General features: G+C 43.7%; 1 protein-coding gene across 1 annotated transcript; it reads right to left on the bottom strand.

Annotated features, from left to right (window-relative positions):
• Window positions 1-37,551: 37,551 nt before the first annotated feature.
• On the bottom strand, window positions 37,552-65,877 carry LOC140217372 (uncharacterized). The gene is made up of 5 exons (XM_072287930.1): window positions 65,789-65,877; window positions 58,822-59,930; window positions 56,368-56,428; window positions 56,139-56,304; window positions 37,552-40,431 (listed from the first exon to the last, which is right to left on the bottom strand). The coding sequence occupies exons 1-5, from the start codon at window positions 65,865-65,867 to the stop codon at window positions 40,311-40,313; spliced, it is 1,536 nt and encodes a 511-aa protein (XP_072144031.1). The 5' UTR covers window positions 65,868-65,877; the 3' UTR covers window positions 37,552-40,310.
• Between the last annotated feature and the right edge of the window lie 6,212 nt (window positions 65,878-72,089).

The following is a 72,089-nucleotide window of genomic DNA, read 5'->3' as shown; positions in this document are numbered from 1 at the left end:
TACTGAATTCTGGAAGTAAGCATCAGGTGATTGTTTAGCCAGCCAAGCGCCCTTCAGAATAGCATTCCTGCCTTCTCCCTTTATTTGCTCTCTTCCTTTCCAAGCTGTTTTACAAATTTATCCTACCAACAAATATACTGTTTCATGCTAAGAAATAATCTCTTACACAAGCTTGGAACTGAAGAATGTAACGCGTCAGTGACGAGCCTGCTGTAGACTTGTCTTTTTCAATACTGTAAATTACTGTACATTCTTTAGGTAAAAGAATACATTATAGGGTCTTATGTGCCACAAGCACCATGTGATTATGAGGCACGCAGTATTGGGCGACTCCGAAATATTTCCACCACCTGGGGTTCTTTAACGTGCACCTAAATCGAGGCATACGGGTGTTCTTGCATTTCGCCAGCATAGAAATGCGGCTGCCACACTATAAGTATTTTGGCTGTCTTGCTTCTTCCCTCAGTCACAATATCATTCTAAATGCAACTTTGCGGGAAGCTTTACCTCCTACATGGAAAATGACCAATCCCTTTTTCTAAAAACCACTGCACTGAAATTAATGAGTTCTGTTAAACTAAAAATACAAAATTTAAATGCGGTTTCAGAAAGCGAATTTTACCTCAGCAACGAAGAACGATACCGCAATTCTGTAAGCTGCACCTAATATTTCATTTATTGTGGACAAAAATGATATATAGCACCGAAAAATACACCCCTAACTCCTGAATATGGCATTCGCAAAATATTTACCAGCACTGTAACAACATCACATGAGTCGTCAGTTCATGCGCCAAATTTGTCGGATTGAGAATGCTCCAAGGTGTGAAGTTTATAGAAATGCGATATCAGTTTTTAATGTTAATTGGATTTGTAATTTCCGTACTTGTATTCTTTTTACAGATTTACTGATTACCAAAAATTCTTGAGAATAATGCCATGGCCTAAATCAAAATTATTATAGCAGCGTTCGCTGTGATCTAACGTTCTTTCTTAAATGCAACAATTCTACTTCAGATCTGTTGGGGGGTTTCGCCATAAAATAATTTATGCGTTTTAGATGTATTTGAGCAGCCGACATCAAAGATGAGCTAAAGCTTCCGCTTAGTGCATCGAACCGACTCTGCAGTAAACGCTCATAGCATAACGCTTACTATACGGAAGTCCGCGCCCTCAGTGAGGCACAAATAGTAAGAAAAATCAATGAACAAAGAAAGCCCAAAGGGAAGCTTTGTGTGAGGCGTTATCTCGGCCAGACATCCCATCCGGAATGCCGACAGGCTCTTTGGCAAGGTGTGTAGCAAAATCGTCCATTCATTGACAGTGGAGCAATTAGCATGTCGTCTTTAACATAAGACTGACACATAAGCGCGCTCGTTTCCATGTACCGAGGAGAAGCAACAGCCTCATGGTGTGCTTCTCTATATTGTGTTTTCTTTAACTGTGCGTCATGGCATACGTCATGGCACGAATTTCCAATCGTTAAGACCGATACGCCACGTTGTGGCGAAAAAGGAAACTAAACGTTTGTTCAGATTTCCTGGGTATACTGCACTTTAGCTCGAAGAAGCAGACAGCAGGTATGTATTTATTTTTTGGTCTTTTCTAGGCCTCTAGAGCACAAAGAAAAATACGTAATGGTCACACTGATTTACAGCTCACCAGAATAGCTTGAGACGTCAAAGTGATTGATAAACAACAATTGAGCGACATCTTGTCGGTTTGCCGGATGAAGGTTTAGATTGGTAATAGTTATGTAAACAATCTGCTTCAAATTCTTCTCAGTTAGGCAACGATTCTAAGATAGGTTTTGTATAATTGCTCTCATAGACGTCGAGTGCACTAAAAATATAGGCCTAATACTGAAGCCGTTCACTCGCTCATCTTGTGATCCTATATGTTGTCCCCAAAATGAAGCACCCTGATCTGAATTATGCGGAACTTGGCGTGACCTACCATTTACCATTTATTGCTCTATATATTGCTTAAAAAATATTTGTAATTTTTACTCAAGTTGCCAGTCTTGTCACACGATCAAAGCAGCTCTGCGAAAAAATTGTACTGTCCCTAAAATACGAACTATAACATCTTTACAACATTTCAAACGTTTGTTTGGCGTCTAAAGCCCGTGGATATATCGCAAACAAGTAGTACCTCGATTGAAAAATGCACTTGCAGTTTCATAATTTACATGCCAGTTATGCAGTGTATCACGAGTGTATGTATGTATGTATGTATGTATGTATGTATGTATGTATGTATGTATGTATGTTTGTATGCATGCATGCATGCATGTATGTATCCATGTATGTATGTATGTATGTATGTATGTATGTATGTATGTATGTATGTATTGTCACGTGGTCGTGACGTTGAAGAACACAGTAGCAATCCTGTGAAAGACAAAACTAGCTGTTATTGGGCGAACCTGTGCCCACAAAAACAGGCTACACTTATAGCATAACGATAGCGGCGAACACGGTCGCGGTCGTCGAAAATCTGATCGGCGGGTCAAGCGCGTCGGCATTTATACGGCAGTCGTCGAATGTTCCAGACTAATCGTTGGGACCCGCGTGCCTTCCACAAAGTTCTATACCTTTCGCGTCAGGTGATGAAATCAGATAACACAAGGTTCGGCGACAACAGACAGCCTATAGAAGCATCGATAACTTTCCAGAAGCTTCGGATACATGCAGGCACGTCACGCGCTGTGCGAAAGCATTTTTAGGCGGTGAAACGTTTCTCCCGATAAAGAAAAGCAAGTACACGTGTCAAGATATATATATATATATATATATATATATATAAATATATATATATATATATATATATATATATATATATATATATATATATATATATATATATATGTATATATATGCTAACACGGTAATCATTTTTAGAAGATCATTGCGAAAATAAACACCTTAGGTAAAAAGAAGATTGCCCCAAATTATGCGCGTCCGAGCCCGTGACACTTGCATCGTTGTGCAAAAAAAGCCTAAAGCTGATATTTATTATCACAATTTAGCAATTCTATTTGCTGAAAGCAGTCCGTGTTCAAACAATATCTATCATTGGTCCGAAAAGTCAAATAGCTGCTGTTCACTTCGACAAACATTGCAAGATTTTATTGTCCCTCACCAAAAGCATACGCTTACAGCGTCCACTTCTTATCGAATACATTTCTGTTGCTTCATGAACAGTACGTAGCATTTTCAGCAGCCATATTCTTACACGGCTTGTTCCTCACAGCACTTATGCAAGCACTCAATGCATAGCTTAGAAAAATATAATTTGTTGTAGCTATATAGACTTGCAAAAAAACTCAAAATTTGTAAGGTCACCGAACAAAAAGAGCAGAAGAAACTTTTGACGCCAAAGTAAAAGATAAAATCTTCCAAATGCGTCTTTACTGCCCAAACGTATGCGAAGTAACATTTTAGGAAAGGTCGCTGCTTTGAAACCACACATTTTTGGCGTTCAATAAAAAGGAAGCGCCGACTAGCAAGAAGCAAGATTTTGGAAAGTATACTCTACTAAATCTAGGAAGACTTGAAGAACTATCTGTAAGTATTCATTTCTCTGGAGTATATCTACATAGTATGCAAAAGTTAGGCTCTGCACTGGCCCTTCGTGAATTTTTCGATACTTGAAGAGGTGTTGCCGTGTTGACGATGATGGCGATGATTCATTTCTATGAGTATATTGTATACGTAATTCAAAACTTTGGCTCTGCACTAGGCACCTGAATTTTTGTTCTCCGTCAACTGAGGTATTATAATGTCTTCTTGAATTATATATTTCGTCGTTGATATGCTTGATAAAAAAATAGCACTGCTATTACTTATTTCATACTCTGGTGAACTCCTTCTGGGTATGACTCACTATAGGTGATATACTCGTTATAAAAGTGCTTTTACTGCACATTTGTAGTGCCGACGGCACTAAACACTAAAATGATTATGTGCGCGTTCCACGGGAAACAGAAATTTCGTCTTAAAAATTGGCAAGTATCGTTTCCGAAATGCCGTTTCAGCCTTGACGAAGAGAGGTAATGTTATCGAAATGTAGGCCAGCCTTTCCGAGGCACCTTGTTGTTTGTAACTTTTGTACCACGGTGTAGTACTTAAACTGTCAGCCCCCTTTTGGTTTTGGATTTTCATAAAGAAGCGGTAATGGCATTTCCCAAAAAATAATTAGTAGTATTATTCGTTGAGTACCTTGTTAAATAGTGTGCTTGCATGTCCATAAGTGGTGTCAACTTTTAAGATATTGTGAACATATACTGTTTAATATTTGAACATTACGCAGGAGACGTGCGGGGTAATCCAGTGCGGGTAATTTACGACCTAAAACGCATTTATGTTTTTCAATTTAGATACTAAACTATCTAAGCTACTGCGCCGTAGCTTCTATTTCAGATGCAAATTCTTTCCTGTAGTGTACTTCTCACGGTCCAGCTCTATACTGCGCCCCAAGTACCCGTCTTCATTGCATAGTGCACTCATCCACCACCTGTGAATAATTAACTGATTGCAGATACCCGAAACATAAACAATGTAACTCAGGTAAAACAGCTTTGATATTGGGACCAACAATTGTAGACGTGGCCGTAGATTTGACTAACCTCGCCGTTCGTCAGGTTAGACAATCACATGAACAAGTTTACCACCAAAGAGCAACACATAGGCTATACAAAGTGATCGCGAGGGCAGGCAGAAGAAGATACTGTTGGACAAAAGTTGCAATAAAGGGTGAAGTGTCACGGCGTAATTGGCTGATTTGCAGAAAGGAAAATATATTTTTGTCAAGGCGGCGTTTTGAAGCTTAGTGTGTAAGTTTCAGGTTATTTGTGGAGTGACGTCATGTGGTGTCACTGCCGGCTGCTGCCTGCAATGGAAGACACTGAATGTTCAAAGAATGTTGGAATTTTATGTTTCTGGGCACAGTAGCGTGGAGGAAACAGAACTTGCACAAAAAGCCTAAAATAGGGGTGAAACAGGAGGTGCCTTTATAGACCGTTTTTGGACCCAACCTACCCACCTTAGTGCCCCCCCCCCCTTTTTTTTTTGTTCTCTTCGACTTGACGTTTTAGGCGCCTGAGCTAAGAAACGGGATACGCCGGCGTGCATTTTTTTCTTACCTAGTAAAGTATCAATGGAAGCGTTGCTATAAGAAACTACATGAGTCATTCCACGCCAACTGTCCCAACCTTGGCGCTCGACCATCAGTGATTTCTTTGAAAAAAATTGAGGACTATCTATTTAAAGCAAGACGTCTTTCTTTAAAATATTTTTGCGAAAAAAAATTTTCAGCAGCACTAGGAACATGTGAAGTTTTTAGAAAGCTCGAAAGAATGAGTCGTAAAACGCATTGTAAAAAAATGTCTCTTGTTAAATTAGGTGAGCACACAATTTTCCCTTGAGAATGAAGATAGGCTTTTCATTTAAAAAGGTGCTATGAATCTTTACATTTGCGTGATATTTCTATACGGCACTAAATATGGAAAATTTGGTGCACAGTGGGAATTTTTTTGCAGAAACATAACTTTTACCGAATGGTTATAGTTCATCATAACTAATTGCCAGCAAGTTGTACTACAAGTGAAAAATTATTTGGGACGAATATAAAGTGACATGGCCTGTCCAGCCGGCGACAAAATTGCAAACAAGTTAGTTTTAGCCTATGTTTAGTCGTTAACCTAACATTGAGGTGGTTGGGGTAAAAATACGCTAAATGGTGCATTTATTAGAAACATTCATTGCCTACAAACTGAGAAAGCTTTATCAAATTACTTTTCGTTTTAAGCAAGAAAAACATTCTTGAGTTTGTGCTATACCGGTCTCTGTGCTTGCACGTGTTTCGTCTTCGTAGGAAAGCGTCCTAACAGTAAGTAAAACTGGCGCGGACGCAAAATTTCCTGAGTCGATGGAGGAACATCTAGACAGGATATTAAGCTCCTCAAGTTTTTACTTGAGTGCTTTATTATAAATTATTAGCCTAGCCAATAAAAAACGCGAGCCTCAATAGAGCGCATTTAACCGATTGTCGCCCTACAGCGACGGCCTGCATAGCGTCGTCACGCGGCATCGGAAAGTTACGCCGGTGAGTACAGAGCGCAGTTACGTACACTAAGATTTAGAAATTGGTGAAAAAATTGTGAATAAGAAAAGGATCTGTTGCTTCATTACGGCAAATATGTAGCAAATATCAGCCAACACAATGGTGTTCTGGCGACCATGTTGGCAATGATGTTAGAGTGATATAGAATCGTCAATTATAGTTTTGCCAGGCTTAAGTTCAAATTACTGCATTTAAAAAAATGGTGGAAATAAAGAAATATGTTTAGTTGTTCGCCCTCTCGGTCTTCATTGTAGTTAAATGTTAAATTCAGACTCAATGAGGCAGTCCGCTGACCTTTGGGAATCGCAGGATTTAATATCTAGTCTGCGATAACTGAATAAAAAAGTGGGAAGTGGGAATTTCGCGTCCGCGCAAGTTCTACTTACGGTTAGGACGCTTTCCTACGAAGAGGAAACAATTGCTAGCACAGAGACCGGTATAACACAAACTCAAAAATGCTTTTCTTGCTTAAGACAAAAAGTAATTTGATAAAAGTTTCTCAGTTTGTAGACAACGAATGTTTAGAATACACTATTTAGCGTATTTTTACCCCAAACACCTCAATGTTAAATTTACGACAAAACATAGGCTAAAACTAACTTCATTGCAACTTTGTCGCCAGCTGCACATGCCATTTCACTGTATAAAAAAATTAAGTCATGGGGTTTTACGTGCCAAAACCACTTTCTGATTATGAGGCATGCCGTTGTGGAGGACTCCGGAAATTTCAACCACCTGGGGTTCTTTAACGTGCACCTAATTCTAAGTACACGGGTGTTTTCGCATTTCGCCCCCATCGAAATGCGGCTGCCGTGGCCGGGATTCGATCCCGCGACCTCGTGCTTAGCAGCCTAACACCACAGCCACTGAGCAACCACGGCGGGTGCCATTTCACTTTATATTCGTCCCAACCAAATTAACTTTCACTTACAGCGCAACTTGCTGGCAATGAGCTATTATGAACTATAACCTTTCGGTAAAAGTTATCTTTCTGCAAAAAAGTTCCCAACATGCACCAAATTTTGCGTATTTTATGCTGTATAAAAAATCACTGAAACGTAAAGATTGATAACAGCTTTTTTAAGTGAAAAGCCTATCTTCATTCCCAAGGGCAAATCGTGTGTTCGCCAGATTTAAGAAGAGTAATTTTTTTTACAATGCGTTTTACGACTCAAATTTTCAAGCTTTCTTAAAAACTTCACATGTTACTAGTGGGGCTGAAAAAATTTTTTCACGAAAATATTTTAGATAAAGACTTCTTGCTTTAAATAGATAGTCCTGAATTGTTTTCAAAGAAATCACTGATGGTCGAGCGCCAAGGTTAGAACAATTGGTGTTGAATGAACCACATTAGACATTTGTAGTATTGCAGAACTGTTGAAGACGTTATCAATATTTGCCAGATGTACAATACAGTTCCAAATGGTAATTAGCGCTTCGAGAGACAAGACAGCCGTTCCGGTAACGCATGATTCATTTATTAAGCAATCTATGCAGGAAAGATTGGCTCACTGATGCTGGGGTTAGATATTCCAAACTTGTCGCTTCATTCACATCATCATCATCATCAGCAGCAGCAGCCTAGTTTGTGTACAATGGAGGACGAAGGCCTCTCCATGCCATTTCCAATTACACATGTCCTGCGCCAACCGATTCCAACTAGCACCCGCAAATTTCCTAATTTCGTCGCACCACCTAGTGATCTGCCGTCCTCTACTGCGCTGCCCTTCTCATGGTACCCGTTCTGTCAGCCTAATGGTCCAACGGTTATCTAATTTGCGTATTACATGACCTGCCCAGCGCCATTTTTCTCTCCTAATATCAATTAGAAGTTGTCTTTATCCGTTTGCTCTGTGATCCAAACCGCTCTCTTTCTGTGTCTTAAAGTATTACCTAGTATTCTTCGTTCCATCGCTCTTTGTGGAGCCCTTAACTTGTTCTCAAACTTCTTTCGCAGTCTCCAAGTTTCTGCCCAATATGTCAGCACAGGTAAAATGCACTGATTGTGTACCTTCCTTTTCAATGATAACAGTAAGCTTCAAGTCAGGAGTTGACGATGTCTGCCTCTTGCGACGCAACCCGTTGTTATTCTTCTATGAATTTGCTTTTCATTATTAGGGTTCCCTGTCATTAACTAACCTAGGTAAATGTACTCCTTCACCGAATCTAGAGGCTGACTTGCGATCCTGAAATCTTGTTCCCTTACCCGGTTGATCATCATTATCTTTGTCTTCTGCACATTAATCTTCAACCCCGCTCTTATATTCTTTCTGTTAAGGTCCTCAATCATTTGTTGTAACTCATCTGCAGTGTTGCTGAATAGCACAATGTCATCGGCAAACCGAAGGTTGCTTAGGGATTCGCCCTCAATCGTTACACCTAAACCTTCCCAGTTTAACAGCTCATGGTTGTCCTATATGAATTCCAGCCTTAAGGCTCCCGCAATTTTTTTTTATTGCATAGCTTTTTCAAGGGTGTAAGCGAAAACCAATGCAGTCTCTTATAGAAACACAACTTAGCATCACCCTCGAAGCTATTAAGAGCCCTTGAACTACCCTTACTCGGTTGAATTACTCCCGTGACTATGTGTCACGGCAATCACATGTACCCTTCATCTACCAGAGCTGCACGATAATGAAGTTCTGGGGTATTGCTTGCGAAAACTCAAATATGAAGATGAGGCATGCCGTAAGGGGAGATATGAGAATAATTTTGATCATGTCGGTTCTTTCACATTGTTGATCAACGACGTCGTATGGTCAAGTGTTTATTTGGACAGCAAGATGAATATAACCACTAAAAACGATTCAGTGGCTTCGCCTTATAAAGGGAGCCTGGGTGCAATCGATGCATGCCATTAGCTAGCGATACACTAGCACATGTGACAGTTACCGCGCCCATCAGATACGCGACGCACAGTAACAAAGTAACACTTCATAATCGTTGCACCGATGCAACACTTCCCCTCCGACAAGATCAGAATCGGCCATACGTCAAACGATCTGGCTTCCGCTTCTCACGAGCACTGCGCCTAGGTAGCACAGGTGAAGCAGCAACGCTCTGTTCCGACGTTGACGAACTTTGGCCTTCACGTGCGAGTGGACAACCATCACACCGATCCAACACTGGTCGGGTAGCGGCGGTTGCAGGGAAACGCTCACTTTCTAGCAGGTCACTTGCAAATGGTAAATGTACATCATTTTGTTTCGCAACAGCAGGCTTCACACAATAATGTCGCAAATGGTCCGCATGCACAAACCGCGTCTGCCCATCCACCACCACAAGGTATGTCATTGGCGATTTCACATACACAGCCTTGTCTGGTCGCCACTTGTTCCCCCCATACTGAACGCACCAACACACTATCCCCAAAAGAAAATACTCTAGGTGAACTCCTCCACTTGTTTGTACTGTGTAAAATCTCTTCGACATGGCACTTACCGTATCACGTAGATCTGGCTTCAATAACGGCACCGTTGTGCGCAGCTTACTCCACAAGAAGAGCTCAGCTGGTGTTTGGCCGGTGAATGTATGTGGCGTTGTTCTATGAGCCAACAGGAAATTGTCGATTCTGTGCTACATTGACCTGGAACTTCTTTCCTTTGATTTTCTATGAATTACTTAAGCAGCGACTGCTTTACTGTTTGGACAGCGCGTTCTGCCAAACCGTTCGACTGAAGATGATATGGCGGGGTAAGCGTGTGCTTAAGCCCGTTTGCTAAAAGAAACTCTGCAAACTCTTTTGCACGAAACTGTGGCCCGTTATCAGTGACTACTTCTGTCAGTAGGCCATGACTTGCGAACAACGAGCGTACTGTTTCGATCGCGCCTTGTGCAGTCGTTGACGCCATGATTCTTATTTCCAACCACTTAAAATAGAAATCTACTGCTAAAAGGAACATCTAGCTTTCTTTTTGAATAAAGCCTAGATGTACCGTCTCCCAACTGCTTGTGCACCACTTACAAGATGAAAGCGGTGCCAGTGGACCCACTGATCTCGTGCTTTGACCAATTAAACACTGCTTCACAGTTTGTTCCGGGCAGTTGTCTATCTGTGGCCACCAAACCAATGACCTTGCATGTGCCTTCATTTTTGTGATGCCAATGTGTTGCTCATGCAACAAACACATAACTTCATTTTGAAGGGCCTGTGGTATCACAACTCTGTTGTGCCACACCGCACAACCGCAATCCACTGAAAGTTCAAATCGTCTCACGAAGAAAGGCTGAAAATGGACTTCAACAGTATGCGGCCATCCATCTCATGCCATTTCACGAACAGCTCTGAGAACGGAATCTTTCATAGTTTCACTCTCGATATCTTTCGCAGTTAAAGAAAGTTTATTAACAGGTGAAAAAATAAAATATTTCTTCTGCCTCGTCACTGGCTTCTGGCAGTGGAAGGCGGGACAAGCAGTCTGCATTGGCTATCTTTGTTTGGTCTGTGCAAAATGCGAAAGCTTTAGTTTGCAAGAAAAATTCCCCAGCGATGCACCCGAGGTGCAGCTACAGCATTTGTGTGATGCTTTGCCTCGAAAATGACCGTGACTGACTGATGATCAGCCATTGCATTGAAAATGTGCCCGTGCAGATGTTCATGAAATTGCTTTATATCAAAATTAATTGCAAGAGCTTCTTTTTTCACCTGAGCATAGTTACACTCGGCAGGATTCGCTGTTCGTGATGCGAACGCGATCAGTCGCTCTACGCTATCAACCACGTGCGATAGCACTGCGCCTAAGCCGTAAGCAGAAGCGTCATATGTCAACTGTATTTTCTTTATCACATCATACAGTTCCAAGAACACGTCTTCACTGATGAAATTCTTGCAACGACTAAAACAGGCTTCACACAGGCTCGACCACTCCCATGTGCTACCCTTGCGCAACAGTTGGTGAAGAGGTTCTAGCATGTTCGCTAGATTTGGTAAAAACCTGACATAGTAGTTTACTAGGCCCAAGAATGCCTTTAGCTGGGTAACATGAGTTGGTGTTGGCGCTTCTCGAATCGCCTTTACCTTTAACGCTGTTGGGTGCACACCGTGCTTGTCTAGCTCGTGTCTCAAGTAACAAACATATTCTTAGAAACATTTGCATTTTCCTGCAATTACACGAATTCCGTGCTCACTAAGTGCTTGTAGCACTTGCTAAGAACGGCGATAGCACTCTGTCAGGTATTTACCTGCTATTAACACGTCGTTCAAGTAACAGGCAGCGCCAGGGATGTTTCGTAAAACCTGATACATTACGGCCTCAAACACTGCGGGCGCGCTTGCCACTCCGTACGGTCAATCGGCCGAACCTGAAATGTGCCGGGTGCGGGAGCGGACGCACGTCGCATGGGCTCAGCAAATTTTGGAAGTTTTCGCAAGGACAATCTGATTAGGCCACCAAATTTTTTGCCAACATCAACGCAGCTGATCGTCAGCACCACGAGGATACCATCTTCGAGCCGGCAGGCCCATTTTTGCACATATTATCGGACTTCGAAAATCTCCGACGTGGCCGGGGAGCTAAGCCTCGCGTTAGGCTTGGCCACACCCGACAACCGGACGGTCACCGAGTAGGTCGGAGTGAAAAGGCATCGACCGAAATGGATCCCCGGGGCGCTACCAACCCTGTGACAAGCAATTTTATGGCCGGGCCAGCCGAAAACCCGGCAGCATTCCAAGATATGGAGGAGGCGCCCGCCGCCACGCACTCGAGCATGAAGGAAGCGGCCGCCGGAGCCGCAGAACACCTGATGCAGCAGGACACCACGGGCGAGGCGAACCGGCAGCAAGACGAGGAAAAAAAAACTGGCAAATCTATCATTCCAGGCGCCAGAAAAATAATCTCAAACCCGCTACGCAGAACAACGCCATTTTGAAGACGAGAGGACCCCATGCGTCGGAGAACAATAGCAAGATGGCGCCGGCAGCCACAAATGGCGGCGGCATCATGCAAGACGGCGCGGCGGGAGCGCCGCCGCAACAACAACAAAAGGTGGGAGCGCCGCGGCAGCCGAGGCAGAGGCTGCCACCGCTACCGACCGACGAAGCGAAGATCATCATCCGGCACAGCGGGGGGGAGGGGGGGCTGAAAATGAAGGAAATGAAACCATATGAAGCAACGCAAGCCATCATAGAGGCCTGCGGGAGGAAATTCAAGGAAGGAGACTTCCTGGTCAGGCTCCGAACAGTGTCCAACATCGTCATCGCAAGCCCTTCCAAGGAAAAGTTGCGGACGTCATGAGGAAGATCAAGTACCTCCCATACAACGGCATCAATTACGAAGTAAACGCCTACGTGGCCATGCCTGGGGACGTAAAGCGAGCGGTAATCCACGGGCTAGCGGCAGGACTACCATCTGAAATACTGGAATCCAAGCTGCGACTACGCACTCAAGGGGTGGAGATCCTGGCGGCAAGGATGCTGGGCAAGTCGGAGACGGCGCTTATCACATTCGACGGCCCCATCATTCCTAAGTGGGTCATCTACAGCAAAGTAGAATACACGACATCCCCCTACAGACCAACCAGACAGTTTTGCTACGTATGCGGCACGCAAGGACACTGCTCGGGCGTCTGCCCAACGCCGGGAGCGAGCACCTTCAGGCAGTGCGGAGCAAACAACCCAGTTGAAGGACATCAGTGCCAACCAAAGTGCCCGGTATGTGAAGGCGAACACACCGCCGGTACCAGGGACTGACGGATGCGCCTCAAGAACATCGACGAGCTGCGAAGACAAGCCCTGCAGAACAGCCGAGGGTGGAGCCGGAGACGTAGGTGCCGTCCCAGGTGGCTGAGCTCGGAAAGAGAGCAGAGCCGCTTGCGGAGCCGGGGCCGGAGCCAAAGGCGGAACCGGGAGCGGAGCCAGTCCAGGGACAGCTCTTTCCCACCGCTGGGGCCACCACCCGCGCCCAAAGGGCAGTGGAAACAGTAGCCAAAACCACAATAACAACAACAAAAGAAGGCGGAGTTAAGGTGCGCTAGGGGGCAGGCCCTCTCAAATCACTGTTTCCGCACTCGGATAATAACAATGACAACAACGAACTTAAACAACTAAGGGAAGAAAATAAGGCTCTAAGGCAAGAACTAGAGCAGAGTAGGAAGAAAACAGAACAACTAGAGGAGAGAATCAAAGAAATATTCAGGGAACTGCGAGAGCAAAGGATGGGTAGCCTGCCGGGACAGCAGACTCCACCTCCAGCTATGGAGCAACAGCCACAGCAGCCGGAAAAGGGAACCGTATAAATGCAAATGTAATCCTTTATGCAAAAAATGCAGGAGCAAATGAATTTATTGCAACAAAAGATCGCAATGCAAGATCAAATGTTTCGCAACAACATAAAAAATCAAAATACGCAAAAGATAACAAATGAGGTGAGAGATACACTATATCACGAAAAAAGATTCGGCACCGAAAACCAAAGTATAACAACCACCAACGATAAACCAACATGGCTAGACACAACACTTTAGATATATGGCAGTGGAACTGCAGAGGCTACCGCAAAAAGCAAGGCCCGCTGCAGCAATTCATAAATTCATAGTTAAATCCTCCTGACATAATCGCGCTGCAGGAGAGAAACACTGTGCCGACACTCAAGGGACACACGTGCCAAGAAAAAGATCGCACGGCCACCATAATTAGCAAATAATAGTCGCAACTGCACACGATAAAATTCTGGACACGCGGATATAACGCGTCATGACAGAGATAATTCCAAAGAAAGAGGAAAACGAAAAAAGCACTTTTATCATACACTTATACAGTCTACCGCGACAAAATGACGAGGGTATTCAGAAATTTTTCATTGGAGCCAGCAAGCTAGCTAAATCGAACACCCTGCTTATAATGGGTGACTTTAATGCCTGGGGGAAGAGCTACGGATATCAAAAAGACACTAAGAGAACGCAAGTTAGCGATGCAGCAGGAATCACAAGCTGCACCCTCTTAACGGATGCAAACCAACCAACGCACCTAGGCAACAGCCTTGGTGCAGACACATGCCCAGAGCTGAGATACGTCAGGGGAGCTAGGCAAGCCACGTGCGAGAACCTGCTGGAGAACCTGGGTAGCGACTATTATATTATAAGGATGCAAGTGTCAGCAGAGAACATCAAGCGCAAGATAGGAGCGGCCAAAATAACGGACTGGAACTCTTTTCGCAAAGAATGCAAGCACATGGAGGCGGGGATAACCTCCATAGAGGAATGGTGCAAACAACTTAAGGAAATACAACAACAATACACCCAGGAGGTGGAAACGTCAGAGCAAACACTGGAGGTAGACTCGCGACTCCTCGGGCTATGGGAGGTAAGGTTTGGACTAACCAAAAGGTGGAAAAAACAACGACTAAATAAGAAGCTAAAGATGAAGATAGCAGAGGTTAGCAAGGAGGTAGAGGAATACGCAGCCCAACTCACACGAAAAAGTAGGCAATTGTTTAGCGACTCACTAAATAGAACCATCAGCACTGCCAAGGCCTGGCGTACGCTCAAGGCTTTAATGGACCCAAGCAAGAGCAACTCAGAAAGTAACAGGGCCATCCAAAGACTAGTACACCCAATTTGAAGGGACAGAAGAATAGCTACTGGAAAAAGTCCGCGTAAAGTGCTACGGGCAAGAAAAACCCGAAGCGTACACGGAGAGATACCGAGGCGAAGAAAACCCCGACAAATAAAGACCCATCACCAGGGAGGACCCGCCGTGGTTGCTCAGTGGCTATGGTGTTAGGCTGCTGAGCACGAGGTCGCGGGTTCGAATCCCGGCCACGGCGGCCGCATTTCGATGGGGGCGAAATGCGAAAACAACCATATACTTAGATTTAGGTGCACGTTAAAGTACCCCAAGGGGGTCGAAATTTCCGGAGTCCTCCACTACGGCGTGCCTCATAATCAGAAAGTGGTTCTGGCACGTAAAACACCACAATTTAATTTTTTTTTTACCAGGGAGGAAGTTTTCCCAGCAGTTAATGCATAGAACCTGAAAGCAGCAGCAGGCGGAGACAAGATCACGCTGCTGACGAACTTCCTCAACACACATTGGGAAGCGGAGACACTGCCAGAGGAATGGAAACATACGGAGGTGGTTATGATCCCCAAGCCAGAGAAATGCTACTAGTACAAAACCTACGGCCGATATCACTCACTTCGTGCCCTGGCAAGTTGTACGAGCGAATTGTGACAAGGAGGCTACAACAATATATGGAAGAGGAAGATCTGTATCCCCACAATATGTTAGGCTTTCCCGCAAAATTATCAACCCAAGAGGTCCTACTGCAAATTAAAGAGGGGGTTCTAAGCAACGTCCCCTACAAAGAAAAAAAAAATTATGCCGACGAAATCACCGTCTGGACTAGCGAAGGCTCGCTCAGCCAAAAAGAAGAACGACTACAAGCCGCAACAACACGCATGGAAGAATGCGTCATAGAAAGCGGCCTCGCCTGCTCGACGGAGAATTCCGAGCTTCTAAGAGTCAGAAGCGGAAAACGCTCGGGAGAACAAATCAGCGTCACCCTAGAAGGACAGAAGATACCAGAAAAAGAAGCCGTCGGGATTCTGGGAATGTGGGTGCAGAGCAATCAACGGTGCACACACACCATAAACCTACTCAAGCAAGCGACGGCACAGGTGGCACGTATGATCACCCGCTTCTCGCAAAGAAAAAAAGCGGCATGAAGGAAAAAGATACGGTCATGCTGGTTAAGAGCCTCATAATCAGCCGGGTCACGTACGCCCTCCCATATTACAACACAAACAAAGGCGAACAGGACCAGGCCGACGCCATCATAAGGAAAGCATGCAAAACAGCGCTTCACCTGCCGCCCAACACCTCGACAGAGAAGCTGGTGCTCCTCGGACTCCACAACCCGTTCGAGGAGCTCAAGCAAGCACAATTAGGGTCGCAGCTACTAAGACTCCAGCATACTGCCATGGGCAGAAAGCTTCTAAAGAGACTGGGGCACAAAAAAAAATTGAAAGCGAAGAACAAAGAACGGCAAAGCTACCCGATGAGTATCGCAGCAGCTTGACGGTGCTGCGATACTGCAAGCATGGACCCTAATTTACACACAGCCAGGTGGAACGCTAGGGCAAAATATGTAGAAAAATACCTAGCAACCAAGGCAAACACGGTATGCACGGACGCCGCGGTATATCCTCGAGAACGAAGGGAAACCGAAGAAACCGTCGTCGCGGCAGTAATAGACTCGGACTATAGGGAAATCGCTTGCGCGTGGGCACGAGATTGTACGGTAACCGAGGGAGTGGAAATGGCTGTTGCTGTAGCAGCTGTGGAGGGATACCGCACAAACAGATCTCTTATAATTCTAACAGACTCCAAGGAAGCATGCCGAAACTACATTAACGGCAGAATTGGTGAAAAAGCGCTCCAAATCTTCCTCCGCGCTGGCCAGCAGAATAAACGCATTAGACATACCACATTTTGGGTACCGGGGCACATTGAGATTGAGGGCAACCAAAGGGTTGATAGGATCGCTCGTGAGCATACAAACCGAGCGGACCTAAACAGAGATCCTGACGATTTCATGACAGTGATCCCAGCGTACTCTGACATACTAAATTACCATAGAGGGACGAGGATCAGATATCCCCCGCCTGCAATACACTCACTCAACAACAGGCAGTTTACTGGCGCAATCTGCAGATAGGAACTTTTCCTAATTTACATATACTATGCAAAAGGTTCCCAAGTCAATACAGGGACACATGCCCGTGGTGTGGCGCACTACCCACACTTTATCACATCACATGGGAGTGCAATACGAATAAGGCGTTCAACAAAATAGAAAATCCGAGTGTTGAGCATTGAGAGAGCGTCCTCTCCACCGGCGACCCTAGCCTCCAACGGAGGCTGGTGCATCATGCCCGACGAGCAGCCACGCTCAGTGGTGCCCTGAAATAGGGGCGCCAACCATGCAGGCTGGAGCTCGTCATCAACCAATAGAACATGAAGACATCCGGATTGACCGCTTAATTATTCTTTCTAGAGCAATAAAGTTTACCTCCTCCTCCTCTTCCCCCCAGGTGCGTATTCACCGTGAGCAGTTGCTGTGCCTGCTCATCCAGCTCAAGTTGCAGGTACGCCTTTGAAAAAGCCAGCAACGTGAACACAGTTCCTCCCACCAGTCACGCGAATATGTCCTCTGGTAGAGGCAGCTGATAGTGGTCGAGTTCGATGCCCCGATTGACTGCGATCTGTAATTCCCACATATCCTAATCTCTTTTGCTGCTTTCTTTGGCACGATCACTAATGTTTTAGCCCAAGTACCATGCTTGACTCTGTACACTACACCGTCTTTCTGAAGCTCACGCGATTCATTCTCCACTTGTTCGCGCAAAGCATTTAGTACTGGTCTCGCTTTACAAAAGTTTGGCTGAGCATCACTTTTCATTTGGATGCCACCACTGAATTCTTAGAAGCACCATAGCCTGGCTCAAACACATCACCGTACAGCTGTTCTAACCTCTCCTCGGCTTCTGTTGCTACCATCTGCCCGCCATCCTTCACGGTATTCCCGTGATATTGCAACTGCTGCACCCCATTGTGCAGGTCAACTTTTAGTGTCGTTATCCAATCTCGACCTAACAGCGTCGGTATACGAGCTTCATTTTCTTGCTTTGAAATTATCAGAGGCAGATCGTAGCTTCAGTTCTGATAAGAAACAATGACGTCTGCTACACCTTTCACTTTGAGTGCCGTGCCATTGCAGACACCTAGGCTTATGTCGTGTTCGGAATATGGGTAGTTTAGAATTTTTCGATCGCAGTCTCTTTTAGACATTATGGTAACAATGGCTCCCGTGTCTAATTCCATCAGAATATCTTTGCCGCTTACTTTTACTTTAAGCACGATAGGCGGATAACTATAAAGGCTGTTTGTCGTACAAAGTGTAAGGAAGTCGGTTGCCGGCAAGTTCTCCTCAACTTTGTGCATCAGCTTTGTTTTGCACATTTTCGCAACATGACTGGCTTCGAGCATTTGAAACACGCACTTTTGAGAAACGGTCAACTCACTGGCACGTGCAGTCCACCACATCTACGACCGGCGCGGACAGTGCCTTTCCCACGTTGCTTCCTTTAACCGTCCTGGGGGGCATGCAGCTCGTCGTTAGCAGTCTTCTTCGCGTATCGCTTGCTTTGCTTCGTGGTTTCGCGATGCAAGTAGAAGCCGGAATAACTGGCAGTTGTCCCCTCCGGTAGCATATTTCGGGTGTCTTTCTGAGCTTTTCCCAAGGCGGTGGTGCTTTGGCAGTCTCACTCCCAGGTGACTTCGTCGTCCGACAGGGCAAGAACACGGCATCGAGTCGAATCCGCGTGGATTCCGGCCATCAGTCGATCCCGGAGCGTTTTTTCCAGAAATGTTCGAAACGAGCACCTCGCAACCAGTCGTTTCAGCTAGACAAAGAACTGTTACAGGCTTTCGCGCGGTTCTTGCTTTCGCTGGTAAAAGTGATACCGTTTGGTAACCAATGACCGAATTGGAGCATAATGCTTTCGGAGAGCTCCTGTACCGTCTTCGTATTTTACCTCCGTTGCTTTTTTTCGGCGGCGATCTCATTTCTCTTCTTGCACTACGTAGCATCAGGAGAGCAAAAATGTTGGACGTGCAGAACCACACCGAGTAATGAAGAACCTCTTCCAAGAAGTAATAACTCAAGTACCCGGGATAAAAGAGTGTTTTACTGACTCTCCTCACTTATTTCACTTCTTCGATTTAAGTTTGCCTAAAACTTGAGCTACGGCTAATGTAGTGCAAGTGCTACTGTTGTGCTTTCCTGTAATATGGGAACACAAAAAATCATGCGTAGCAATTTGGAAGGATACTGTCCTTGTTATCGGTACGTGAGAGTTTCTATTTTGGTAAAGTTAAGTTTTTACTTTTTTCGTTGCATTAGAATGATCTCTAGCTTTCTCTACATAAAATTTATGTGCGGTAGTTGGGTATCACTTTTTTACGCTCTTGAGTAGCTCTTCTCACTAAATCCTAGTGCCTGCCAGTATGCCGCGTCCGTCCAGTGCTTCAGCACCTATCGTGACGTTGGGTAGTCACTTCGGCAAGGCGCTCGAGGCTGGGCCCCAATGGAACTGAGTTTTACAATAACGATAATCTCTTCTTTTGTTTATCTTATAGTTTGGCTGCGGGGAAGGTGTCCTTGTGCTCAAAATTCATATTTTGTTAAAAAAGTAGGCGCTTTGAAATATTTGAAAATAACTCACAAATATTAGTATTTAGGAATAGCGACTTTTCGGTTGACAGTGTGAACTGATGAGGACGCCAATAAATTTGTTCCTAAAGCTTTAAAAAAATTCCAACAAAGCTATTTTATTTAGTGCAATTTATGTTTTCTCGCGCACACCAATATAAAAAAGTGTAATGTTGCAAGAATATATAATATTGCACCATTTTCTAGTTAACTATGTTTACATGGTTCCATTCTTAGAAAAACTATGTTATTGCAACTTACTGTAATGCGTTCAAGAACCTTCAATAATCTGATAAACGCATGAAAAAGAAAATGATAGCTGATATGCCCACTTTCCGGGCCACAAATTCTTCAAATATTTCATTCACAGGGCAAGTATGTTATAGTTCTCCTCATTGACCATCTAATTTTCTGCTATTTTTACCTATGTAGTTGTACTAGCTCCATTGGCTAAAACTGATTTAACAGGGTTCGTTACCTGCAACTAGTCTAAAGAACTTTTAAATTACGACAAGCCAGACACATTTTGGCGCCATTTCACAATGACTGCATACTTGCGAACACAGAGGACTCTGCTGCGCTGGGCATAATTCGCACGATATTGCCAGCCGACAAACGATATGGACGTATCCCACGCACATGTGGGAGACTGTATTAAGTGAAGCATTCTTTTCTGTTTGCTCAAATAAGGAAGCTAGCCTTTTAAAGATGCTGCCTGACTGGTCCATATGCTTGTAGTAATTAATGTAAATGAATTCAACGGATTATGGAAATGTAGCGCAATCTGACCCGTTAGAAACTTTCATGAACTTGACCTTCAAAAATTGATGTCGCTTTCGGGCTTCTGTTTCAGAGCGTCCGCCATAAGACACGAAGACGAGAATAATGAAGCGCCTTACACTGATCCTGGTCACACTGGGTTTGTACGTGAGCGTACAAGAAACAAAAGGGAATCGTTGCTCCCACATGCAATTCAATGTGACGATTGCTAACGGTAAATATTTTTTACTATAATGGTTTACTTTATGGTGACATGTGTTAGAACGGGTTACAATGATGTGCGTGTAGCGCATGTACAGCAGCTGGTACCTGCACGCAAAGTCTCAAGGCCGAATCTCCATCCAGGGCACTACATTTTTCGATTAGAGTGGGACCTGACATGAAAAAATGAAAGAAAAAGAAAACAGAACCGCGTAGAAACAGAGCTTAGTCCCGGCACAGCCAAATCATGAAGTCTCACAGAGCGGCGAAGATGCACTGTCTATTCAGGGCAGAAAACAGAATAATTCGAAAACAATTTCTCCATGACCCGGCTATCACACAGAGTATTCCGCATAAAAAGATTTTAGATATCACCGCGCTTTTACAAGTATTACACCCTTTACCTTCTTACCCGTGTTATGCTTTTCCTTGTCCCTGCGTTGCCCCCTACACGCACAAGCTGGCGAAATGCAGTCTAATACAACTCCAATGTTTCCGTGGTAAAGGTTCAAGTAATCTCAGCAATTTGTCAGGGATACATTGACTGAACTTGCACAATACTGTATATTAAAAAAAAGACAATGTAAATTTAAATGTTATATTGCGATCAGAAGCGATCTAAAAGGTTAAGAGTGTACACCATTGTTCTACGTATATTAGGACCGTGGCGGCAGCGTGGGTCAGGTGGTCTCGGGCTTGACCAGTATGGAGGGGCCCAGGAAGAGCCGCGAGAAGACCCACGTAACCTGTAACAAATAATGCTTAATTATATCGCTACGTAGTGGTCTGTTCTGCAAGCTTCCTGACGGAAAGTGACGCACACTCTACCTTGTGCTCAAGTCTGCTGAGGGCCCAAGTGCTTTGGAGGGGGTGTCCTTGAATGTGGCTGAAATGCGCTTGGTGAGGACAGCGCAAACGACCTTCACGCAAACGACCGTCGCTCGCTACATGGAAGCCAATTCAACGGATTCTCTAACCGCCACTGGCCCAGCAGAGAAAAAGGCGCTGACGCGCACACATGCACAGCCGGACACCGTCAGCCTTTTCCTTGTGGAAGAGGAGGAGAAGGAGCGAATGCGCGCGGAAAGCTTAACCTTCCCGGTAGCTCAAAGGCGACAGCACTGTCGAGCCTAAGGAGACATCAGGGCGTCGTGCGCGCCATGGGGAAGGAGACGAAAATGCACGCGCAAAGAGTAACGTCCTTCCGCCGTTGCATCCTCTTGGGCGGTTTTCAGCGGTTGCGGGCTCCTCGGCGTATTTTAAATGTACAGCCTTTTGCCGTAGCTTTGGCGGTGTCACACAAGTTGTTCATCCCACAAGCGAGTCGTAACAACTGTCACAAGTGCCTAACGTTAGGCTATGTGTTATGTGCAGAGGCCTGATGGCCTTCCTATGTAGTGCAGGCAGCCAGGACATATCCTAATGTATAGTAAAATAAACAAAATGCTCAAATTGCGGCGGACCACAGGTGGTAAATTCTAAAGGTTGTCCCAAGCACGAAAAGGAGGCGAAAATATTGACCGAAAGGAGCAAGACCAGTATGTCACATGCAGAGGCAACAGCGTCAGCGCACCATCGGGGAAGGTGGTCATGTCGTCGAGGAAAATAGCTGCAGTAAGAAATGAGAGCTCCCGGGCTTCCACTACGCGAGTCAAATAGAAGCTGCTGGATGCGCATCGGTTGATTTTCCCTCCTCAGGTAGACCTGAGGGGGAACGGAAGCAACTGGTACATAAGAAGTCGATCAATGAGTTAGCGGTAAGAGGGAAAATAGACGAATTCCAGATCAAGCTACAGAACAGGTATTCGGTTTTAACTCAGGAAGAGGACCTTAGTGTTGAAGCAATGAACGACAATCTTGTGGGCATCATTCAGGAGTGTGCAATAGAAGTCGGTGGTAACTCCGTTAGACAGGACACCAGTAAGCTATCGCAGGAGACAAGAGATCTGATCAGGAAACGTCAACGTATGAAAGCCTCTAACCCTACCGCTAGAATAGAACTGGCAGAACTTTCGAAGTTAATCAACAAGCGTAAGACAGCTGACATAAGGAAGTATAACATGGATAGAATTCAACATGCTCTCAGGAACGGAGGAAGCCCAAAAGCAGTGAAGAAGAAACTAGGTATTGGCAAGAATCAGATGTATGAGTTAAGAGACAAAGCCGGCAATATCATTACTAATATGGATGAGACAGCTCAAGTGGCTGAGGAGTTCTATAGAGATATATACAGTACCAGTGGCACCCACGACGATCAAGGAAGAGAGAATAGTCTAGAGGAATTCGAAATCCCACAGGTAACACCGGAAGAGGTAAAGAACGCCTTGGGAGATATGCAAAGGGGGAAGGCAGCTGGGGAGGTTCAGGTAGCAGCAGGTTTGTTGAAGGATGGTGGGCAGATTGTTCTAGAGAAACTGGCCACCCTGTATACGCAATGCCTCAGGACTTCGAGCGTACCGGAATCTTGGAAAAACGCTAACATAATCCTAATCCATAAGAAAAGGGACGCCAACGACTTGAAAAATTATAGACCGATCAGTTTACTGTCCGTTGCCTACAATGTATTTACTAAGGTAATTGCAAATAGAATCAGGAACACCTTAGACTTCCGTCAATCAAAGGACAAGGCACGATTCCGCAAAAGCTACTCAACAATAGACCATATTCACACTATCAATCAGGTGATAGAAAAATGTGCGGAATATAACCAACCTTTATATATAGCTTTCATTGACTACGAGAAAGCGTTTGATTCAGTCGAAACCTCAGCAGTCATGGAGGCATTACGGAATCAGGGTGTAGACGAGCCGTATGTAAAAATACTGAAAGATATCTATAGCGGCTCCACAGCCACCATAGTTCTTCATAAAGAAAGCAACGAAATCCCAATAAAGAAAGGCGTCAGGCAGGGAGATACGATCTCTCCGATGCTATTCACAGCGTGTTTACAGGAGGTATTCAGAGACCTGGATTGGGAAGAATTGGGGATAAGAGTTAATGGAGAATACCTTAGTAACTTGCGATTCGCTGATGATATTGCCTTGCTTCGTAACTCAGGGGACCAACTGCAATGCATGCTCACTGACCTGGGGAGGCAAAGCCGAAGAGTGGGTCTAAAAATTAATCTGCAGAAAACTAAAGTAATGTTTAACAGTCTCGGAAGGGAACAGCAGTTTACAATAGGTAGTGAGGCACTGGAAGTGGTAAGGGAATACATCTACTTAGGAGAGGTAGTGACTGCGGATCCGGATCATGAGACTGAAATAATCAGAAGAATAAGAATCGGCTGGATTGCGTTTGGCAGGCATTCTCAGATCATGAACAGCAGGTTGCCATTATCCCCCAAGAGAAAAGTTTATAACAGCTGTGTCTTTCCAGTACTCACGTACGGGGTAGAAACCTGGAGGCTTACGAAAAGGGTTCTATTTAAATTGAGGACGACGCAACGAGCTATGGAAAGAAGAATGATAGGTGTGAGGTTAAGGGATAAGAAAAGAGCAGATTGGGTGAGGGAACAAACGCGAGTTAATGATATCTTATTTGAAATCAAGAAAAATAAACGGGCATGGGCAGGACACGTAATGAGGAGGGAAGATAACCGATGGTCATTAAGAGTTACGGAATGGATTCCAAGGGAAGGAAAGCGTAGTAGAGGGTGGCAGAAAGTTAGGTGGGCGGATGAGATTAAGAAGTTTGCAGGGACAACATGGCCACAATTAGTACATGACCGGGGTAGTTGGAGAAGTATGGAAGAGGCCTTTGCCCTGCAGTGGGCATAACCAGGCTGATGATGATGATGATGATTTTCCCGACTGCAACAAGCAGGAAGGTCAACATTGCATGAAGCGACAAAAGCAAGCGCAGACTGGAATGCGTGGTGGCGCTTGCTCTCACAAACACGGACCTCAGAATGTCCGAATAAAAGACATTGCCCCGAGACCTTTCTAGGACTGGGGAATCAAGGTCATTCGGCGGCCTATTATGGACATCTTAAAATTGCAACTCTCTAATGCACGGATAGGCGAGGAAATAGTGCATGTCATCACCACTGTCACGCTACGCTGCAGTAGAGTCAACCCCTACACATTGAAGCGTGCACGTACACGCTCCACCAAACAGCATCTGCTCAGATCCCATCCTGAACTTTATCACAGATCCCTCCAACATTCACATTTGATTTCTCATTCAAACCCCCTTTCTGGTGTGGTGTTGTACGCCAGAGCCAGCTTAATCAAGCTGATCCTCCACTTTTTCCCCATAATTATGCCTCTATATTCTTCCCATCTGACATTATCCAAAGTTTAAAAAAAGCTGGTACAACACATGATTAGGAGAGCTAAGATGTTCGACCACCACACTTTTTTACCGATATGATATTTGTAATGTAGTTATCCGACTAATTGGAAAACAAGTACGGCCAACTTCTGCTAATTCAATACTGACGGGAAGAAAGAAGGCGGTAAAATTATCTAGCGGGTATAAATAAACAAAATACAATATAAACGCCGAAACAGGTCGTTCATTCAATGGCAGTATTGCCTTTTGCGTTATGTTCACCGCTTGACAACATTGATATGCTGTGTAGCGTATTTAGTGGTGAAAGGTGCCATTGCTACGGAACATAGCAGGCGTTCCTTATTTACACACGCACATGCACCATTTTCGGTCACAGTACGAGCAAATGGACGTCTAATAATTTTATTGGAATGCATTGAGAGCTAGCTTTAGATAGTTTAGACGGAACCCCGCTCTTTTGTTGACTTCAAACGACCCCCGTTTAGCACGTTCGTTTTTTTTCATGTTGTTGCCTTTCGTTTCGCTACACACACACACACACACACACACACACACACACACACACACACACACACACACACACACACACACACACACACACACACACACACACACACATATATATATATTTATATATATATATATATATATATATATATATATATATATATATACCTTTCCGAAAGCACAGCTGGCGTTGCACGGCGCGTCAGGGGGCGTATAATAAGGAAGGTTAGCGGCACTCATGGCGGGCGAAATCAACACAACGATGACAGAAACAGCTCTGAATTGCTGCAAGGTATAGTTAATACGAGTCTAGGTGTTTTCAGTGTGACCTGAGAAGGCGCGTACGAGCCGGTATGATTATGGAACACCTACTATGTCCCGTGATAGCTGTCCTTTTCCATTCTTAATATGATTTACCGGATAAAACGCCTATGCTTCACCAATAAGCAATGCTGTAGTGCGGCGAAGCTGACTAGTTAAGTTCGAATTATCCGTCGAACGGCAATTTTGAAATGAAAATAAGATAACTTTGGTCCCTTATAAATGCATTGGTGCTGGCCGGGATATCCAGTCGGGATCCACTTAACCGAAAAATGTTGCTACTTATGTGGAATGGCTTTATTTATAGTGAAATCGGCAGAGAAGACATGGGACGGCCCGAAAGCGCTGATAACTAAAACATCTCGCCGCTTCCGCTTCCTCTTCTACTTTCCTCTAGTGCGACCGTACATTTTCCCACGGAGCACAGGAAACTCACCAAGCGAGTCAGTTTGCACATCGACGTAGGCTTTGACTCGTGCGACGTGCATACCTTGCGACTTGTGTGGACGGTGGTTATTAGCTCTAACTTTAGCGATGACATAGTTCATTTCACTCAAGCATTTGAGAATGACCAACGAGCCCAAATACTTTGAAAGAAGCTTTTGCCAAAGACCCCTTTTTCGAGCTGCTCTCCAAAGCCACACGAAGTCACCGGGGGCGAATCTGATGTCCAATGTTGTGCGTCAGGGCGATCTTTAGCATGAGCATGCGATGACAGGGTTCACAGCCGGGCGAGCCTTTTGTGTTCGGCACGACAGGATATCTGCGCGACAGAAGAATACTCATTGCGTGAAAAGCAAGTATAGCGTAGAGAAACCTTTGAAGATGGCTAACGTAGAGGAAAAGCAAAGGTGCGCGTCCTGTGTTGAAGGCCTCCGTGATAAAAAGTGGTACGGCATCCCAGTTCTTATGATCGGCTGAGACATTCATTGGAAGCATGTTGAGGAGGGTTCGATTAGTACGCTCAGTTAGACCAATAGTTTGCAGACGGTCGGACGAAGAAGGGCGATAGTGAGTTCCACACAGGCGTAGTAATCCTTTCACGACGTCAGCGGTCGACTCGGAAGACGTCAGAGTATCTCCGCGGCGGAGGATAATCGAATGCAGAGGAAACCCTGAAATGTCGGATGCCGTAGCTGAAACAAGTATACTCGTTCCAGTGCGACGTATTAAATAATCCACGCACACAATTATCCAGTGGCAGCTGGTGCAAGACTTGGGAAAAAAACCGAGTAAACCTATATCCACTTTCTTGAAAGGCTAAGTCGCCGGCCTAACTGGTTGCAGAGTTCCTGCAGGAGCCGTAATTGTTTCCGGCGTTGGTGTGGACATACTATTGACATACAGTTGGGGACATACTGCTTGGTTTTATTCCAAAATCGAGGCCAATAGAAACGTTATCGGGGGCGGTGGAGAGTTCAACCGAATCTATGTTACCCGGATTTAAGCTCGTCTTGCACGGCTCGAAATACCGCAAGGCGCAGGCTGTCTGGGACGGCGAGGAGCATTCTATTATTGTTAGAATAATTATTTTGCTATAGCAGACCGTCGCAATTCACAACTGGCACAGTCGATCCAGATCTCTGGGTCGCATCAATAATCGGCTTTAGTGAAGGGCCATGCCGGTGCTAGTTCTTGAAGATGGTGAAGACCGGAAAGTCTGATGAGATTCTAGTTAAGCAGTCGTCGAAATTGTCATTATCAGGGCCCTTTCTCTAAGAGATAAGACTGGATAAGCAGTCGGCGTCTGTGTGGCGTCGACCGCTCTTGTAGGCCAAGGAAAAGTTGTATATGTAAGGCCCACCGAACAAACCGGCCAGCTACGTCATGCGGTTCAACGAGCCAGCAGAGATAATGATGGTCGGTAACATTTTTGAAATGGCGGCGGTACAATTATGGTCTGAAGATGTGGATGGCGAAAACAACAGCAAGAAATTACAGCTAAGTGTCTCTATAATTGCTCACTGGTCTCGTCAGAGTACGACTTGCGTAGGCAACGAGGTGTTAGCGGGCGTCGTATAACTGGACAAACAGAGCACCAACTTCCACACCACTTGCATCAGTAAGCAGTTTGGTGAACGTCTCTGGATCGAAATGTAAAGAAGTAGCCCAGAGGTGAGCAAGAGCTTCAACTGCTCTAAAGCAGTCTCGCACTGAGCGGACCATATACAAGGAGTGTCCTTGCGAAGTTGGTCTTTCATTGGACAAGCAAGCTTGGTGAAGCCTTTAATTTGCCTGCGAAAATAAGAGCAAAGGCATATGAAACTTCCTAGAGCTTTCACTGTTTTCGGCTGCCTAAATTGGCGAAAACCAGAAATGTTTTTGGGGTCTGGCCGTACAGCGTCTTTGACGTCGAGACATGTCAGGATAAGGGCTTCAGGGATAAGCATTTCGTAGAGTTTAATATGAGGCCAGCGTGTTGGATGCAGTCCGAAAGAACGCCGAGCCGCTGGTTTTACTCGTGGAATTTTCGGCCGAATATATTCACCTGATCTAAATACCACATGCAAGTTTCCCATTTGAGACCGCGGAGGAAGAAGCCCATATATTGCTTGAAGGTCGAACGCCGCCAAACGTACAGGAGCCGCAATGAACAACTGCGTATTTTAGCCACAATATTTTCCGACGCCCTGCCTACGGCAGGTTGTCGGAATTCCCTTTGAAATTCGCTTGTCAAATGCGTACTGGTAAACAGCGTCTACTCCCTGAAGTCACGCTAGCTCATGTGTTGTTTCGGTGGTCGGTGTGATAAGGTGTAATGTCACGTTGCTACAGTGTTTCGATGATAATCGCATTACGGCCGACATAAGCCGTAAAACCGGTCCTGACGAAATTCCTTCTTTTACAGGTTCATGTCAAGTAGGCGAACTTTTACTCCATGAAGGAGACACATTTCACATCCGTTGCCCTTGCATGTCTATTCAGTGCTTCGCATCAAGGTCGCAAGTTTTAATAATGGGGTAAGGAACAAGTTTTTATGTTTGTACTAAATCGGGAAGTGCAATCCAATTATTCTGGAAAAGACAAGTTCACAGTAAGCTGCTCCGCATCAGCATCTGTTAACATGCTAGACCTCTAAGCTATTAGTCGGATACACCTTTAGAGGGCGAGATCTGTGGCAAATACAGATTGTCAAGAAAAATGTCCGAAGACGTCAACTTGACGTTATAGATTACTTGTGCATAAAAAGTACATAAGGTGTTTGGCGGCACCAAATTTCAAGGAAATGTTGCCTGTGGCAGATGCCACAATTTTATTCTTCCAGCTTTACAATACTTAAGGAGGCGGTCATTGCTTCTAAGAAGAAAAATCTTAATTGAATCAATAAGATTTATAATAACTAACCTTTTATTTGTTGACTACACTGAACATATTTCAGTCTACGAATTGTAGCTCGTGAGTTCGCAATACACTTACAACGAATTCTGACGGTGGCAGCTGTTTCGAGATGTCCGACGTCAAACTGGCTATAAAACGCATTGCTGTTCTACTTACTGTTTAAGGAAACAGCTGTTTTATGCAATGCAATAAAGCTATAAAGTAACTAGAACGCAAATGCATTTCGTGGGACACTGAAAATTAGTATTTCTAAACTGGTGGTATATTCAGAATTTGTACCAAGTGGATATACCTTGCCAACGCGCCATAGCTACAATTAGTTCAGTGAAGTATGTATGGATGTACGGCAATGTAATTGCTTTAAGATCAATCAGTGTAATTATCTTGTGTATCTTGTTAGGCAAGTTTATTTTTTGAAGAATGAGTTACTTATTCCTTACCACATTACTTCTCTCCACCTTGCGGGTTTCCGCAGAACTACTACGTCAAACTTTATTTTTTGTGGGTATTATGGCTGTCTCATCGAGAACTTTCAATCACGGATTATAAATCTGCTGTCTGCCACAGGCACATTTAAAGCTTGCCATAGCCATAAAAAAAATGGGTATAGGCGAACTCGAGTACACTCTACTCAATATGCGTCGGAAGAACAAACAGGCAGTGCACTTCTCTTTTATTGCTATTTTAAGCCGAATTTCTGTTGTCCCTGAAAAGAGCGCGCAGAGGCCGTAATTATCCAACGCACCAGTTCGCGTTGCATTTTGAAATAATTTAAAGAAAAATTATCACTGTGCTATTTGCCTCCCACGTAAGCAGACGGGTGCATTGCTGAGATCAGGGTCCCTATGAGGTAAAACTATTCCAATATGTTTTTATTCCAATCCCGTGACGTCAAACTTGCGTAACCGCTGACGCAAGCATCGTGCGGTGACCCGTACGGCTGTCTGAACAGACCAATCAAACACCCTCGTCGTGTATAGGCGGTCACTTTTGTTTGCTTTAAGAATAAATAACATTGCCTACAGTGAGCGGCTTGTCTTATTTGGTTGGCTCAGATTAGGCGAGGACCACGTTCAAGTTGAGACGGATTCGATGGGGCCAAGCCAGCGCACTGAAAATCGATAACCGGATGAAAAGGGTGGTGCCGGCGTTTGCAATTGGTCCGCTTTCCCTTGACTTAGCTTGAGCCGGCTGGTGTAAAATCGCGGCGGCATGCAACGGAACCTTAAGAATGGCGCTAAAACGGGTCCTCAGCAAAGAAGAGTTGGCAGAACGAGGTCGAAACGTGCCGAAAGTGCTCGAAAACGTTACACGACCACGCAAGAAGTTTTATTATACGCAAATAAACCCATGCTCTCCGGCAGGTGCAAGTAGCCAGTTCCTCAGCAATCGGCAGCAGCCATCTTTTATTTCTTTCGGGACAGGGCAGCCTGAGGGTATTCAGAAAAAAAAATTCAGTTATGTTGGGCACATTAATGCATCTTCAAAGCGTACACGTCATTTGACGCGGTGAGTTTTCGCGGTTTCGTGACGTCGCGTGATAGGCAGGTGAAGTGGGTGCAGCCCGAAAACCTTTCACCAATAGCTGAAGGCTAATGGCAAAAAACGCCGAATCAGAAATAACTATTTTTCTTTTGTTCAATCCAGCGATGCATAATCAGTGTGTACACGTCATATCAGATGGGGAGCCATCGTCGTTTTCATGACATCGCGTGACAAAGAGGCGAAGTGAAGGTGGTTCAAAGAAGTTTTTGACCAATTGTGGAGGGCTCACTGCAGAATTGGAAACGAAAAGTTTGGAATAGCTTTACGTTATAGCGCCCCAGCATTGTCTTCTTAATAGGATAATGTACGCTGCTTGAACGCTGCTGAGTGCTCCTCCGAGTAATGAACTCCTCGTGGGTAAGCGAGGGCGTTGAGATGCTTGATTTGTCCTTACCGAGGCGCAGTTAGAACGCAGGCGAGAGCTTGCGCGGACAAAGAACGGGCTCAGGGCACAAGCTTCCTATAGCGAGGTTGACGTGCGTCGCGCCTATGCCTTCTCCCGTCACGCAACACCTGGCGTGCTAGTGCGTCAGCAGGTGTTCCTTTTCAACCACTCTGCTCCGTCGAGGCGCGCTCGTGCCGTGACATCACAGCCAATAGAAATTTAGGTGCCGTTTCGCTGCTACAGACATCGGCCTTTTCGCTCAATGAGCAATTTGATGCTTCAGCATCAACACATTCATGCACCTAAAGCACAGTTAAATCATGTCAGTAACATCGCTTAACCACTTCTACGCTTTGTACGAGCCTAGGCCACATGACCATATTCCCCCTACAGCGGCTGGGATTTCGCGACCTCGTGCTTAGTGGCGCAAGGGTTTAGCAGCTAAGCTACCACGGTGGTTGTAACAGTACAATCTATCATCGCTGGGGGTTTGGAAAATGTAAACAGCGAACAATAATCTGATGTTCTCACGCAGTAAATGCTGCAAAAGAATATCAGTGTGAAGCGGTCATGCCGAAATTCCGAAAGTGCAGTTCGATATGGGCGAAATGCGTGAACACCCGTTTACGGTAAACCAGCTGTAGTGCATTTGTTATTCGAATTGATATATGCTAGTCATAAAGTGTCAGCAGGACAGAAGGAGCATTTATATGTCGCGGGCGACGTTGCCAGTTTGTATCTTAGATGTTTACTAACTCAACACTGTCTTTCAACATGAACATTTTGCTTTGCCGACTGAAGCTGTGACGTACATCGATTGCCGCAATTCATAGAATCGGCGCAACTTTTTGTAAAGGCATATTTAATTTTTCGGTATTGTTGACCCATTGTCAGGCGCTCACACAAATGCTTTTCCGCTGTTGCGGTAATTGGGTGCACCGCTCGCCAGATCATGAAAACGGAAAATGCAGTCGGGGGTTACGGAACATGTCCTGCACTATGTCGTTGCTGATCGCTTGGCTTATGCATTGCGTGAACGTGCACGTGAAGTACTGCAAGCATCTAATTCCTAGGTAGCCTTCATGCGTAAACATCTCAGCTTGGGTCGCTGGATAGGGCTTGGTCGCACGGATAGCGCATCTGTCATTACGGATAGTGCATACCGCAACGGGGTTGGAAACTAACCATAGGACTGACTTGGGTAGCCGAGTGTGCGATAATCTATACCCATATGCCACTCTTTGCGGAAGTGGGTACATACCGCTCTCCATTGACTCTATGACCCCGACATAGAGCACTGAGCATGTGCCGCTGAGTTTGTACTGGCATTCACTGAATTTCTCAGATGCCAACTTGGCTGACTGGGTATGTGGCAGTAAGTGTGTGCCATTCTACAATAATTAAAATAATTCCCTTAAATTTATTTGATGCTGAACGGAATGGGAAACCCAGTCACAACGGTTTTCCATGGACGGCTGTCCAGAACTTTAGCAGGCTGCGCCACAAATGCACTGGGTGTGTGCCGTTTTCAATGAACGCCTTTTACGCCAACGCTTTAGCGCACTGAGCATGAGCCACTATCCAATAAGCCTCTTGCCAACTTGTACCTGTGTGTATTTGTCACTAGGTGTGCGGAAAGCGAAGGAACAGTTCAAAGCGTTCGCACGCATTGACGTGCCGTGCACTTCGCAGACTATGCGCAGGCTTCATGGTTGTAACGCTAGATGGCGCTGAGTGCTGTTACCCAAGCGCGAACAAGCAGTCCCACTGCGGTAAACCCCTCGTACATAACCCATTTCGATGGTAGCACTATGTTCCGTTGCTATATTGATTCATTGGTAAACGCGTTACAGCCTATTTTCATTGTGAGATGGGTTCTGCTGCATTTTTATTCTCATCCATACTTAGCACGAGCAAACATGAAATTTCTTACTCAAGTGTTCAAAAAGCAAAATTTTTAAATCATGTCGAACACGATTATTTGAGAATACCGGTCGTTGACTATTGAAAGAAAGATGGAGTATTGCAATTTGTAAAAAAATGTAACTCGTACTGTTTCGCTTGTCCTGTACGGCAACAAAAATGTTATTTACAGTATCTGAGGCACCTTCCGCATCATAGTTAGATTACATTCGGTTGAAGATGACAACGAAAGTTGTGAAGAAAACGAAAGAAATAGCTCGCTCAAATGCATCTAGTCAGTAGTGCCCGTTTAGAAAGCTAAGTGCAATTCTACAGTGCCCAGAATTGCTTTGTAAAAATCTAAGGAAGGCGATATTGTTCAAATAATAAATTGCTTTCTCTATACGGAGATGTAGGCGAATTCAAAAGCTGCATGAGACGGGACATCCTTAGCAATTGATGGCAACTTTTTGTGCAGAAGTGAACTCCTCCATCTGTTTGTTTAGGAACTCAATCATCTTCGCCACAACTTCAGTTCGGCTAAGCCAGAATTATTCTGACGAGTCCTTATTTTTACCGGCGTTTCTTCATGTAGACCGCAAGGGCTGTTGCTGCCCCTCATTGTATTCGAACAATATGCACATTCGAAATCTTTTATTCGTAGATTATAGAATTGAGAAGGAATGGAATGCAAAGACAATTGTATTCTTATTTATTACCTTGAATACTCAAACAGCCTTAAAATAAAACAGCCTTCCGAGGCATAGTAGCACTTGAATTTGTAAGCTCAATTTCGTATCGTCACAGCTTAATTATGGTAGCCTTTGTTTCGTACGTTGCACATTGCATTAAAGCCACATATTACTGCACACATAAAATGAAACGGTGATGAATATATAAAACAATAAAAACACAAACTTAATATACTATTATCACACATGCATAGACATTACAAGCGACAATCTTATAGTAAGAGAACGTGAACTTGTCTTGAACATACCAACAAAGCCCCCTATATTTTATGCATCGCAATGTCCGCAAATCAGTACTGAAAGATTGCATAATAAGGTACACGCAGAGCCATCATGAAATGTATAGCTGAATGTACCTCGCGCGAAAATAAATAATGTCTGAAATGATACCATACTTTAAAAAGAAACACCGAATAAATCTTTCTTTTCTCGCGCTTTAAATGTATCCTGCTGACGCGATGCATGCTCGCCAACTCTACCTCCTAAGCAAAACAGAAACCGGATTCAGCGTTAAGAAATCATAAAATAACATGACACCCTAGTTAATAATGACGCAGGAAAGCCCTGCTAAATGACCTGGCCGCCCCACCATTGTCAGAGGTAGCGCTAGACACTGAGCATCTCGAAGCACAGGATGCTTCTCAGATGCAAACGGAGCACCAACCATAACACAATTTGCTGCAAGCGTAGGTACGCAGTATGGCAGCGCGCAGCCATCACATTTAGCGGAAAGCAACAACACCGACGCTCATTCCAGGCAGCACATGCATTACAGAAAGACAAGAAAAAAGAGAGAATGTTGACCGATAGCTGAGCAGGAGTTCTAAGGGATAATTGCACCAACCTAACTGGCCACTCGATTCGACACCCGCTTCCCTCACTTCTCACCACCCTGCGCATCTCGTACAATAAGGCCATGTCTGACTTATAAAGCAAGTCTTTGAGTTAACGCTTACGAGACCTACCCAGTCCGCATGGCAAAAAAGTGGCACAATCGCTAACGAGCTGCCCCTGCAATCGCAACGAGCTGCCCCAGTTTCCTGTGTGCTGGCGTGTGCATTTCACCGTTTATCGAGAGTAGTGGCGATACGATTGAACGGCTCGATTGGGAGCTACAACAGAAACGGTAGTTCTCCGGTGCCCTTGAAAGGACGTTTCGGCAACAGAACACAATTGGCAAGGTTAAGTTCAAGAGGGCAAGTGCCTTTGCATAGGTGGGAGAACAGTACCAACACACACATTTAAACACACTGAACCAGCAGAAACAGTTCTTCTCTCTCATAACTTAATTCGCGAGTCGTAGCGGTCTGATCTTTACGCGCGCCCACTGAAATGTTATCATTTCGAAATAGCGATTATCTACGTTCGCGCGCTATATATTTGAATCGTTTTGTACTGAACCGGTAACCGGTATTATTATTATTTTTTTTCTTTAACCTGAGTTTTGATTCAACCACGTTCTAATTATATCAGTCCGGGTCCAGTTACGACTATAATTCCGGTTCAATTACGGTTCTCGCTTCGGGTTCACATCTCAGGTTGATAAAAGCGATCCATAAATTTACATCTTATGCAAAATTGCTACAACGTTTACAATGGGTCTAGCAAAGTCGATGGCACATATTAGTGGTATATTCCTTAGTTGGGTATATAATACTCAAATTCACAATAATTCGACACGAATACACAAGCTTTGTTCCTCTTAGGCGAAATTCGTGTAGATTATATATCTATCATATCGTTTTGGTCTATTGAATAAGATTTGGTCAAATGTCTGACGTAAACGGAAAATTCATTTGCTGTAGCTAATAAATTTTAACCTTTTCTTTCATGTGCAATAAACCTCATCAAAATGGCTTTTATGTTGGTGAATAAAAGAATGTCCCCGTTCCTTGTATTTAAGTAAGAGCTACTGAGCTTAAACTCTCCTAGAACAGTGAACATTTATAGGTATTAGAATACCTTATCGCTTCACTGTAGCAGTGTGTCTTATCAGTATACAAAAAATTGACGGGGACACATAGCCACGTAAACGATGTGAAAATATTGAGAAATACTAGGTACTTACTATGAACTGTGTGCGATGAAAACTTTTTATTAAAAAACATATTACTATAAATTGTGGTAATTGACACAGCAGCACTCATGCATTTGCTTTCTTTTTGCAGGTGCCACTATACCTAAATAAAGACTCCACGGACAAAGTCACTCCATTGTATATATATATATATATATATATATATATATATATATATATATATATATATATATATATATATATACGTGTTTTGTGTGACCGTCATTTGTAAAATGGGGGATGAAAGAGTGGATGACGAAGAATAAAGAAAATAGTGTTCGTGCCACTATGTTGCCCTCACGCCTCTTTCCTCATATATATATATATATATATATATATATATATATATATATATATATACAAAGAAGCATCGTTTGATAAATGAAGGAGGAACAAAGAAAACCAACAGATTCTTCTAGCTAATGTTTCAAATTTCTTTTTTAAAAGAAAGGTGCAGGCTACATAAGCAGCTGCACGTGTTACTGAGTCGGGCAATATTTTCCACCTTCGCCATGCTGGTAAATTTGCATGAAGTAAAGTAGGACAAAGCAAACCTTTTTAGAGTGATGGTGCCATTCATTATCATGCGCAAGGCAGTCATTAGCAACAAGAGGAAAAGCGGCACAAAATGAGGAACATTGCACTTCCGGCACAACTTGTTTCTGGAGCCTAAGGGAAGAAAAAGCTTGATAGCAGGCAGGTATTGTCAGATTTTATCGGAACAGAAATAGAATTAACCGGTGGAGAACATACCTACATTTTTACACTACCAAATATATATATCATGTTATAAGAAACCAACAATAAAAGACACCAAGGACAACATATAAAACACTACTTGTAATTACTAATTCAAGTAATAGAATAATAAATTTATGGAAATGACACTGGATGAAGAAACAACTTGCTGCAGGTGGGCAACGATTCCTGGTCTTCGCATAACGCGTGCGGCGCTCTTACCAATTGAGCTACCATGGCTCAGAATGTCAGGGTTTTACAACACTTCTGTTTTAAGATGAGGTACAGGCGCCATCCACCAGGGCAAAGTATACACGGCACCGCTTATCAGAGTCCGCGGTCTGTAAAAACAACGCGTGCTAATTTTACCACTCACTACACTGTAAGAAATTTTTATTGAAAAAAACAGAAATTTTCTGGCAGCTGGCCTGCCAGAAAATTTCTGTTATGCTATGTTTTCTGTTGCTCCTTCTTTCTGTCAATTCACAGATTTTTTCTGTTAGCAGCTAACAGAGCATTTCTTTGAAATTGACAGAAAGTTTCTGTTACGCTATGTTTTCTGTTTAACATTTTTCGGTCATTTCAGTTTTTCTGTTCGCAGCTAACAGATAATTTCTGTGAAATTGAAAGAAAGTTTCTGTTACGCTACGTTTTCTGTTTTAACATTTTTCAGTTATTTCACAGTTTTTCTGTTTGCAGCTAACAGAATTCCTGTGAAATTGACAGAAAGTTTCTGTCATGCTATGTTTTCTGTTTTAACATTTTTTGGTCATTTCACAAGTTTTTCTGTTTGCGACTAACAGAAAATGTCTGTGAAGTTGAGTTTTCTATGCTTGCTTTTCTGTTATTTCACAAGTTTTTCTGTCGGCAAATAGAAAAATTCTGTAAAGCTCCATTTTTTGTCATTTCACACCACCTTTTATTATACATAATACATAATATGTATACATACATAACAGAACATTACAACTCCTGCCATGTTTCAATGCAATGAGATATTTCACTGCTTTATGGGACTGCTAGAAATGGCACGTGTAAGTATTGAACAATAGTGATAAATGCAGGTGCAATATTAAACAATGTCATCATGACTAGTAATTTACTACGTCTTACAGCATCACGTAATTAAGGTAAATGGTAGATAGGTGACCAAAGAAAAAAGGCAATAAAATTGCCCTTCCTGCACTCCCTATATGGGACAGCTGCTAATAAGGTATGCAGTAACGGTAAGTATACAGGAGCACATATGATTCACTCTAAAATGGCAATACAATAAATGCAACACAGAAAGTAATACCTGTACAATGAAGACAACCAATCACTAAAGTGTGATGGCAAGTATATGCGCATAAGGAGTGTCTAGCGCAAATGTGCCTTGCTTGACACTAGTACAGAATGAAGCAGCTAGTGAGATACAAGCAATAGAACATAACTCATCCACAGGATTTTTGCATTATTGCAGTATAACCAAAACATTGGACATACTAAGTAGGGCGAATCAATCTTGTCAAATAAAATAATTATGCAATACAATGAATATACAACTGGTCACTAAACTGTAACGGCAAGTATATGCATTAGAAGAATTGTGCAAATTCGCAAATGATGCCTTCCTTGACACTAGTACTGCATGAAGCAGTGAGATACGAGCAACAAGTCATAAGGCATGAAACAGGCTGTTTGCATTATCACAGTGTAACCAAAAGCAACCAACTGGGTCCTAACTGGTACGTCCAATCTTGAGACGACAGGAGTGCCAACTTTCAACTGTTTATTCCTTGATGTTGCCACGTATAAATACACACATGAACCGCCAGCATGAAACTGAAAGCAAGAATTAAGGTGACTGACCCCAACGCCGGTACAACTTGGATCTTTTCTCGATAGTGCCACCGATGGAACGATCACACACCTGCTAGCTGCACGTGCAATATTCATTGCCTCAATAGTCTCGCTAACCCACTACTTTTTGTGGCTTGGAACGGCTCCGTCACCTAGATTGCGTCCCGCATTGATGGCAGTGCAGGCTTAGGTGGCCCTGGTTCCTCTCATTAATATTGTAACCAATGTAGCTTGCACTGCCGTCAATGCAGGACGCAGTCTAGGCGATGGGGCTGTTCTAGGCCATGCGTGCCTTTGTTTGAACAGTCGGATTAGTAACCGTCACAAATCCAAAATCAAGAAAGGGGCTGACAGATGGAATAGCACACTGTGGTATAAAGGTCATAAACAGGGATAAGGCCAGCCTCTCTGAGGCACCTTATCCCCGTTTATAACATTTATACAACCATCACAAAGACAAGCGAGTTAGGGAGCTTATCGAGGCACTGAATACTGCATGTGCAAGTAACATGCATGAATATGGTATCACTGGAACTATGATAAATGAGGTCGTTTCGGATCGTTGGCAATCGGCAAAGGGTTAAGTTGTATCGAATGTGCTTTTCAATTTCGTGCTGATAGTTCATGCATATATCTATAGATGAAAACAGCAAGATACAAACAGGTGAAAGCGAGTGCTCTTTCTTGTCCCATCTTGTTGCACTCTGTTTTAGCACTTACAAACCACCAACTCTCCCAACAAGCATCAATTCTGGCTGCCACTAGTATTGCATTAAGCAGTGAGATACAAACAAAGCTTAAGGCATGCCACAAGTTGTTACATTATCACAGTGCAACCAAAAACTGTGTCACCCCACTTAGTATGTCCAACCTTGCAACTACAATATAAAAATTAAAATATTAGGATAGAGACAGCAGTACTACAATGTATCCAACCACTCACTAAACTGCAACGCCAAGTTTATGTATAAGGAAAGTGACTTGGGCAAACTGTGCCTTGCCTGAGACTAGTACTGCATTAAGCAGTGAGATACAAACAACAAGGCATAAGGCATGCCATAAGTTGTTACATTATCACAGTGCAACCAAAAACATTGTGCCACCCCACTTAGCATGTCCAACCTTGCAACTACAATATAAAAATTAAAATATTACTAGAATAGAGACAAGAGTACTACAATGTATACAACCACTCACTAAATTGTAACGCCAAGTATATGTATAAGGAAAGTGACTTGCTTGAGACTAGTGCTGCATTAAGCAGTGAGATACAAACAACAAGGCATAAGGCATGCCACAAGTTGTTACATTATCACAGTGTAACCAAGAACAGTCACCCCACTTAGTATGTCCAGCCTTGCAACTACTACATAAAAATTAAAATATTAGAATAGAGACAGCAGTACTACAATGTATCCAACCAGTCACTAAACTGCAACGCCAAGTATATGTATAAGGAAAGTGACTTGGGCAAACTGTGCCTTGCTTGAGACTAGTACTGCATTAAGCAGTGAGATACAAACAACAAGGCATAAGGCATGCCACAAGTTGTTACATTATCACAGTGCAACCAAAAACAGTCACCCCACTTAGTATGTTCAACCTTGCAACTACAATATAAAACTTAAAATATTAGAATAGAGACAGCAGTACTACAATGTATACAACCAGTCACTAAACTGCAACGCCAAGTATATGCATAAGGAAAGTGACTTGGGCAAACTGCGCCTTGCTTGAGACTAGTGCTGCATTAAGCAGTGAGATACAAACAACAAGGCATAAGGCATGCCACAAGTTGTTACATTATCACAGTGCAACCAAAAACAGTCACCCCACTTAGTATGTTCAACCTTGCAACTACAATATAAAACTTAAAATATTAGAATAGAGACAGCAGTACTACAATGTATCCAACCAGTCACTAAACTGCAACGCCAAGTATATGCATAAGGAAAGTGACTTGGGCAAACTGCGCCTTGCTTGAGACTAGTGCTGCATTAAGCAGTGAGATACAAACAACAAGGCATAAGGCATGCCACAAGTTGTTACATTACCACAGTGCAACCAAAAACAGTCACCCCACTTAGTATGTCCAGCCTTGCAACTACTAATGCATACAAGCAGTATATGGAAAGTATATGGAAAAGGAAAGTGACTGGGGCAAACTGTGCCTTGCTTGAGACTAGTACTGCATTAAGCAGTGAGGTAGAAACAAGGCATAAGGCATGCCACGAGTTGTTACATTATCACAGTGCATTGATATTGAACGTTTTTAAGTTACAGAACAGTTAAAAGTCATAGTCTTTCAACGATGTGACGAGGGAGGCCACTTTTGGGGAGAGGCAATGCTGCTTTTTCTTGGTCCGCTCCACCTTGGTTCCCCTGCCAGGGTTCACACCTGCAATGGTTCTAAAGCAAGGATAGAATGCTGTTACACTTGGTACAGTGAAAATATCTGTATTTTCTTCAAAGAAATAAGAAGATTGCTGCCTGCCAACGACCTCAAAATTTGATTCCTTTAGAGCCCACATTTCAGTGGTCTCCAGTGCATGTTCAGTTAAAAACAAGCAACTTCCAAGACAAAATTATCCTTTCCTAAATTATCACATGCATCAGGTTTTAACAAGCCTAGTGTTTTGTTACTTGGATTAAAACTTCACCGAACACCATCACTGGGTGTTAAAGGCATACTGAAAACAACTCCACCCCCATTATTGCTCTTAGGAGAAATCCATTTTGTGGCACATTCCCAATTCGTTGACGTTTGTGTGGCAGCAAAAGATGCATTAATTGCTGAGAAAATGAAATTAAAAAATTTGTCTGCCCCTTAATTCAAACTTGTGACACGTACACTATAAAGGACTTCATGAGAAGCCTTTTGAAGTGACTTGAGGGACAGCTTAAGGCCTCTGTGAACCGCACCCACAAAGCTGACAGGAAAATGCACTGCAGTGCACTTTGGTGAAATGTTAGTTGAAACTGTTCTCAGACCTCTCATCATGCAAACCAAATACCTTTGCTATGGCACTCATTAGCAAGATCCCGTTATGGCATTAAAGAAATAGTTACTGTCGTTAACATTCAGGCAAGCAATTTTTTTTCAAGGCTCGAAATCAGGAGTTCCATAGAAACCAGTGTTGTCAGGAAGGTACATGGTGGCAAACAAAACAGCTCCTACTAAAAGAACAACTGAAATGACGTTTCAGCTCTCAGAAAGCAGCCCACAATGGGGAAAAACAGTGCTATTGCTTTAAGAACAATTCACATAGAACCCAGACATCTTGCATAGACTGGTGGCAGATTTCAACCTGTGATTCAGCATATGCACTATTTTCATACTCAACGACTTGACATGTAGTGATGCTGTTTTTTTCTGTTTTTTCTTGTCTTTTTTTTGTGTGTGTATGTAAGTGCCCGTGTCTGTGGCCAGCTAGGACTATGACCTGCAGAAACAAAAAGTTGCACAGACGATCTAACAATATGACACAAGCAACATGTGTAAGCCGTGGTGATCTTGCCCAAATGGTTTTATGATGAAAGCTTTTCCAACTGACCTTGCTTTTCTAACTTTGCCGCATCAAAATGTATAAACTGGCGTTGGAACATCCCATATTTCCTTTCGCTGCAATTTACCTGAACTGGCCGCAATGATGAATTTGGCTGGGATTGACAAGCTCCCCTGGGCTTGCTGCAATGCTCTTTGTGATGAATGGCTGACCATAATGCCTGCCACTGTAGTTTCTGCGAGATCATGATAGCACGCCTACACCCATGTAACATGATGTTCTAATTACACCCATCAATCACGCAATGAATGCCTTTGCATGGCGGTATGCTTCACCCTTTCGCTGGTGTATCTTTGCTGCAGCATCCGCTTCTTACTTGCATTGCTTTTGTTCTTCACTGGGCATCTGACACTGAATCCTGTGTGCTTCTAGTGTGCAATGGTAAGCTCTTGCATCTACTACTCATTGGGGCTGGTGACAAACATGTTCCACTGGGCAAGCTCGCTTTGCTGCATCACCTGGTGTTGGTCCTTCGATCTGTCTAGCCTCATGCTGTCGTTTCCTGCATTGTCTTTGCTGTCAACACACCGAACACACCTCTTGGTTCTTGCTGGCGCTTGCTAGCGTTTAACATCCTTCCTTGCTACAATCCTGGAGCTCGGCCGGTGAAGCGGGAGCTAACAGCCGGGAGCGTGCTAAACAGGGACTGAAAGTGCGCAGTTTTCGGGAATGGAGACAATTTCCCAAACAAACAAGGTAGAGCACATGCGGTAGAGAGACCTTGGCCTGGCCGCACCTCTCGATTGACGTTATCACTGACACAAGCACCGCCAAACATCAATTGCTGACGGACGCAGCGCAGCGTTCCCCGTTTTGCCCTCGTGGAGCACGAGGCTGCACCCTATTGCCACATTCCCGTGGGTGGTACCGAAGCAGTGCCTTCACAATAAAATGTCTGCTAAGAACATTCAAAGCCACATGCTCATTCCTGCCGTCATTCCTTCTATCTTTTTTCAACGTTCCCCGACTCATCAGTATGCAGTGGGGACACAAGATTTTGCATCGTAATGCCTTGGCAATGTTTTGCTTAACGCGTCTTTCACCTACACTAATTCACTTACAAGCTTGCACACTTACACAGTCTATCACTGATGCCCAGAATGTATAGGATTGTAGCCTACTTCTGCGTGATCACCGTGATCATCAGCTTGACTATGTCCTCTCGCATAATTCTCCAATTAACCCGGTCCTATGCTAGCTGGGGTCACGTTATCCCGTAAACTTCTAATCACATCTGCCCATCTAACTTTCTGCTGTTCCCTGCTATCCTTGCATTCTCTTGAAATCAAGTGTTACCCTTAATGACCATCGGTTCAGCAGCGTAGCTTTTTCGGCTTGGTGGATCAACCGGCTGTACGCAGACGATTGCATCCTTTGCAGAGAAATCAATAATGATTCCAACCGAGTAGTATTACAGACAGACCTAAATAAAATTTCTTCATGGTGTGACAGGTGGCTTATGACCCTCAACATCTCAAAATGTAAGCATATTTGTTTCACCCGCAAGCGGCAACCAATCCGTACACAGTATTACTTGAACGGCTCCCCTTTATCAGAAACAAGTGAAGCTAAATACTTAGGTGTCACATTTTCCACTGATCTGACAAGGAATCATCACATTCAAAGCATCACTTTAAAAGCTGGGAGAGTACTTAATTTTATGAAACGGAACTTTAGGCACACGCCACTAGATGTCAAGAGAACACTTTACCTAAGCAACGTTCGCCCAATTCTCGAATATGTGTCTGTTGTGTGGGACCCGCATACACAAATTTTTGTCAATAGCTTAGAAGCGATACAGAAACGTGCGGCCTCTTTCATTACTGGCATTTACTCATTTCCAAGCAGCATCACAGAAATAAAACACCACATATGTTTGGAAGATCTTTCACTACGCCGTGTTGTTTCCCGCCTCTCTTTCCTTTGAGATACCGTCTTCAATCGCACACCAATAAACAAAGAGACTTATCTACAACCACCAACATACATATCCAGGCGCTGCGTCCACTTACTTAAAAGAAATATGCGCGCACACAACAACATACCAAAACTCCTTTTTTACCCGTACAATACACGAATGGAACCTGCTGCCTCCTGAACTAATTGAAGTTCCTTCTGATGTCACATTCCCCACTGCTCTCCAAGCATATGTTTGTAGATAAAAATGCACTCACCATTTGAAACTTTCTTTGATGTTTATGTTTTGCAATGTTAGCCAGCATGCTGTGTTAACGAGTATCTTCTTACCTGGGCGAAACTTGTTCTTAGTGCTATCTCATGCGCTCCCTCAGGATGTAACACATATATGATTAGTATTGTACCCATGGTCTGAAGTGTTTAACCTATTTAAGAGTGTGCAATCTTGTATTATATGTTGATTATCTGTCCTCCCTACTGTAATGCCCAATGGGCGAAGTAGGTATGTAAATAAATAAAATTTGAATAGCAATAAATAGCGTGCAGAGGACAGGACAGTAAAATTCAGACACGCACAAACAGTATGAGTGCAATTTTTTTTTCTTCTAACAAATTTTATTTTAAACATACCTCACTTTTATATGCCTGAAGAAAGACCTATCGCTTATACGATTATACAACCGGTATCAAGATTTCAGAAACACTAGCTCTTTATCGCAGAAGAAAATAGAAGGTGTGCTCACACATGTGCATCCTGCTCTGTTTATCTTTTCAGCTTCAATGATCTCTTGTGTTACCCTATCTTTGCTCCTTCTTAATGACAACACGTTTATCAAGGAACGGCTTGCACGTTTTTGACTTGCAGGAGAGGATGTAATCAGCAAGTGTTCCCCCTCACCCATACTTGATATTGTGAGCACCCTCCATGCGCCGCTCGTTCAAGTACCTACCGGTTTGTCCAATATGGTGCTTCCCGCATGACAACGGAACTCGGTACACACCATCACAAGTGACGTAAGCTTTCTGATGCCTGACCATGCATCCTCGCACTTTGTTGTGGTCAGCCTTTCCTATCTTGCACACTAGGGCAAGTTTCTTCGGGGCTGAGAACACGACAGTTTCATTCACCAGATGTCCGATTCTTTTTGGATTCTGGGAAATCTTATGCATGTAAGGCAATACAGCAAAATGCTTCCATTCACCAAGCACCAGGTTCAGATCACATTGTATTTATGATTTTAGTTTCCAGAGAAGCTTCTTGGCAACACACTTGAATGTGCGTGGGGTAACCAGTATAGTCAGCCTCTTAGACTGCTGTTTAAAACTGTCACTCATCATGTGTGTTCACAATTTTTGGAGACAGTTTTGGAAACTCGTGCTGACAATAGCTCTTTTTAAAGTTTTGAGTGTGCAGAATGATATGGCAGCACAGGTTTGTTACTTTGTGGCTGGTAGGCCCAGCAAATGCGATTAGTGTGAAAGGAAGTTCAGGTCTAAAAATCTGATACAATCATTAATGGGCAATTCACTTGTTAGAACAAGCGAATTAAAACACTCTTTCATGATGGGTAAAATGCTTAGAGCCTTTGAATCAAGTGAGCCGGAGTCACTGTTAAGGATTAAAAAAACGCTTGTACTGTTCATGTGTCTGAATTTTACTGTCCCGTCCTCTGCACGTTATTCATTGCTATTCAGACCATCTGTTAGCTTGCCTCATTGCATGGCTTGCCCATGCCCATTCTTCTTGATATTGAATAAGATGTCCTTAATCCGCATTTGTTTCCAGACTCATTCTTTCTTCTTGTCCCTCAACATTACACCTATCATTTTCCTTTCCATTAGTTCGCTGTGACATCCTCAATTTCAGTTGAACCCTTTTCGCAAGCCTCCACTTTCCCACCCCGTAAGTACCAGTAAGATGCAGCTGTTGTATACTTTTCTCTAGAGGGTACACTTCTGGGTACCGGGTGTTGAATGCAGTGCTCAGCATGCGAGCTGTTGTTCCACTGAATCAGCGAGTGTCCACGATAGCAGCATGCATACAAAAAAGGGGGCAGCCTCACAATACATCAATACATTTGTCAAAGAACAATAATAAATCAAAGAAGCTTTACTTTCCCACAAAAAATCAGAGTAAGAATCGGGCAGAACACATTTGGCAGGCACTCTCAGATTATGAACCGCAGCTTGCCAGTATCCCTTAAAGGGCCCCTCATGAAGCCTGACAAGCGCAGACCGCGGAAACTGCAGACGGACCGCGGAAAGGTCTGAAATTTTAATCCCAACGCCATTTCTCCTTTCCCTCATGGCGACCACATTCTAAGCTCGATAAGGATGTACTAGTAACCCTGCGTCTACGTACTCATGTCCGCAGTGTGACATTGCTCGTGGCGACACGCGACTTCGAGAATTATTCAAGGTAACATCTGTTATTTGTGTGATCTGTTGCTTGAATTGACGAATTGAAGTTCAGAGAAATAATAAAATACACAAGCTGAATGCCTGTAAGCTTTTTGTTTTACTTTGCACCAAAGCAAAAAAGAGATGCACTTCTGCTTCGTCTGCTTGTTCCCATAGTCGTGCAGTTACATGCGCAGGTACCAAAGCTATGCCAGTTTCCATGTGTTCCAGTGCGCGATTGCACTCTGCAATCCTTGTTCTGCCTCAGTATTCATGGAGCACAGCGCGCAAAATCGTGCGCTGTGTGAAACCAGACAATCACCACAGCTAGTGCACAACGCCGTCGGCGGGAGTGCACAGCAATTTAAAAAAATGTGTGAAGAAAAAAAATCAAGGCGGGGCCTGTGATGCATGCGTCACACGATCCTCGAGGTCCAGTATGGGAGAACGCAGGGAAAGAATTTCACTTGCGGAGGCTAGACAGGGCAAGTGGAGAGAGTGTCTTGTTGGGCAGTGGAGCACACCTCAAATCATAGGTTCGTAGCACTGAAATATTTCTATTTCTGCTATTAATGAGCTGATTTAAAAATTTTTTATGGCAGAGCGCTCCCTTGAGGACACGTAATAACTTCCAGCTTATAACCAAAATTTGCTATGGGGCCTGGTGACGGGCCCTTTAAGAGGAAAGTATATAACAGCTGTATCTTGTCTAGTAATCTCTGGTGCAGAAACTGAACGAAAAGGATTGAAATAATACTGAGGACAGCATGGCGGACAAATAAACGAAAATTATTGGTGTAATGTTAGGAGGCTAGAAGAGAGCTACTGGGTCAGGGAACAAATAAGCCAATGATATCCCAGCTGAAAGTGAGGAGAAATGAGCATGAGTAGGGCATATGATTTGAAGCAAGATCACCAATGGTCTGTTAGGATAATGGAATGGATTCCAAGAGAAAGGAGAAGTAACAGGGAGTACCAGAGAACTAGGTGGGCAGATGCAATTAGGAAGTTTGCAGAGGTGAGCTGGGCGCAGCTGGCACAGGACAGAAATAATTGGAGAAATGTTGGATAGGTCTTTGTCCTGCAGTGGACATACCGTATTTACACGATTGTAAGTCGACCACTTTTTTAAATTTGAAAATCTGAAGTGAGGAGTCGACTTAAATCGAAACCGAAACATGGCACTGCCAAAACAGCGAGACCAACGGGAGCTACAACGTAGTTACAATTTTATGTTTGCTCTATGGCCCCACCCGTAGCTTTTTGCTATCCCGCATGTTTGTTCGCTTCTCGGAAGAGTTTTTCAACATTTTTGAGAGTTTTACAGTGCACACAACACTCATGAGAGGGTGTCAATAGGTGATGGAAACGCCGCTGCTCTATTTGTGGCTTCACCCTCAGAACGGCGGTGCTTGCGGGGAGCATCAGTAGTTCATGGAAGAGCAGACACCGCTCGCGGGGTTCTCTTTGCCTGTTGCGCTTAGCTTTCTTGACGAAAGGCATTGGTTTGACGCGTTCCACTTGACTGCCGCCTACATGCTACTTCTATGCTTCCTCAGTCGTCATGAGTGCTCCAGGCCCACTAATCATTCGGCACTCATTCACAGCAGCGTTCAAGAGGGCTGCCATCCTTTACGCCAAAGAAACAAATTGCTGCGCAGCGGGCTGCAAGTTCCATGTTTCTGAATGGGTGGGGTGAGAGTGGCGACTGCAGCGAAGCTAAATTTTCACCTGTGACGGCAAGTGAGGAATTTCCAACGTGCCGAAGTCTGGAGGCTTTCCGGAGCTGTAGGCTAAGCTTTCGGCGTACGTCGCTGAAATGCGCGATCGGTCCCTGCCAGTGAAGTGCGATATGGTCATGAAACAAGCCCGGATCTTCGCCTTTTAAGGACCTGCTCCGCCGCGAGTACGAGTGGCTGGCGGCAGAACACCGCGAAATTATGCCAACCGGACCTGTCAAAAGAGGCTCCCTGGCCGATGCGTGCGGTTGGGTGCATTCGGCGTGGGCTGCTGTTCCACAACATGTCATGGTGTGGTCGTTTGCCAAATGTGAAATTTCGCAGGGCAACGATGCACTGTGGGACTGTAGCAACGATGACGATGGCAGCACTAGTGAAGATGAGTAGTTCAGTGACCATGTCAGCTATTAATAAATTTTTGTTATTGAATGCTCCCTCGGGTATGCTCTTTTTTTCCCTGTCACACGATATGGGGGGGTCGACTTGCATCCGAGTCGACTTACAATCGTGTAAATACGGTAGTTGGGCTGATGATGATGAGGAGGTGTTGAAAGGAATCCATTGTTTAAGATAGAAAAGCCATCATTCAAGTATGTCCATGTGCCATGCAGTATGAGGTACATGAACAGCTGCTTCTGTATCTTGAATAAATCCCCATTGGATCCTTTGCTAAATATCTGAACAACCCGGAACTAGTAATCCAGCTTACTTTTTAAAGCGATGATAGCAGCCTCGCCTTTTCTTGATGTGCTTGTTTTACAAGAATCTTCACGAATAAACATTTTCAGAAAACCTGCAACAGGTTTTGAGCCCCGCACTGTATGATCAGTTTCCCAAGCATTCAATAGTTGCCTAACTCTTCCACTCTATGTGAGGAATCTGTAGTAAACAAGAATACTAGGCTGATGACTTGGAACATACCGTGTATTCTTGTGTAATGGCCTCAGCCGGGTAAAAGCCGCACCCAGCACTTTATAAAAATAATGCTCCAAAAATATATTTAAGAATTGCCCGTGTATAAGCCACACTGTTGATTTTTGAGAAGGTTGGCAGTGTTAGCTGTAGTGTAGTGTGAGAATTCCCAAGTTTTCTTTTTTCTTTTTAATTGGTGAGAAAACAAGGCAGCTGTGCCGACTTCTTGGTGCTGGCAGTAGCAAAAGTACAGCCTCCGAGATGCTGCCATCACTGATCTGTGGGGCATCACTATTTATTCCAGCTGGCATGCGACGCGCTATGGGAACGTCCAAGAATAGCCAGAGCCAGTAGGAGCGAGTACTGTAGTTCAATAAAGGCAAGTACCCCAGAAAATATTTACAGAAAAAAAAAAGATTGGTTTCGCAGTGTAATGGCAGCACACCCGACTTTCACCCCAAGTTTCGGAAAAAAAACCTGTAGCTATTACACAAGTATATACAGTATTTTAGGGAATTTTTTTAGGTGTGGCTATCCTGGGCAGTTTACTGGTTCAGTGGAATGCCGACTCGTCCACCCAGTACTATGACTCCAAGTGACTGACTGTGGGCTGCTATCTCGTATGCTCCAGGCATCAGCTAAATGTCAGTGTGTATATTATGCTAATATGATACACCTACTGTGCGTGTGCCAACCCTCAAGCTACAGTGCAGATGAAAGGCAAAGGTAGCTAAAAAGGGAGGCAAATTCTCAGATGCTGCATGCGCCATGTGCTGAATGCACATTTATGAATATCGGTGAGTCAGAGAACAAAATATTGCAGAAACAAGAAGAATAATATGAACGATCAGCATATGGCTTTGAATGCACTTGCAAAAATTCCATATGTTCAGGCCATAATATCAGCTTAATATTGACACTTGTGCTTGCAAAGGAAAAGAACGCAATAGTATGGCTTAATCATTTATTGATAATACTTATGACTCCACACATGCCGAGCTGCAACAATGGAAATTTGTCACCAGTCAATGCAAGGTGCATGGGCTCCATCACGCACTGTACATAAAGTGCTGCCACTACAGTTTACCTTTTTTTTTGCTCATGCCATTTTGTATTCCCAATTTTTCAAGATCCCTCAGTGATGTTCACTAAAGTAAGCAAACTGACGAGGAAGTAACGAAACTGACATGAAGACATGCATAAGCATCACAAAAGAGCGTCATGTTCTGCCTGACACAATGTTTCAGTGGAAGTTCTACCACTCCAGTCAATATGCAGACATGTTGACCCTCTCCTTTTTTTCAACCCAAGGATAATGAGACAAAGTGATTTTCAGTTTGCAGCCGCCGACTGATTTTCCGGACTCCAAAAAATTCAGACATGCTCTATTCGGTCTGCTTCGCGGCACCGCCATTCTCCTCATAGACCATGACGTATAACAACTTCCGAAAGTTCGAACACCTTACAACCTCTCGTCTGAATATTCAGACACTCCTTGAGCCAACTCGATCGAGAGCACCATGCACAGACTCTGAGCGGTGCACGGTTTGACTTGCTGAACGCCATTTTTGTTGTGAGCGGAGCCTCCTTGCTGCCCCACGAAGTAGTGCTACTGCAAATCACCGCTCATCATCGTTTTTGCCTGGTTCAATAGAGCGGCTGTACAGCAGTTTCGGTTTCAGCTTAGTAATCCATGTCAAGACAATCCAGCAGCTGATTTGTTTCTTCGCGCACAACGCTGTGAGTAGGCCACATTTTTCGTTTGTGCGACTGGTGTCGGCATGGTGGTGTTTGCTTTGTGTGCTGTGTCGAGATTCCGGTGATCCAACGCAGCACACGGAAACATCACGTCAAGTGTCTAATGGCGCCGTCAGTGCCCGCGCAGACTGTGCTGGGGAATGCCGGCAAGCGGGTGCCGGGAGGCCTAAGATTTGTCGCCTTCCGATGTGCTCCCTACTGACGTGGAAAATGTTCTGCTGAGACCTGCGCAGTGGTTGCATTGCGACTCCGGACACCGTCTCACTTGACAGTTTCACTGGTGCTGACACTGCTGTACTGACATGTACAGAACTCGACAATGGCGAGATTATTCGTCAGGTTCCTGCTGCACCGCCAGACGATGACTGAGGCGGAAGATGACGCACCATGTGCTACGCTGCCGTCGCATGCGGAGTATGTATAAGCAGTGACTGCTTTCAGCCGCCTATAGTGACCGTACGACCCTCTCCGAGATTCAGCCTTATCCGATTGCGCGTAACCGGAACAGCGTGCAACAGCGCATTCATGATTTCTTCAAGCCTACTGCCAAGCCTGAATAAGTGCGTGGAAATAAAGGATTTCATTTTTTTTCTTAATCTGCTTTTTCGGACACCTGTTTATTGGGACATTTCCACAGTCCTCGTGAGGTCCGAATAAACGGTCAGCGACTGTACTTGCATTTTTTGTGGTGGTTATAGCCCTACGTGCATTTATTATTTCTAAATTGACTGATTGTACTAAAAAGGTCAAGACATACACTGACTTTTTACAGCACAAAAATTGCACATAATTTCACTGAAAAAGCCAGTGAGATGTTAATATGAAGTAAGGTTTACCAAAAAGAAAAATGCCTTCTGAAACAAACACCAAAGGTAGTCCATTGAATTTACAGAAAGTAAAAGCTGAAAAGTTCAAACCTCAGATACAGCATACACGCCAGATAATGCCAGAACCACATCAGCTGCCAGACTTCAAGTACAAACAAAGCACTACTCCAATACACCCTCAGTAACTGTAGCGGAAATGCAATCAAACCAACAAAGATTTCATGTGCACAAGCCCTCATACTTACCAATAGCAAAATAATGCTGGCAATCTCTGCAAAGCACCATCCATGACACATCAAATCCACAAGAAAACACATTACAATTTACCCATAAAAAATGGATGGTTACCTGACCACCAAAGGGTTACTGGCATTGAATGCAAGCGAGCGAGTGCGCGCGCGCGCTCGCACACACACACACACACTCTGTCCAGCAAACTTACTTCCTAGGTTTTGTGCTGCCCTGGCCAAATAACTATGATCTCTGCAAGCAATGTGCCCAAAATCTCAGAAGCAACAGTACCAAGCTCTCCAAACCGTCAATATGTTAGTAACTGGGCACTATGCAATGCGGCTAGTGCAGATTAGATGAATTAAGTGGTTGAACACAATGGCATAGACAGGGGGGGGGGGTAGCTTGGGTAGACGACCCCCCCCCCTCATAATGGAACAGAAAGCTTCAGGAAGTGGGCTCCAAAAGAGCAACATGGATGGAAGAGAAAGCTTGAATGTGAAAGCAAGGCAAGGGCTAGTGGCAGTTCAAACAGGGGGAGGGGTTGCCATGGGAGCGATCCCCTCTCTCCTGCACAGAACATTGCAGACGCACTGATGGCACACCTCTACCTCATTTCGGATGTTAACCGTAACTGCTGAGGGGGGGGATCAGCGCTAAAAATTCCACGCACAGATAATGATGGGACGAGCGCGTGCTTTTTATAAAACTTGAGGGCACTGTTGCTCCCAACCGGACCTTTGTGTCATTGAAGAGCTTCTCATTTATGGTACCTGACTGAATTGTCACCTGCACAGCGTGGAAGAAAAGCATTCCGAAAATAGTGCGACTTCCTTATATCTAGGATACGCATAATAAGCATGCCCCCTTTTTTTCTTTTTCCCCCCCTTGTCTTGGACTTTTGTTATAGGGCAAAAAGCAGGAAAAGAAAGAAAGACCCACAAAAAGCTGATTTGTGTACACCAAAATATATCAAGGACGGAGGTGCTTGGCCAGGGAAGGGAAGCTATGAAAACCACAACAGGTGGGAGGGCAGGTTGGTGAATGGCATCGAAGTCCACGCAAAAACATAAATATAGGAATGTTAGCAGCCACCGTGCCGTTCAACCCAGTGAATGTTGAGTGACAGTGACCCATTTTCAATACTGTTCGTTTTTTAAGATATGTGCCAGCTAGATCATCGATATACTTTATATAAATCCATAAATTCGTAAACCAACTTTTATTTTTTTAGAAGAATATCCTCCTTTTTAAAAATAGAATAAGGATGATAGCATAATTAGATGCAAAGTGGCTTCACGCAGTAGCAGTGAAAAACTTTTGTCAGAAGTGTTATATTAGCAAAACAAAAATGTGCACCTTCGTCAAAGCATTCTTGTCTGGGGAGTGCTAGACAGAAGTGTCTTTGCGTGGTGCACAACCAAACACACACGCGCGTGCGCACACAGAAAGATGAGAAGCACAACTTCGTCGTTATATTTGGTTTATTTGCCCAACAGTTTCAGTCGGTGGACCGACCTTTTTCAAGCGTATCCCTTGAGAAAGGTCGGTCCACTGACCGAAACTGTTGGGTAAATATATCAAAGATAACTGCAAAGTTGTGCTTCTCATCTTTCTAAATATGCTTGGCCCATTGAAAAATCCAGTTACACACACACACACACACACAGATTTCCAGCTAACTTGGACCAAGATTTTGAGAAAGCCTATGCGTTCTTCAGAACAGAAATCGGGTGGATGTTGTTAGCGTTTATCTAAACTTACAGCACCATTTTTGCTCGGCTATAATTGAGTAATTAGCCGAGATAAATTAATTCACTTTTTAAATATAGCTTGAAATGTTCAGGCGCCAATAGGAAAGTTGTGGAGCTCCACAAATACTGCCCTACGCAGGCAGTTCCATGACATAGACTTAGTGTGGCCGTTTTTATCCGGAAAAAACAAAAGCCCGCGGAGTTTAAAAAATACCACGTGACAGCGCGCTCTGTGTGCACGAATGCGCCACAATTACAGTGCTCTCATTGGTGCTTTGTAAAAACATCGCTCGCTTCACACCTTTCGTGCTGCCCACGACAGAGCTTCGCAATGTGCTTGGTTCTGAGATAAACGCCAGTGGCTTCAGGCGGCAGTTGAAATACAGCGCGGCTCCCATTTCTGCGGCAATAATTGCACTCTCACGCTAACAGAATAAATGCTCATGAGTTCGAATCTGGGAGCAAGGCCCCAACAAGCAAACATGCATTATAACAAGCTTGATAACGCTGTGTGAATTACGCTGGTTGTCACAAAAGGAAGAATTGTTAACTGCATGGAAGGTTGCTTTTTAGCTTCCTGTCCATTCCTTGTCGGCAGAGAATTTGTAATTCCATATTACGTGCCTTTTCCATGTCATACAAAAGTTTTAAACAGATGGCTTTTTTCATGGATAACGGTTGTAGATTTATTCGCTGTGATGTCTGTCTAAAGAATGTGTTCAAACAAGTCGCCCTCTGCCCTAATGCAGTAATGGCACCTTTTCAGCACGTCCGAGGTAGCTTTTTTTGATGACGCAATACGGTATCTCACTGCAGGCCTTAGCAATCTCAGCGTTTAGCGCTTGTGGTGTAGTTGTAGGTTTGCAGTTCACTCAGTCTTTCATTTCACGTGTTCCCACAAGAAGTCAAGAGTTGTCAAGTCCGGTGACCTTGAAGGCCATGCCACTAGTCCATGCCGCTCGACCCACTGGCGTTTAAAGGCTTTGTCAAGCCAGGCTTGAGCAAGGCTACTGCTGTTAGCTGGTGCATCGTCGTGCTGATACTATGTTTGCTTTAAAAATGCTAGAGGAAGATCACAGCGAAAATCTTCGACTGGGCCTTCCAAGATGTAATTCACATACCACTGAGCAGGGAGCATGCGGTCAAAACATATGGGGCTAATTATCCTTCCGTCAAAGATACCGCACCACACACTGAATGGCCATTGGTACTGGTGTCTGGTTGGCGCCACCCAATACGGGTTCGTATCGCTCCAGTAATGCGCATTATGGATGTTGAGAATTTCTGGGGAAGGTTGCCTCATCTGTCCAGTGCACGTTGTCAACAAAATCCGGTATTTCGACACTGTTCATACGGATCAAATTTGAGAAATCAAGCTGCCATTGCAAGTCTCTTTCTTGGAGCTTTTGAAGCAGTTGGAGGTGATATGGATACATTTCAGCCTTCCTAAGAACTCTTGGCATTGAAGACTGAATTGCCAACCTCAGTACTCACATCACGCACGCTGGAATAAGGGTTTGCACTCATGAAAGCCAAAATGTCTCCTTCAGACTCTTCACTGATGGTCCCCTTTCTGCGCTGCATCTTCTTGAAGCTACCTGTTTCTTTCAGCGTCAAGTAACTCCTCAAAATTGTGTTCGCGCTAGGTCATCCCCCACATTGCCAATTTCGGTATACCTTGGCAGCTTTCCTCTTGTCGCCCCATGCCGCTCCCAAGGCTAAGACCATGTTTGCCTTCTGCTCGCTTGAGTACGGCATGCTTTAGGCACTGCAAACAAATTCTTCGAAACGGGTGCGCGGCACGACAGTAATAGACAGCCGAGCTCACATGCATCTAACCGCTGGCACAGCTTGGAAGAAAAGCGGCGTTGTAACAAATGATGCTCTCTCACACAGGTTCCAGATGTATGATGCATGTTTTGTGTGTATTTTTTCTATTCCGCTCCAACTTGAACACTGAGAAAAAAATTGCTCTTCTCGTCATATCGGAATAAACAGCTGATGACGGCGCATTCTCCAGCAACAGGCGCGAGTGGCTGCTGACGCAGCTCTTTTTTGGAGCGCCGTCGCCAGCTGCTGCCCGTAATGTTAGAGCCGAGCAAAGGTTGAAGCCCTTTCCCGTAAGTGAAGGGAAGGCGCGGCACTTGTGATGTTTTTACAAATCACTCATTAGATCGCTGTAATCGCGGCGCACTGTCATGTGGTATTTTTTCAACTCCGTGGGCTTTCGTTTTTCCCGAATAAAAACGACCATGTTAAGTCTATCTCGTTGGAAGTACCTGGGTTGGGCAATATCTGTGAAGCTCCACAGCTTTCCTATTGATACCTGAATGTTTCAAGCTATATTTAATATGTTAATGAATTTATCTCGGCTAATTGCTAAAAAAAAATGAGCAATGAAATGGTACTGTAAGTTTAGATAAACGCTAACATCCACAAAATTTCTGTTCTGAAGAACGCATAGGTTATTTCAAAATCTTGGCCGAAGTTAGCTGGGACACCGTGTGTGTTTGTTTGTGTGTGTGTGTGTGTGTGTGTGTGTGTGTATATATGTATATATATATATATATATATATATATATATATATATATATATAGAGAGAGAGAGAGAGAGAGAGAGATGAAGCATGAGGAGTGGTACTTGCGAGCGGTGATCCTCACCCCAAAGTAAATTTCTGGCTAAATCACTGGTTGAACGCTTACTCCAGAAAGAAAATTTTATTTCTGGCTTTTCTTTTGCATGTGTACATGAAGTTCCTTAGGGCACTATTTTACTATGCAGTAACGAAACAATAGTAGCATCAAAATTTCATTCCCTAGCTGATTAGTTGTTTGGGTTCAGCAAACACCTTCCCTTTTCAAGATTGCTTTTTGTATTTATAAGCAGTATCATAAAAGGTTCCTATAAAAAATGAATATGCCTACAACTTCAATCATCACTCTACATGTGAGAAGTGCAAAAACCAAAAGAAGATTATGACAGCTTAGTTAACAAGAAAACTCAATACTTACCGCTGTGTGAACTCCAGGCAGAGGCTTGTGTCTTTGGGGTACGCAACGTTGAACGCGAAGTGAACAAAAAACATCAGCTTGAACGCCTGGCAGGGGTTCGTTGCATGCATCGCTGGCAGGCTGTCGACACATACGACGAAGCTCTTAGCAGTAAGAAAACTGCCTCCTGCACAAAACAAGTTTTAAATCAGGAATGCTTGCCCGAATGTGGTACCACAGAAAATTATACCTTTTGCAATGATGAAGGGAGAACATGGCATGTCCCCAAGGTCGTCATCACTAGCAGATTCCTGGTGTAAGAGAAATTTATAAAGGCATATAGGAATTAATGTCTGCCAAGGTAGCACAATGTGAAAGCTGAAACCTTACACTGGTTACAAATAAGCATGTGGCAAAGCATAAGTTTGAATAAGGTGTTTCAGTGCTTGCTCACGCTCATGATAATGTTCTTCCCCAACACTCTGTAGTGAATTAAATGCTTTGGCTTATATGTAAATATATGTTGGCCACATGTTAAGGCCCTAAAAACCAGCACAGACTTTTAAACATGGTGGCTTAATTATTTACAATACTGGGACGAATATATCGCTATATATAGAGCATTGCATGCATAATGCGAAGACGTGGGTTCGTATCCCACCTGTGGTCAGTTGTTTTTTCATCCACTTTCATTTACATTAATTTATCATTTCTTTAACTCAATTAGTAAGTAAAAGTAATTTCCTCTATGATGTCCTTAGTGTCTTTGTTGGCTTCTTATTATACGATATATATATTATATATATAGATAATCAGCAAAGGTTTCTACCGGCCAGTTTACTAAAGGAATTATAATGTTACGACAAACATGACTATTGTTCGTTTTTAAGCTTTATTTTGCCAACAATTTTGGGAATGGTATTCCTTTCGTCAGGGCTGGTTTAGAACTATTCTGTTTGACCAATATAAGGACACAGAACAAGTGAGGAAGTGTGATTCCCACCTTCGCACACTTGAGAGTGAAGGCAAGGGACAGTATGCAATATTGCACGACTCTCAAAGCAGTCATGGCAGCATAAGATTGCGACAAACACAGAAACAGGGGATGTGGGAACAGCAGAAGTACAGTGCTCACGGAATGAAACCCGACACAAAGCATTTAGTAGAACCCTGCATATGTGCAAAGTACGCGAGAGGCACCATGTCATGTCGCAAGGAATTTGATCACCGAAGGTGTCAAGGACTCCGACGTAGATGTATGCGCCAGAATTACGTTGTCGCGACACGAATTGCAGCCAGTGGAAATGAAAGTATGCGCATTACTTAGCCCTAAAAGGATGCATTTCATTCCTTGAGCACTGTACAGAAAATGAGAACAGAGCGAATGTGAAGAGCAATATAAGGGAAAGAGGTATTAAGCGTAGCTCTTGGCTCAACCAAGTGCTGTCTCCCCAGTAAAATGCCACCAGTTATGAGTGGGCTGCCCACATCAGGAACCATGTTACGTTATTATAGTCAAATACAACTCAATAGCAGAAGAGGCCTTCTGTCCATTGATGTCAAGAGACTGTCATGGCATTGCAGTTAATCTGGTTAACCAGCAGATGACTTTTCACTTGCCAGCCCCTTGGAATGTCATGCTAACAGGTGAAAGGGGATTAACCGTGTCATGATAATCTCATTATTGACTGGCTTCTTTGAGAGGCATTTACTACATTTTTACATTGCACCCAGCTTTACACAATGTTGCATTATCTAATTGTATTTGACAATGTTAGCTTTATATTGTTACGTAGGAAGATGCAGAAGAAAAGCTATATACAAGCATATTTACAAGGAAACACGCCGCACTTGGCCAAGAGGCAACAGCCCGCGCTAGCCTCTAATCATCGTCGTCATACTGCTCGCCTCTTCGTCATCGCAAATACTGTTCTGTAGCACTGTAATAACAGTAATGTAGACAAAAAATAATACAATATGGTATGATATGTGGGGTTATATGCACAAAACTGACACATGAGTTATGAGAGATGTCATAGCGGACAGGTACGGATTTGATATATTTCTAAGATTGAGGTAATAGTTCTGCGGAAATCCGCAAGGTGGAGAGAAGTAATTAATAAAGGGAAAATCAGACATCCACCCATTCGAAGTAATTGCTACAAAGGAAACCCATACGGGTTCCTCGAAAGATAAGCCTCACATTTGAAGAAAAATTTGTCTTGGTCCGGGATTCGAACCCAGGACCACCGCCTTTCCGGGGCAGCCGCTCTACCAACTGAGCTAACCAGGCAGCTAGCAGATGGCAGGCTGAAGTCAAATTTGTCAACAGTTCAAAGCAAAGGCAAGAGTTTGAGGTAATAGTTCTGCGGAAACCCACAACTGTGATTTCCCTTTATTAATTACTTCTCTCCACCTTGCGGGTTTCCGCAGAACTATTACCTCAAACTCTTGCCTTTGCTTAGAGTTGTTGACAATTTTGACTTCAGCCTGCCATCTGCTAGCTGCCTGGTTAGCTCAGTTGGTAGAGCGGCTGCCCCGGAAAGGCGGTGGTCCCAGGTTCGAGTCCCGGACCAGGACAAATTTTTCTTCAACTGCGAGGCTTTTCTTTCGAGTAACCCGTATGGGTTTCCTTTGTAGCAATTGCTACGAATGGGTGGATGTCTGATTTTCTCTTAATTATTTCTAAGATTGCAATGCTTACCTCGACTACCTTGCAGAATAGCTCCCGGTCTTCATCGAAGATGGCAAGTAGGAGGAGGGGAGTGGCTTCATACTCTACAGCCATTGATTTCGTTTCAATTCTGGCCTTTTCAATTTCCTCTAGGCATGTCCTCACGTTCGGCTTCTTTATTAAGCTGTGAGCATACCTAAAAACCTGTCGCCCAACAGTCTTAACCTGATCGTCAAATGTTTGCGAGGCACTGAACCCCAGCAGTATATTGACATGTGAACACATGTGTGCTTCTTCAAAGAGGAAAGGCCAGTTTTCCTTCACGTTCACCACGCTTCTGCTGGCATTAATCACCTGCCTCTGTGACGAATATGTTTCGGCCATTAGCTGTGTGACTCGAGAACTGTTTGGGGAAGCTAGCCTGAATTGGGCTTGCAACTCTTTTCTTTTGTTCTCTTGAGTTTCAGCTGTTTCCGTAGACGGAAGGTCAGGCTGCCAGGCTACACAGCCATAAGAATCTTTTTGGAGTTGTGGTTTCTTTGTGGTCAACTCTTCATCTTCTGAAAAACACCGCTTCGAACACTCAGAACTGTGCCTTCTTTTGTTGTTAATACAATTCTCCAGCTTCCATAGAAGCGTTTCTAGTCCTGTAGCAATGATGGTGCCATTGAGGGTGTCCTCAAAAGTTCTTGGATATTTGCTGACAATTTCCCTCGCAATGACTCGCAGCACTTTGCGCCCAGGCTTCTGGTAGCAGGCAAGCACCCTGTCACTTAGTGTCCTAATCATTTCATTCAGATCACTTTTCAGTGGGCGCCTGCCATCTTGACATGCTTTTATGAGTTCGGGTGGAAATGCATCCCATGGAATATCAAAAGCCTGGCCCAACAAGCTCACAGAAGCTTCGCTTCCTTGGGGAATGGACACTTGCACGGCTGGTGAAGCAGCTGTCTGGAACTTTTCGAGCAGGATGCGTCTACTGACAACACTCAGGAACATTAGGTCAGCCTCCACTACATACTTGAGGTGCTCAAGTGACTGAACACCACAGTCCAGCAGTTTCTGTACAATCTGTTCGATCACTTCATTGTCCAAGTGCGGCAGCCAACTGGAAATATGCTGTCGCAAGTCCATTTTGCCTGTCAAAAGCATGAAATCAAACAAAATCTAATATAGCATGCTTCAGCACAACAACAGGGTACTTGTTGCGGGCAAGTTTATACTGCACCAATGGAGTCCAATCAAGGAGGCTTTCAAGCTTCATGCATTTGAAAGGACCATCACTACTGATAATGCTGTAGAAGAGCATAGCAGGCTCATATCTTGCGTGGACAGTTCTTAATAAGAAAAAGTGATCGCCATTACTGGCAAGAATAAGCCTAATCTCACCAAAAACTGGAGCGCCATCCGTCCGCCTCATAACAACAAGCATGTCCTGTTTGTAAAGCATGCCACGGATAGTAGCTTGACTGGCCGAGAATATATTACCTTCTTCAATGATCACATCGCGTACTTCCTTTTGTATTTCTGGTGTGCAAAGCTCACTAGAGAATGAGGAACTATTGACTAAACCATGAATACCTGCTCCTGTGTTCTTATATGCCTGATAAAGCTGATGGCGCTCAGAAAGTGTGTGCGTCAAGTTCCTGAAATTCTGGCAATTTCTTGCACACTTACGGAAATAGCTGTGCTTACTTTCACACCTCATTGTCCACATCTTTATCAGTGGGCCAAACTGTGTAATCAGAAACGGGTAATGAATCAGGTAATGATGCTTAGGCTTCATGGCAACGTAAGGGAAGAGGTGTGCTCTGCCCGTCATGTAGTCCTCTATAAGGTCTTGCAGCCTCATAACCATGGGGAGTGTGATACTATGTGCAGTAACAAGCAGGACAATTTCAGAAAGCAAAAGAACTTGTTGCCAGATATCATTTTCCGTAGACTGAATTGAACCAAGTAGAAACAATGGAAGAAAGCGCAACATGTTCCAGTTTTGAACCGCATGGCCTCCTAGTGCTTTCTTGAAGTGAACTTCACACGGCCGGTCTGCCAAATCATCATGTTTAAAATGAAAACAAGTAATGCGCTGATTAAGGTCTTCAAGCGAAATCCACTTGAGAACCGTTACAAAATGCTTAATATACAAAGAAATGTCAAATGAAACAACACCCTCAAATAAATCATGTGCCAAACAAGGAGGGAGACCTGGAGCACACACATGGAAGTACTTCAATTGATTGAATAAGGAATTGAACTTCACTCCTTTTTCTATACTTGAACCATTGGCTTGCAGGGCTAATAAAGCACTATTGTAATTGGCCGGTGTTCTGATTTCTGAAATACCTGACAGTGCATTTGGAGAAAAAAGGTCAGCTCTTTCAGCGATGCAAAACCTACAGATGTGACTTGCAGAGCTAAAATTTTCCACAAAGCCTCCGATTCCGTGGCTTCCAAGGTTGTCTCCAAGGATGGCAGTCACGGTGCCAAACAAACGCATTCCTCTTGAAGTTACGAAATGGCCAGCTTCCAACTTCTTCAGATCATCGAGCAAAGGCATAAACACTTTGGCCTGCCCAAAATATGCCAGATCATTTTCGTTGCAGAGCAAGCACAACTTGAGAGAATGAGCTGCATATCTTTTCCATGGATAGAGATTACCAAGGATTAAATAAACAGCAAGAAGTTTGTGTTTCTTCTTTGCAGAACCAATTGGATTCACGACCTCAAATGCATCTTGAAAGAGTATAAGCTTCAGTGCTTCAGGATGCTCCTTGTAAAGTGGAATAGACTGGAACATATTTCCATCAGTGAAATCTTTCAGGACACCAGGGGTCTCGGGCAGTATCCTATCGCACGGTGATATCACATCTTCATTTTCAAGCATGGCTTCAAGTGTACTTAGAATTGGCACGTAATGAAAGGTAGCATTCTTGTTCTTCTTGTTTTTCCCCAACAATATTTCTACAGGTGATACATACAGAAACTCTTTCTTGAAGAATGAAGAACGGCTGTGTTCTGTCCTGAACACACCATCTGGTGCTCGATGCAGTGCCAAAACATAATCACTTTCAAATGTTTCATCTATCAGCTTATCTATGTCATCACTGTTAACAGCTTTTTCCCTGAGCTTTTCTTTGAGACAAGACGCCATTGCTGAAGCATTTGCATTTTGTATGTCATATATAGCCTCAGAAATAATTTGAACTGTAGATGATGGCACATGGCGCTCAGATAAGAGTCGCAGGTACAGATGGGCAAAAGCAGTGCTAACATGGTTCTTACAGCTTTCTTGCATGCTGCCTTGATGCAGTGCCAGTGTACTAGGTAGCTCTTCCTCCTCAGATGAATTGCTTCCAGTTTGTTCAGCATCATGTGGAGGGGTGGTAACAGTTGCTGAAACAGGCCTAGGCTCTTGAACTTCCACATCTGATACTGAGCAAAGGTACTTCCCGTGGTAACGTGAAAGATGGGAAGAAAAAGATGCCTTCTTATTGTATGCTTTCTTACATAACGGGCATGTCACTTTTGCACCTTGAACAATGTGAAATTTCAGGTGGGCAATTAGAGCTTTATAATCTTTACAAACTTGTATGCAGCTGTCCACAGTGCAGACTAAGTCGCAACCATGCGCGCTGATGGAAACACAGCTTTCTTGTTCAGCACGTCTAACCCGTCTGTGCCCACGACAGAAGTGACTGTAGAGCGAGCCAACTTTGCAAAATTTCTTGTAGCAGTCTTGAAAGGGGCATTTCACATAAAAATTGTTGGCATTTTTGTGCAAAGCCACATGCCTGAGAAATGCGGAAAGTGTAGAGCTAACACAGCCACATATACTGCAGGGGTACATCTGAAAAGACCACAACAGCAACGAACAGCATTACTCAAACGAAACATTACTGGGGAATGATCACACTGTACAATGTGCAATTTGAGAGTAATCATCCAAACTGTGCACCCTGCATTTGATCCGGCATTCCTTTCACATTTTGGTACATGTTTTTAAATACTGCGTAGCAAAAATGCTAAAATAGCAGTATCATACAAGTAGGTTTAACACAGGTAGCTCTTAAAATCCAGCATTGTAGTGATACAACCGCATCAAATTCCAGTGAGTAATGACCAGCTAGAATTTCCAAGACAAGTGAAGCAGATTTTTGATAGCCTTTGTATATTTAGAAGTTTTGATCGGCGTTTTTAGACTTAATTTTCATTTATTTAGATGTGGCTCCCAAATTACATCTTATGAATTGCCACCTTTTTACTTAGTAGAAAAGCCTTCCTCATAAACTCTAAGCACTGGATCCAAAGCATGTGTGGTAGAAATTCATCAGTATGGCTACAGTGTATTTCTCAGCACACAGAGGCCACAGCGCATCCTACTGAGTGCTCTGTTTAAAGGGTGCCCAAGAATGCTTTTCCAAGCTAAACTGCTGTCTTGTACGTTTAAGTTAAAAATAATTTTACACTGACATTTTTGACGGCAAGATTTTCTTTTAATATATTAGCGACGTTTCAGACTAATTTACCATTAACTAGTTGGGAAGTTCACGTCACCTATGCTGATGCCGAATGAACTGAGGCAAATTTTGAAAGAGATAGTGCTGCTGATGGAACTTGCCAAAACTTCATTACCATATGCCCGGCCCAACTCCCTATATATTCGCAGCAAATGGGAATATGACAGTTTTATACCCATGCTACAGGGATATGTTCCATGGCATACGAATTGAATGTCATTCGGCCTCGACAGACTCTCGCAATGCTTCATGAGAACTTCAAAACACATTCAGAAGCTTCAGCATTCACTTATTGTACTGCAATGGTGCTGCTGCTGCCATCAAATTTCACTTTTGTTTGTTTGCTCATCTTCAGAGTGTACAAATGCAGATGTTGGCGGTCAGTACGCTGTCAGCAGCCGTCGCTGGCATATCAATCAGTACTAGCTAGACCAACGACGACAGCATATAACCAAAGATTCATGTTATCCTAGTCTGACAGGTTTGTCAGGACAACGAAGCGACAAATCTAGTCATAGGATGACTGCCTGACCTATCCTGAGCAGATCGGTAGTTCAGCAAAACATATGCCAACGAGGCAATGGCTCGAATAGCTCAGCTTGTCTGACACCTTGTCAGTGTTAGAAGTCAACGGACCAAGCGGCTACATTTCATATGTGCACACTTCAAAAGTCATCAGCGATAAGCATTTGCTAAATTTTTTCATATTAATGGACGACGGTCCCCTTTTGCGAGTTCCGAGTCTGAAGTGCTCGCGACTCCTACACAATGTCAGCGACTTGGTTATCAAGTGTTTCTCAGGCGGACGATCGCATAGGCGCTTCCTAAAGAGTTATCTAACTGCGTAAACAAAGAAAGGTACGACCAGTGCAAAAGATAAGAGATCGTTTAATGTAGGTAGAGTGCAGCTTGCGTTTTATGTTATGCCAATAAGCAGTGGCTGTCTGCACAAGGCTATGTAAACATCGCACTAGAGTGCTGTCATCAGCACATTCCTGCGGAAAGTCCCTGCTCATGCAGTAAATGCAGTATAGTTTACTGTTAACTGGAAGGTAACCATTTAGCGAGTGCACAAGCTTTTTGCTAAAGAAGCAGCAGAAAAACGCAAGCAGTAGATATGAAAATTAACATCCACAGAGCCAAAGCAAACATCTGGCGCGGCTGAGTGGGCCGGGGTGAAATAATTGCTAAAGCAGCTTCAAACCCAAATGTTGACTTAATGTCATTGAAAAATGTCCTGTGGCAGTGCAAATTGGCAGTCGAGTTGAATGGTATTCAGTTAGACGGAATTTGGAACGACCGCGTAGCAAGGGCATGATTAATTCCTTTTCTCATGCGAATGCAATAAACGGGCAATGCCTTCAACTCTCCGGAGTGTGTTGACTCATGCACCGTAAGCATTCTTTGGCGAGTACTCCAGCGCCATTAGGCTAAAAGGGCAATACCTTGTATTTGCAGAAAAATGTGTAATTTGCAAAGACATTTAATCCTTATAATAATGTAAATGTAGGTGATAGGTAGCTTTATAAGAGACAAGAAACAATTTAAATAAAAAGGAAATATAAAGAGAATACCCATATAGATACATAAGGCTCCTAAACATGCATGGGAAAGCTTATAGTAGGGGTGGGCCAACTTGAAGTTTGGACGTGAGCCTACTAAAAATCGGGGGGGGGGGGAGGAGTTTGGGGTGGGCCAACTAGATATATAGGGCTGGGCCGAGGCAAATTTGGGGGTGGGCCAACTAAATTTGTAGGCATGCCTACCTCATACTTAGGCAACTCTAGTACCTGCATTCTTTTCGACCGAAAATTAAAACGTGCGATGTTAAATCTCGCGAAATCATTTATGCACGATATTACTTGTGCCTGCATAAATAAAAACAAAACAGTAACAAAAATAACATACTCTTGCGAGCTCTACTTGGACGAGAAACGAGTATGAAAACTCCGCGCTTTCCGAGTCACTGCACAGCCAGCCAATCGCGTACTTCCTAAGCCTAAAAACTTCCCGCGCTTTATTCACTCCGATTTTGTGGTGCGGAAACCTGCTAACAAAGCAAAATTTCTACGCCTTTCATTTTCCTGCAGATTATAGTGCTCATCCGCGTTCCTCACTCACATGCGCTCTTTACTGCGCGTTGTTTATTCTTTATCAGACACAGTGAAGCAGGAGTGGCGAATCGGTGGTGAAGCGACTCTCGAGCGCAAGCCATTTCGAATGATTAGCATTCGCTCTTAACGCAAGCGCAGGTGTGCCTTTGATTCTTTGCAAGCGCATAACGACGCTCCAAACTAGTTTTGGAGAATCCTAGTCTTAAGTTCTATATAGTGGAAGAGATCTGTCCACTCAAGATTTTGCAAGGTCCCTCAGCGATTCATTTTTGATGCCCTTTCGATAGCAGTACAGGCCCGCAACAAGAATTCCAAAAGACAACATAAAGTGTACCATTCATGCGGGTAAGAAAGTGCACCACTCACCTTTAGTGTGAATAGCCTGTACCTTGAAGATCACAGACGCAGCTCGCCGATACTGCCGCCGGTCACGTCCACCACACATTCATCCCGCCAATACATGAATGCAGGACCGCAGGAAAAGTAAGGACTGCGGAATGTATACTGTTTCTGATGTTACGGGTGAATATTACGGACTATAATTTTTTGGCGCTTAAAATATGCGAAGTGACTGATAAAAAGTTGCAAGTGTTTTTCAAATCACATTATTTTTGTAAGAAATATGCCCACGTGACCAACCGTTCGGTGATTTGTGGGGTAGCGGCTCCAGGAACAGAAAATTTCTGTTCTTTTCGGGAACGTGTTTCTGTTAAGGGCGTAAAATAGATATTTTCTGTATGAGAACAGAAAATTTCTGTAAATATACCTGTTATTTAACACACATTTCTTACAGTGTAGCTTGCCCAAAAAGGCGTTTTTCTAATTTCTTTTATTTTTGTGTCGATATCTAGGGACGTAAATGACTTTGAAATCTTTTATCAATGGGGAGGAAGTCTCCCCCCCCCCCCCCCCATCCGGGGGCTTCCTCCGTACACCTGCTATCTCTTGGACCGCAGATAAATCATATAGGGGCAATATCTAGTGCACGAAGTGTTCCGCTCCTGCATCTGAGACAGATTCTTGCCGTATACTTTGGTACATGCCTTTACACAGTGCGAGTCCGCGAATATATACTTAGGCCCGTGAAGTTACGAATGGGAGATTAAGGACCGACTAAACGGGCGGCTATGAAGAACGGTTCATGGACAGAATATTTTATTAGTTGTTGTTCAACATGTACATTAAACGGGTTTCCATGCGGACATAGAGGTTCGGCGGCGGTGCACAAACAGTGCAAATCGTAACACACCTTCTGCCTTTGCAGCTCGCTGTCCTTAGCTCGACTCACGGAAAACCGCCCTTATCAACCTCGTGGACGGACGCCCCGCTGCAAGCTTGGTCACCGTGGTCCTGCGCCTGCGCTTGGATCATCACGTGGCCGCGACGCCAGCTGGTCGTGAAAGACGCATAAAAGGACGGCTTCACCGAGTGGGCCACGCAGTTCGGCGGCGGTGCACAAACAGTGCAAATCGTAACACACCTTCTGCCTTTGCAGCTCGCTGTCCTTAGCTCGACTCACGGAAAACCGCCCTTATCAACCTCGTGGACGGACGCCCCGCTGCAAGCTTGGTCACCGTGGTCCTGCGCCTGCGCTTGGATCATCACGTGGCCGCGACGCCAGCTGGTCGTGAAAGACGCATAAAAGGACGGCTTCACCGAGTGGGCCACGCAGTTCGGCGGCGGTGCACAAACAGTGCAAATCGTAACACACCTTCTGCCTTTGCAGCTCGCTGTCCTTAGCTCGACTCACGGAAAACCGCCCTTATCAACCTCGTGGACGGACGCCCCGCTGCAAGCTTGGTCACCGTGGTCCTGCGCCTGCGCTTGGATCATCACGTGGCCGCGACGCCAGCTGGTCGTGAAAGACGCATAAAAGGACGGCTTCACCGAGTGGGCCACGCAGTTCGGCGGCGGTGCACAAACAGTGCAAATCGTAACACACCTTCTGCCTTTGCAGCTCGCTGTCCTTAGCTCGACTCACGGAAAACCGCCCTTATCAACCTCGTGGACGGACGCCCCGCTGCAAGCTTGGTCACCGTGGTCCTGCGCCTGCGCTTGGATCATCACGTGGCCGCGACGCCAGCTGGTCGTGAAAGACGCATAAAAGGACGGCTTCACCGAGTGGGCCACGGAGTTCGGCGGCGGTGCACAAACAGTGCAAATCGTAACACACCTTCTGCCTTTGCAACTCGCTGTCCTTAGCTCAACTCACGGAAAACCGCCCTTATCAACCTCGTGGACGGACGCCCCGCTGCAAGCTTGGTCACCGTGGTCCTGCGCCTGCGCTTGGATCATCACGTGGCCGCGACGCCAGCTGGTCGTGAAAGACGCATAAAAGGACGGCTTCACCGAGTGGGCCACGCAGTTCGGCGGCGGTGCACAAACAGTGCAAATCGTAACACACCTTCTGCCTTTGCAGCTCGCTGTCCTTAGCTCGACTCACGGAAAACCGCCCTTATCAACCTCGTGGACGGACGCCCCGCTGCAAGCTTGGTCACCGTGGTCCTGCGCCTGCGCTTGGATCATCACGTGGCCGCGACGCCAGCTGGTCGTGAAAGACGCATAAAAGGACGGCTTCACCGAGTGGGCCACGCAGTTCGGCGGCGGTGCACAAACAGTGCAAATCGTAACACACCTTCTGCCTTTGCAGGTGAGAATTGGTGTTACTTGCTTTTAAATTTGCTTCTGTTCTTGTGCACTGCTGCCGAACACAGCGTGAAGTGTATTTGTTTTGCGTGAAGTGTATTTGCTTTGCTAATGGGGAAAGACTCCGCAAATAATGCCGGAAAAGATGCAGAGAAGGACACAACTGACACAAAAGATCTTGCAGAGCTGTCAAAAGCGTTTGAAAACTTCAAACGTGATTTCAGAAGTCAGATGAGGGAAATTAAAGACAGCATAACGTTTTGCTCTGATACTTGCAGTGAGGTGAAAGATGCAGCCATTGATATTAAGAATATGAGAACTGAAATGCAAGAACTTATCAGGCAAAACATGGAACTAAAAGCAGAAAACAAGAAACTGGCACAAAAATGCGATGAGCTGGAGCAGTATCAGCGCCTAAACAATCTTGAGATAAAAGGTGCCCCGGTGGGAAATGATCCAGTGACAGTTGTAACAAAGATAGGGGAAGCTGTCGGCACGACGATTGATCCGGCTGACATCGACACATGCCACTGGATTCACACCCCTAAACCAGGTGTGCAGAAGATAATCGTTCGTTTTGTCAAAAGAACAAAACGTGACGATATTCTGGCGAAGTGTAGAAAGAAAAGGCTGGATAGCTCTGTGCTTGGGGATAAGAAAATGCCCATTTTTGTAAGTGAGCATTTGACTCAGAGGGGCAAGGCTTTGCTTGCAGCGGCAATACAGAAAAAGAAAGAAACTGGCTGGAAATTTGTCTGGACATCTGGTGGCAAAGTGCTAGCACGCAAAGATGAAGGTTCACGAGTGATACACATTGCGGATGAGGCAAGCCTGACTAAAATAGGGAATTGAACATGCAATGCGAAATACGAAATTGAAAATGGTTTATTATGTCTTATCCTTTTAATAACCGAAAGTATTATGATGTTGCAGAATTTAATAGCGAATTCCACTCTAGCAAGAACTTGTTTTCGACATTACATATAAATTGTAGAAGTATAAAAAGAAAAGTCGATGATATTGCTGTTTTTCTACAGTCTCTATCAATTGGGTTTGATGTGCTGGTTTTCTCAGAAACATGGATCACTTGTAAAGAAGATGCACCGTTCCTTCCAGGTTATCGAAATGAAATCCTTTGTCGTGAACAACAAAAAGGTGAAGGTCTTGCTATTTATTTTAAGGCTGCGCTTTCTTGTGAATTGCTTGATAAGTATTCTGTCATGAATGATGATATTGAATGCATGACTATGTGTATTGGGCCATATTTAGTAGTTGGTGTATATAGGCCACCCCGTGGCCACAAAAAGAAATTTGTTCAGTTCCTTGACGTTTTGTTATCAACTGTTCTCTGGAATACTCCTTGCATAATTATGGGCGATATAAATATTCACCTCTGCTCCAATGATCCCTATGCGAAAGAATTTGAAACGCTTTTGCTTACATATGGAAGTGCAAATTTTATAACATTACCTACTAGGATTACATCAGTAAGCGCTACGCTGCTTGATATATGTGCTTCAAATTTAAGTTCGCAGAATATAAAAACCGGGGTTTTTTCGTGTGACATCAGTGATCATATGCCCATCTTCTTTCTGGTATTATCTACTTCTCGCCTTTGCATACCAAAAACCCAGACATTTCTACATCGAACTAAAAACAGCAAAACTCGGGAAAATTTTTTTCACTTAGTTCAGAACCTAGATTGGAGCACTGTTTATAGGCAAAATAACCCTGATGAAGCTTATAACGCCTTCCTAAAGCTGTTGCGTGCTAGTTATGATGCAGCATTTCCACTTCATGAGTTCTCACGTGATATAAACAAAAAATGCAGAAAGCCTTGGATAAATTCTGATCTTTACAGGCACATTAAAATAAAAAATAAGTTGTACCACGATTTCATCCATTCGAGAGAGCCCGACGCGTTCACTAAATATAAGGTATATAGAAATGTTTTAACTTCACACATAAGGAAGGCTAAAACGAACTACTATGAAAAGTTATTTGAAAAAATTTACGCCAATCAGAGGAAATTATGGGAAGTCGTAAATGGGCTTACGAACAGGAATAAAGGCTGTCATAGGACACAGGACCTAACAATTAATGGCGAAACACTCAGCGGCGAAAGTTTGGCCAATGTCATGAACGAACACTTCATAAACGCGGGCTCCTATGTTGCAACCGATGGAAATACGGAAAGTACCCCAACTGCTGATAGGTCTACTGTACCTTATTCTATTTTTTTTGTTCCCACAGGTCCGGTCGAAGTAGAAAACTTAATCAGAAAGCTTAAAAATAATGTTGCATCAGGTATTGATGAAATAGGTTCTGCTGAGTTAAAATTGATATCACCATTGATATGTGATGTATTGGCCTATATTATCAACCTCACCCTCACTGCCGGTGTATTTCCGGAACAGTTAAAGGTGGCAAAAGTCACTGCAGTACATAAAGGTGGTGATATCAATAGTTTGGCAAATTATCGACCAATATCTGTGCTTCCAACAACATCAAAAACATTTGAAGGAGTAATTTACAGTACACTTGCATCCTTTTTTGATAAACATCAAATAATAACAAAGAGTCAATATGGTTTTCAAAAAAATAAGTCGACGGAGCAAGCTCTATTATATATCAAGGATAAGATAATCGACCATATGGAAAAGAAAAAATGCACACTTGGGCTCTTTCTTGATCTTCAAAAAGCATTCGACTCCATACAATTCCAACTGTTAATTCAGAAATTATCGAGGTATGGAGTGCGTGGAGTCGCACTTCAACTCTTTAAAAGTTACCTTGAAGATCGCTATCAATTCGTGCAAATTAATAACACAATGTCTAAAAAGATAAAATTAAACCAAGGAGTCCCCCAAGGGTCCATATTGGGGCCACTATTGTTCTTTGCTTATATAAATGATATTGTAGAAATTCCTGATTCCCCTGAACTTATTATGTACGCTGATGATACAAACGTTTTCTTTTCATCAGACAATTTATTATCACTTGAAGTCAGTGTAAATAGTTATTTAGGGCATCTTTCAGAATGGTTAAGGCAAAATAAGCTACGCTTAAATGCCAAAAAAACAACCTATATGATATTCCGACCTATAAACAAGCCTATAAGTAAAATACGTGTCACATTTGAAGGAAATTGTATTACACACGTTAGGGAACAAAAATTTCTTGGTGCGTAGTTTCAGGAGGAATTAAACTGGAATACACATGTAAATCACCTGATTACCGCATTAGCGCGAATGGTTGGTTGTTTTCACAAAACAGTACACTTAATCCCATTAAGGTTAAAACTAAATATGTACTATGCACTCTTTCATTCTAAGGTAACTTATGAGATATTAGTCTGGGGAACAACATCGCAAAGAAATTACCATAGACTTGTTGCTATACAGAAGAAAATATTGCGCTGTTTCGAAAAGTACAGGGGAAAATTACAAGATCTGCCAACTGCTCCACTGTTCATAAAACATTCCATGCTCAGGGTTGATCAGTTATACTATTTTAAATTGCTCCAAGTAATTCAACAAAATAAATTATATGAACAAAGCCGCATCGAAAAACCATGCTACTGTTTACGAGAACAAAGGATACGAGCACCTAAAGTAAGAACTAATTACGGAAAACAAAGTGCTGCGTACCAGACACATCATGTTTTGAATATCCTTGCAGATAGATTGAACTTTAAGGGTAGTAGTGCTGCATTTAAAAAACAAGCAAAGAACTTATTAATTACCACATGTATACAGTATAAACATTAACCTGTGAATTTTCATGCCTCGACCAATGCTTAAATCATTCAAAAATTAGTATTTTGAGTGTTTCCATGTATAATGAAATTTCATTGTATCCTCATGCATTCTTATTTTCAAATTTCTTGAATTTATTTTGTGTAGCTATATATTATGGCGTGCGTGCGACCTCTTCTGTATGATTATTTAGAGATGTTATATAAATATTTCTCTTGTTTATGTGATTTGTTATGTGTACTCTTTCAAGTAGCTAGTTGTCC

This window comes from Dermacentor andersoni, chromosome 4, assembly GCF_023375885.2.
Source record: "Dermacentor andersoni chromosome 4, qqDerAnde1_hic_scaffold, whole genome shotgun sequence".
Lineage (NCBI taxonomy): Eukaryota > Metazoa > Arthropoda > Arachnida > Ixodida > Ixodidae > Dermacentor > Dermacentor andersoni.
The sequence above is the reverse complement of the archived record's forward strand: the minus strand, read 5'-3'. Positions and strand labels throughout refer to the sequence as shown.

Excerpts from the sequence above, each read along its gene's own strand:
- LOC140217372 (XM_072287930.1), bottom strand. The coding sequence starts at position 65,867 with ATGTGTGGTGGACGTGACCGGCGGCAGTATCGGCGAGCTGCGTCTGTG. Across the intron at positions 59,931-65,788 it reads ACAGGCTATTCACACTAAAG|GCAAAATGGACTTGCGACAG; the intron begins GTGAGTGGTGCA and ends TGCTTTTGACAG. Across the intron at positions 40,432-56,138 it reads TGCCTGGAGTTCACACAGCG|AACCATTGCAGGTGTGAACC; the intron begins GTAAGTATTGAG and ends TCCTTGCTTTAG.